The sequence below is a fragment of the Liolophura sinensis genome, chromosome 6 (genome assembly GCF_032854445.1).
Source record: "Liolophura sinensis isolate JHLJ2023 chromosome 6, CUHK_Ljap_v2, whole genome shotgun sequence".
In the NCBI taxonomy this organism is placed as follows: Eukaryota; Metazoa; Mollusca; class Polyplacophora; order Chitonida; family Chitonidae; genus Liolophura; species Liolophura sinensis.
In genome coordinates this window covers 73,103,571-73,164,804 of record NC_088300.1, presented here as the reverse complement: position 1 = coordinate 73,164,804, position 61,234 = coordinate 73,103,571, and the positions used below count along the sequence as shown (strand labels likewise).

Genomic DNA, 61,234 nt, shown 5'->3' with positions numbered 1-61,234 from the left:
CACGTAAAACATCAAGTAATGAAATTTATAAATGTTAAAAAACATTAAAGGGGAAGAAAATTTAAAAATGATGCCAAAATCAGATGAAAGAGCACAAAAACATATTTTACATATATTTGAGGGGGGGGGGGGGTTCTTTCTGGAGGAAAGGATATTTGAAAATATTTTTCCATGGTGGGTATTTGGGACCACCTTTTGGTATATTATGGTCTTATGTGTGAATTTTTTGTTCATATCCAAACACATGCATTGAATCTAAATTGTGAGAATATTTATGAATATATTACAAATTTTAAAATGATCAGAATCTAGGTTGAACACATTTATAAGCTGAAAAGACCAGATTCTGGTGTAAATTAATGTATCAAAGATGTTTATATCCTGATTTATAACAATATTACATAAAGACAAAATATACCAAGAGGTGGTTCCAAATACCCACCATGCAAAAATTAGTTTTAAGTATCTTTTTCTTCAAAAAAAATCATAGATAAATATATTGAAGACTACATTTACATCTAACTTCTCGCCACTCTTCTTTTATGTTTTCTCCACTTTAACACTGATAGAGACAGATGGCTTACATCAACCTGAGGCTCCATTGCTTCCTCTATGCAAAGAATTCTTTGATACTGTGCTAAAAGCCAATAAAATCAAACTCAAGCTGGAAACATTGTTTGGAGTGACAAGTATTCTAGAGTAAACAAAACAGGAAACACTCTTTCCAGCATGAGTTTTAAGGTTTTGCACAGCCATGAATTTTGTGGGTTTTTTCTAACACTTGAACTCTTATGTTTTGTTTACTCTAGAATATTTGTCACTTCATTGTTCAAGTCATAGAGAAAACCCACAAAATTCATAGCTGTGCAAAACCTTTTCTGTGCATTAAGGTGGAAGGCTGTTTCTCATGTGAGAAAATCCTTTCATCCACTGTTAGGCATACGTAAGTGTTCTTTTATATCTCAAATTAGTGTACAGATCATTGGCAAATTACATGTAAGTGTTAATTTTGTTTGGTTACAAAATGAAGTACCGCTAGATGAGTTTCTTAAGGTACAGTTCTTAATTGATAATACAATGTGACTGACAATATGCTTGGATGTGAGCTATCCGTGCATGCCATCAACTTGTTGTGGCTCAACTTTGTGGCCACAAAGATGTACTTGGAGTTATAGCTTGTTACTTGTGAGGGTTACATAGAGGTAACAGGCCATATGCTCCTGAGGCACAGGCTCTAGGCTACATTGTATGTGGTTCTGATATTTGCTGAAAATAACCCTGGCCAGGGAGGAAAGCTATCTTCAGGTCAAACCAGAGCTGTGTTGAGCCAATAATAGTACTATACCATCCAGTACTGGAATTTCAAGTGTCAGAGGAGGCATTCACCACTATGTCATTAAGTCAGCTTTCTCTCAGTCTTAAATAACTTTTACATTGAATTAGTTGTACCATGTTTGTGTACCTTTAGTCTTGGTATAGCACACACACCAATGATTCATGTGCTACAGTCTGTGTACAGTATGACCCGATGTGTGTGTCTACTGTTTGTCTTGTCAACATTTTTACCAACTCTAATTTCTGCGCGTTAGAGATACTTTGTGTTACTGCTCATGAAGGATACATATATATTTATACTGTGTTATCATAAATCAATAAGCTTTGAATCAAAATTGGTGTACTTGTACATAGAACACAGTTGATTGAAGGTAAGAAAGCATACATATGGTCAATTGTCATAGTGGTCAGCATCCTTTGTGTATAAACAGTGTAACAGTTAGATGTTTGATAACATACATGCGCATTTCCAGTTTCGGTTTGCTTATCAGGTGCAGTGAAAGAGCAGTTAAGGCTTACTTACTCTCGGAACAGCTGTATATAATTTTTTTAAAATCTTACTGTTTTACTGTAACATGGGAGATGTTTAATTATTGTAGACTCAACAATATGAAGCATAATTTCTCCAGGATAAAATGTAAAATTGTAGAATTTTCTACATCCAGTTTTGTGCTTTTCTCAAAAATAAAGTTACAGATTTAATGGTAATAGCAGAAACATCTTAATTAGCATACGAAATGGTGCCTGCAACTATTAGCCTGTACTTGTCCATGATGATTACATGTACTTGTAGGTGATGTTGACAGGTGTTTGAATTGCTCAGATACTAGTAGGTTTGATTTACTGTATACTTCTCTTGTACTGGACATATACTAGACAGAGTCTGAAAGGCTCAATCAATATTCGATGGCTTGCTTGTGGCAGTAATAGCTAGACCTGTCTGCTGCAAATCTTTTTGAAGTACACCTGACACCCTCTGTCCTTCTTCCATGTTAGATATTGATTATGAGGGAGTCCATGGTGATACTTCATGTCAGTGTGCACAGACTGTAGAGACTGGTCATACATTATTGATACGCTAGCCACATGTTTTTGATCCACCTTAATAACAATATATAACACCTGGTAAACTAGTCACAGAGCCATTAAAGTAGAGTGAAGGGCAAGAGAGCAAAGGAATAATTTTCCTTGACATTTGAATACGCCTAGAGATTTTTGTTTTGTCATGACCAAATGTCCTTTAAATACCTTTTCTTTGAAATCAGTGCGGTAGAATTTATTAATTATTGTGCCATACAATTTTCACCAAATATTTCACCAACTACAGCAGTACTAAAATCAGATAATTCCTTAACCGCTTATATTTCACTTCATGGGTTAATCTTGTGTATCTCCATTGATCATTGCTCTGTTGTCCTCTCTTGAGGGTTAACTACTTCTGTTACCTGTCTTCCTCCTGATTTCATTCCCTGTATTGTTCTGCCTCATGTTGCTCCTGCACCCTATCCCACCCTCTTCCCTGAATGCTCTTCCTAAGTGGTGTATTCTCTCTTAACACGTTCTCTACTCTGCTCCATTCAGTGTTTCACTCCCATTTTTGAATCTCTTCGTTAAACTTCCTGCACTGCCCTACCTTGTTTTTCACTTTTACCGTGTGATCTCTCTTTATTTCATTCATGGGGCCTCCGTGACTCAGTCGGTTAGCGTGCTAGTGCAGCGTAATGACCCAGGAGTCTCTCACCAATGCGGTTGCTGTGAGTTCAAGTCCAGCTCATGCTGGCTTCCTCTCCGGCCGTACATGGGAAGGTCTTCCAGCAACCTGCGGATGGTCGTGGGTTTCTCCCAGGCTCTGCCTGGTTTCCTCCCACCATAATGCTGGCCGCCGTCATATAAGTGAAATATTCTTGAGTACGGCGTAATACACCAATCAAATAAATAAACAAATAAATATTTCACTCATGATCTGCTTTACCCGCTGATTCTCGCTCCCTGTTGCACTCTTACTGAGTTATTCTCTTGTTGTGCTGTCTCATTCAATCTCCCCATTACACTTTCACTGCTTGTCTCTCCTTGTGGCGCTCTCACTGATTGCCTCCCTTTGTTGCGTTCTTACTGATTGTCTCCCTGTGTAGCACTGTGATTGTCTACCCTTGTTGCACTCTCACTAAGTTATTCTCTGTGCTTTCTCAGTGATTGAATCTCTGTCTGTTGCAGTCTTTCCCTGAGTCACTGCCTTTGTTGAATTCACACTGATTGTCTCTCCTAGTTGCACTCTCACTGATTCACTCCCTTTTTGGGCTTTCAATTGCCTCTCACTGATTCTCTCCCTTTGTGTCTCTGTATGACAAATACTCTCTGTTGCACTCCCTGACATATTCACATCTTTTTTTCCCCAGGATCTGTGTCCTGGGTACTGCAGACGGCTGGTTCCTGAGGATTAACACACGTGTCCATATTGACCAGATTGTGGAGTGCTTTGCCCAGCATTGCCCTCAGCTGGAGAGACTTGAGATCCAGTGGGACCCTGACACCATCCGATTTAGTGACAAGAGTAACAAGTTTGTGGATCACATTAGGTAGAGTATCAAGCTAATGCTGTGTCTGTAGTGTCATGTGTCTTGCCTGGAGTGTCTGAGTTACTTGTCTGGTGGTTTGTCCTGATGGCTTGTGTCTTGGCTTGTGCTCTGGTGGCTTGTCTGTAGTGTCCTGGTGGCTTTCACATGTATGCAGTGCCCATTGTTCCTTGTTACTGGTGTTTTGTCTGTTGTTTCCTTGGTCTTGTGTCTTTGTGGATTGTACGGGGTGTCTTGAAGGCTTGTCTGTCATGTCTTGGTGGTTTGTTTGTAGCATCCTTGAGGCTTGCTTGTGGCGTCCTTGTTGCTTCTCTCGATTCCCAGGTGACTTGTCTGTACTGTCCTGATGGCTTCTATGTGATGTCCGAGCAGTTTATGTGTTGTAGTAGTTAGTTTGGTTGTGATGGTTTTTGATGGCTGTAGTGTTTTGATGATTTGTCTGTAGTGTCATGGTGACTTGCTTGTGGTTTCCTTGCGGCATGTCGGTAGAGCCTGATGGCTTGTTTGTGGTGTTCTGATTGCTTGTTTGGGGTGTCCTAATGGCTTATTTTGGTACCCTGATGGCTTGTTTGTGGTGTCCTGGTGGCTTGTTTGTGGTGTCATTGTGACGTCTGTGATTCATTGTGGCATGTCTGTAGTGTCCTTGTTGCTTGTCTGTGGTGTCCTGATGGTTTGTTTGTGATGTCCTGATCACTTGTTTGTGGTGTCCTGATCTCTTGTTTGTTGTGTGATGATTGCTTGTTTGTAGTGGCCAGATGGTTTGTTTTGTGGTGTCTTCAGGGTTTGTTTTTGGTGTCTTCATGGTTTGTTTATGGTGTAATGAATGCTTGTCTGTGGTGTCCTAATGTCTTGTCACTGGTGTCCTGAAGGCTTGTCTGTTGTGTCCTGATGGTTTGTCTGTGGTGTCTTGATGGCTGATCTGTGGTGCCCTGACAGCTTGTCTGAAGTGTCCTTTGGAATGGTTTAGAAGCATAGCAGCTTCTTGCTAGATTTTTAGGATAACATAAAATGTTTCATGTCGGAGTTAAATTAAAAATATGTCACTTGAGTCCCTTGTACTTGTATCTTTGTTGTGATTTGTTGGACAGAGTTGAAATCATTTTGAAAATGTAAAAGTCATGTTTATTATCTATATCAAAGCCAGTAGTGTACACGTATTATCATCGTGAGAGATAATAGATAGGATTTTATAACTCTGGCTCACTAGGACACAGTGGTCTCCAGACACATCAAAGATGTTTTACCTGTCAGATTTGTACAGAACTTTTGACCTGTTTGTTATCAGATAACTGATCAAGGGAAAAACAAAGCATCAGTGGATATTGTCTTGTTCTCTGCCTACTGATGTTGTGAAAAGTTACGACCAGAAGCAACAGAATGGACTTCTACACGTTACTTGTCCCCATGTCTGTTTATTTTGAACCTAAATAATGAATTCTTGGGCCTGGTTGCAGATGATATCCATCCAAATTCTGGGTTTTCAAGTCCATCAGTTCTCTTCTGTTTTTCATTTACAACGTTCCCTCAGTTAAAGGTCACACTGATATGCTCTGATACATTGTGTCTGTATTTTGTATGTCATTGACATTGCAGCACATGGTACTCAAGGATTCACAGTCCACCTCTGATTTGACTTTCAGACTGCGGTGCCCTCAGCTGAAATCCTTCACTCTGAGTGATGGGGAGTATTACGAGATGGTCAAGTCTAACTTTGAGCGGGCTGACCGCATGAAGGTGGTCCGCACGACAACATTCTACTCCACCAGCTGCGTCACTCTACTACACTGTTATAAAGATCTCCTCTTTAATTAAATCAGGACAATTATGTGAAATTATCACGTACATAATTTTCCGTATGTGTAGATTAGTGTTAACCAGGAAGCAGGAAGAATTGGTGGGTGTGTGAAATGTTGCCAGTCTCCTCAGCGTGCATTTAGAGACTTAACAGGCTTGAAGTTCAACCTGTGTGAACCTTTACAACATCTGCTGAAAACCACCAGGATATTTTTATTGTTGACACGGACTTCTTGTCTTGTCATATTCTTGTCATTGTATGTTATTTTTTTTTTTGGCCATATATTTTTTTTTTGTCATATGTATAATTTTTTTTTGACAGAGTTTAAGCCAAGATGGTGTTATTGTATTAGACAATGAATCCATACATATGGTCAGTCACTGTTACCATTGTGCATCACTGCTGAAATGCGTAACAAGTTTTGGCATTATACTAAGTATGAGAGCCTTTTCTTGACAGAATGCATGAGGTGTAACTACTTTAAGCACCTCACAGACAGGTCATGCTGGCAGTCAGTGCTTAAGATCAGGTGTTGTTGATGCTGTTTAGAACAGAACCACTGGCACAAAACATGAAAATATTAACCGTCTCCTTACATACAGTGAAGAACATGTAATGACAAGGGAAGTAACCATGCAGACTTGCTTTGCTGTCGGTAATGACATCAGGAGTGACCTTCCCTTGGCATGATGTTTATGTACAGAGTATATTGTGTGAATGTTCACATGACCTTGATTTATATCATGGACCAGCAGATTAAGTAGAGTTTATGAGAGGTAGTTTTGAGCTTTACTCTCTAAGTGGCTGTTGTTCTGTCACAGTTACTGCACACAAGTTGAGGCTGGTTAAATTTTATATTGTTTTTTTTTTTTTGTTTTACAGAGAGAATCACATGTATGCCAAAAAAATTGTATCCAAACGATCGTACACTATTAACATGCAACTATTTCAGTGATCTGGGCTGTGTATAAAACCTTGACAGTATTGAATCTCCTTACCAAACCACTGCCACAATGTAATCACTTGTTAACGATGCAATGTTTGAAGAATTATCCAGTATGGAAATTTTCTCTTGGCACAGATTGCAATCATGCAGCACCTTAACCTGCTGGGAATGTTTACACTCAAATGGATTGTCAACGTTCCTCACAAACCTATGAGAGTAGAACTAGGAATATAAAAAGCACTGGATAGTGTTGTAAATTATACATGTGACACATTTAGTGATATAATGTTATTTATAGCAGTTTGCTGTTTCAAGGAGTTCATGATTTCCAGCAGCTCAGTGCTTACAGTAGTTCCATTTTCCCAGCAGTTCAGTGTTTCCAGCAGCTCAGTGTGTTCACTGTTTCAAGCAGTTTTGCATTTCCATGAGTTCAGTGAACTGGCAGTTCTGTTTGTTCCATGTTTCCCACAGTTTTGTTTTTCCATGAGTTCAGTGAACTGGCAGTTCTGTTTGTTCCATGTTTCCCGCAGTTTTGTTTTTCCATGAGTTCAGTGAACTGTCAGTTCTGTTTGTTCCATGTTTCCCGCAGTTTTGTTTTTCCATGAGTTCAGTGGACTGGCAGTTCTGTTTGTTCCATGTTTCTTGCAGTTTTGTTTTTCCAGTAGATAAGTGTTTGAAGCTCAGTTTTTCTTGCAGTCCAGTATTTTCATCAGTACAGTGTAGCCAGTAATTAAGTGCCCTTTATAATAGCACAGTGGTGAGTGTTGCTGGCTCATTTAAGGTCCACTTCCACCCTGGCCCATTGTCTGTTGGTCAGTGTGCTCGGCTTAATTCCAGCTTTGCTTTGTACGGTGTTAAAGGTAAGACAGGAGAACTAGTCAATGGCGGAAACTTTCATTGGGCTTTGGCCTTTAGAATGAGTTTATCTGTGCCAGCAAGTATCATACGTTGCTCAGATGATAATGCGTGTTTAAGTTAAATTGACAAGGGGTGCCATAGGATTGTCACGGGGTACATCAGAAATTAATACCTCATGACATGATTCTTGTTGATGTATTTATAACTCACCAAATACTTGTAAATAAATCAGCAAATTCACTAAATCAGTAGTCCAAAGACCCGTTTCCTCTCTGCTTAGGCCTTAACAGTGTGATTTAGAATGTTGTTTTATTTCTGATCTTTAAGGAAATCGTGAAATATATCAGTTAGATATTTGAGAGAAAATGGACAAATTTCAATAAGTGTACAGTTGAAGTCAGATTATTTTACTTCTTCAAAAAATGTCATGTGTAATGTCTTTTTGGTGAGGTTATTTTGATAAATTAAAGTTTGTATGCCTTCATTTGATGTGCTTTCAGAGACTGATACATGTAGTTTGTGATAATAAGTTTGCTAGTGGTGTTCAGATTGAACAGGATTATTAACAGTCTAGCTCGACAATTTATCTTGGACAATCACACACGTTCATGTACACACGTACAGTCACTTGTACAATCACACACGTTGCCCTCTGGCAAGTACTAAATGAGGTAATGTAATGGCAGACTTTGGGTTACGCAGTTCAGGGGCCTGTTTGTTCTTACATGCTTACATATAGTTACAGCCTGCCAGACACAAAGAATTCAAAGTTTTAGGAACTTTGTGATCTTTGTTCTTAAAACATTAGCAGATGTGCGTTATTTCCGGTTGTATTGGAGTGGATTCTGTTGTAGAATTGCCAAGTGTAAAGAATTATGTGATGACAATAGAGCCAGTAATATTGGTTTTAATATCATATTTTGTTATTTATTTTTTCAGTTGACTGAACAAATGTTTGTGCAATATTGTTTTTGTTTTCTGTTTACCATTGCATTTTGATATTAATGTACGTCTTGATTATATATTTATTTAGGCCTTTTGCTATAGTTAAAGTAATTTTTTGTTACTCATGAATCTTAAAATTGAAAGTTGGGACCTCCGGGGCTCATTTGGTTAATGTGCTAGTGCAGCGTAATGACCCAGGAGCCTCTCTCTAATGCAGTCGCTGTGAGTTCAGCACATGCTGGCTTCCTCTCTAGCCGTAAGTGGGAAGTTCTGTCAGCAACCTGCGGATGGTCGTGGGTTTCCCCTGGGCTCTGCCCAGTTACCTCCCACCTTAATGCAGGGTGTCATCGTATAAGTGAAATATTCTTGAGTATTACATAGAACACCAATCAAATAAATAAATAAATAAATAAATAAATCAATTGAAAGTTGAAGTAGAGTCAAGATAGCTGAGGTATTTGTGTTGAATATGTTCTTTCTGTACATACATTACATACAGGTGAAAGGCGAGTAGATGCCTTAGGAATGAAAACCACTTAGTTCACATGTGACTGTTGTTGTTTTTCGTTCAATCCAGCACCTCTCACACAGGAGACAGTTTAACGAAACAATCGCAACTTGCATTGAAGATGACCGGATCAAGGCCATGTTGTTAAGGTGCTTCGGTTACAATCGCTAGGTTGTCTGACACGTGAGTTCAATCCCAGTCTTGGATAGGGAATTTTCAACTTGATGGCAAGAAGTGATCTCTGGCATGCACCCACTTGTGTGGTCTATTACTTGCAGATCCCTGGAAACCTCTTGCACTCAACCAATACCATATGTGTGACATGTTTACTGGTAACTTGCCACTGGGGAATGGTTTGGTATGGGCACTGTTTTTTTCATGCATGCAGCTGTGCGCCTTTGAACAATGAACAACTATTATACCTTGCGTTAACCAATCAAGTAAAACAACCGAAATCAGCATTAGAAGCTGATAGCCTGACTTCTAGAGCTAATTGACATCATCAACATAGTATTTCTTTATTTATTTGATTGGTGTTTTAGGGCGTACTGAAGAATATTTTACTTAGCCGACAAGATGTTAATATCCAGAGACTGATAAGTGTCTCTGAGAAGGCATAGTGTGACATGCATTGCGAACAGGAGTGATCATACCCGATAATGACTTTGTCTTTGGACTTTTTGTGTGTTTCATTTCCTGTACATTAACACTGTGTACTTTCCAATGACACTTGTGATGACTAATGCGTTTTTAACTTATCTATGTGAATGTAATGCACAGCCAACACCAAATAAATTTGGTTCTGCGTCAACTCCACTTTTTACCTCTGGTGCGTTTTCAATGCGTTTCAGTATACATACTTGTCCTTTCTGATGTATAACGGTCAACTTTTGACCCAGTTCAACTCGTGTATAATATACTATAACGTGTTGGCCTACATATCGCATACAGATTATACTTAAAATGCTGTACGTGCTGGGAAGTCTTCGGTACAATCTTACACCGAAATAGGCTTGAACGGTGTTCTTGGCAAGGCCTGCTTAAATCACTCTGGGACGACCTTCTTGTAGTTCATTTGCTGTTGTATTATGAAGCTAAGGTTTCACGCCATGCCTTAATTGTCCTTGACCTTCCTTGGAGTCTGTTATTATCTGTTTGAAAAGATAGTGTGCCACGCGGTGTCACCACTGATACTCATACAATCGTTCCATGCACATAGCTTGCCAAATCCTCAGCGTCTGCCGCTCATTTTAAACACAACACCCATTTACCATTTCATAACCTCATAGTCACTATGAACACCATTATTCCTTGCCTTTGAGTACTTAATTTTTCTCTTCAACTGTACAATTCCTATCAGCCCTCTCTCCCACCGTTCTATTTCCCATTCTATAATTCCCATCGCCATTTAGTTAAACTAAAAATGAACTAGCCATTTCTCACTCCATGCATCTCAAAACCGCTCTAAGCATTCTCATCCACTGTCGCCTTCCCATGCGTTTTTGAATGTGTCGTATATATTTTACTCTGGTTTGCTGACGCAGGAAAGTTGTAATTTAGTCCGGTACAATGCTTAAAATGAACTTTTATGTTAGCTATGCTGAAGAGCCTGGGATACAGCAAAGAGTGTGAAAAAAACTTTCAGAAAAATGAGATAACCCTAATAACCTATGAGAGATTATCGGTGGGAATTTCTGTGTGGTAAGTGCTCAAATACAATACACAACTACCAGTGACAGCTGTGGATACAGGCGTTGTAGTTTTTTGAAGGAATCCAGCCAAAAATATGATTCTGCGGCCACTAACATCGACGCGTTAGGGGAGAATTGTATATTTTCAACTTCAAAAGATACTGTATTCCCATTCCTATCCACGGCTACCCTTTTGAACTAAAAACGATAACCACTATACCGGTAGTGCAACTTTTACCAACGTCTCCTCTTATAGCAGATTAGTTCCCATCACCATATAGTCTCGTATTTGCAAGTCATTAGTCCCATCACCACTATAGTAGGCTGTCACTTTCATCCGAGATCCGGTTTCCCACGTTGTAACTTTTTAAAGTACATGCCCAGTGATATTCACTTGTTCAGTTTTCTTCTTCAAACCTAGCGAAGAACTTTTAAGAGTGAGCCACGTGACCTTGTGCTAGAAAGAGGTCACCAGTTCCGCGATCTACCAAGAGTACTCTCCTTACGTGTTCTATGTGCCGGAGTTATCCGTTCGAGGGACCTCCAGACACTCGGCGTACCACGAAGACAGAAAGATGGTGAATCCCGAACATCTTACCGAGGCTACCAATGATGCGGAGGACAAGGAGAACGCCACGACAGCATTGCAAGGACCTAACGAAGCTATACCCATTGAAGATCGGTCCAGAGCCAGAAACAGGAAAAGTGATTTAATTTACGGTATACAGCATGCACCACCCATTTACCTCTGTGTCATTCTTGGGCTTCAGGTGAGTTTAAATATTTGGTACAGGTAACACGTTAAAAGGTTTTGTTCGTGATAAACGGAAAGTATTGAATATACAAAGAGCACTTTTTTCCACAGTAAGCTGCATACGAGCGACAGTAATATGTGTTACGATTAGAAGTGTTTACCACATTACGCAAGTAGTATACACCGTCGCTTTCGCCGCGCATTGAAATGGCGTTATTGAGGTGACGTGGTGTCGTTGAGTCCACGTTCTATGCCGGGTTGAAGAGACAGGTGAAACGAGTGGGTTTGGTCGGCTTGTAGGGTTTAGTGTTGAGCTGTTGCCCGCCAAAGCGGACCGCGCCGCGTTCGCCAATCGAAGGCGGATGGGGCGGACCAATGACCAACGCGTGCGCGAACGTCGGTTTGTAAAGTTAGGTTGGACAGCTCCATCGCACCCAAACTGACCAATCGGTGAGAGCGGATTTACTGCGGCATGAACGTCGAGAACACGGGAAGTCCTGGGAGAGGGGTGAGTTCGCTTGCCAAGTCTGCGCCAGGACATTCTCTGGACGGCACGCCTGGCTCAGGCATCAGCGAACCCATGCCCTGCGGGGAGTGGCAGTGAAGCTCACGAGCTACACGTGCGCCAGGTTGTTTACCCGACGAGCGAACTTGGTCCGGCACCAACAGACGCACGGGCAAAAGAACGAACCTACCCATGTGTAAAGTGAGCAGTTTGTTGTGAATGTTCTATGTACGATACCGGCATAAAAGTTTTTACCAATATCTGCAAGCACCAATTTTCCAACGGCTACCGACCGATACTTATAGCCTCGTTTGCCCGTTCGGAAATACCGTTAGCTCTTTAATCCTCACATAGGGTACACAAAGGTGGTAATATAGTGTTTATCATGACAATCGAAATGGAAGCGTCCAGTGATAGCAAAGTACGAGGGAATACTAAAATTAGAAATGAGAAATTCTGATTGCAGCATGGGGCATCAGAAAATAAGAAATAATAAATATCTTGATGAAGTGAATGATGAATTATTGATAAATGTGCGAAAAGCTACTTACTGAGTTATTTGTCCTTGCCATTGGTCAAGGGAGAAAACTCTGCAATGAAAAAATAACGAGCAAATAAATAGTACTTATCTTTCTAGGCATGTAGACATTATTTCGACGCTACAGAAAATTCTCAGGTTAAAGCACCACCTAGGATTCACTAGAGTTCTCGTACTATATACATATGTACCAGTATGGACACCATTTGTCATATACACGAGGCATTTGGTTCCTACACGACATACATCTCAATAATGCCATCGCTGATCAACTTTACGTTTGGTGGAGGTAAAAATGCTACATTATACATTAGTCTCATTTGTTACTCGCACTCTATGTATATAGAGGGCATTCACAAATAATATGTAGGAGAGGTCCACAAAAAGTGCATACACAATATATAACTCCATGCACCAAGCCATGTTCTGTTATCTCCAGGCATTATCTCTCTTGGTCACTATCTTTTAAAACATGGAAGTGTGCTGTAGGAAATAACAACCAGTATACTATACTATACAGTATACTATACTATTTTGTTCTATAGTTATTCTATACTGTACCGTGCAGTATACTGAATAGCAGACAAAACTGCATAACAATCTGTACTATATAACATCACAGACTGCACAACTCTAGGCTACACTATGTACTACACTACACTGAGCCACACTGCGCTACGCTGCACTTCACTGTACTTCACTGTGGTATGCTGTATCATAGCATATCATATCATATCGTATAGCATATGACGTAAATCATATTATTTCATATCAACGTCATTTGCGCGTGATCATACGCATCGACTTTTGGTTCGTTTTGGCGACACGGACCCGTCACCCGACAATCTCCAAGCCACTTAGTTCGTCCATCTACCAGTCTACGCGTCGTTGGGTCCGCGCTGTGAAAAAGGCAGGACTTTTTTGTTTTATTTTTATACCGTGTGTGCACTATGGGTATTCTTCTTTATTACTTAGACACGCTGAAGCAGCAGCGACGACAACAACCAGCACTCCAGCCCCGACTTCACCAGTCTTACCAGCAGACACACTGCCTCCCCGCAGCAGCAACAACAGCGACGACACCCCCAACACCGCCCCCGGTCACACCCGCACCACGGAACGAAGGCAGCTCGAGCAGCGGGGTCGTAGCAAGTCCAGAGAAGGACGAGTGGAAGAAGAAGAAAAATTGGAAGATTCGAGTGAGCGGCTTCCAGCCCGACCCATTCCAACCCCCGTGCCATAAGTGTTTCGTAAGGCACGGTCGGACGTGTACCAACGCCGTTCGTCGCAAGTATTCGTTTATTCCACAACCAAACCACTATTTTCGAGGAGCTGCGGACATGGGTACCTCTGGGAAGGCGAGGACGGAATTTCCAATACCGAGCTTATTACGACTTTGAGAAGTTCTTTACCCTCCGGCACAGCGACTCGTCTGGCCGAAAAATGGCTACACTGGCAGTCGCACCAGCTTGGGGTACCCATCCGCCACCGGCTCAACCACACGGAGAAACGTATCGGTGATAGTCAACTCACGGTAGACGGGTTGCCCACATCGACGGCCGTCCCACCGTCTTCCAGTTCCACGGCTGCTATTACCACTACCATGGGTATCACCAGAATCACCCACGCCAAGGTGAGCTACGGTGCCATACCATCGACCAGATCGATGACGACACCTTCGAAGTTATCAGCAGCAAGAAGACAATTCGTTATAACCTACCGTTACTAATAGGGTATATGGTGTACCAGTATGCCAATCTCCGAATGTTGGAGTTCTACTACGATTTCATGGCTGGGTTCTTTAAAAGGTCTGACTGACTCGGCATACATTCTCTGGTCTGACCCGGACTGGGAATCCTTGGTCAAGCCACAGCTTACGACAGCATACGAAGCGGAGCGGGACAAGCGGTTGTCCTGACGCGACTACAGAGACTTCGGGGCTCTTCAAGGTCGAGAGGACCGGCGATGCTATCATCACCTTCTGCTGAAAGACATACTATTATTACAGCGGGGAGTCGAATAACAAAGACAAATTCTCCTGCAAAGGCGTTAGTGCTCGGGGTATGAACAAGGACGTATACCTCTCCGTGTTCAAAGCACGAGTAGAGTCAACCGAGGTATCCGTATGCGGGGAAACAGCATATATTCCTACACGCAGCACAAAGACGCTTTGACTGATTTTGACGGGAAGCGTAAGGTACTACCGGACGGTGTAAGCACCACTTACCTGGACATTTTACTTGACTGCCACCGACTGTTATACCATGACCTTATATCTTGCCGTGAAGGCAAAATAAATACAAGTCAAACACACTGTATGCGAGTGTCATCTCATTGTTTTCATAGAACGAGGTTTATACACGCCCACCTAGAAAACTTTGGTGCGTAGAGGCCGACCCAAGCGTACATGAGAGAACGTTGATGCAGGTAAGTAGGTTATGGTTGTTGTCCCATGTCAACCAGTTCGGCCTGTCATTGGCTGTCTATACCCCCAACCACGACCCGGTTACGAATGTAGCGCCGTTGAGTGGACTGGTGGAGAGTGTACGTGTTCTGTTGGGCCAGCAAAGCCGACACGCGGGCCCGACTCACTTTGAACCCTTTGAACCCTGTTGACGGGCTGAGTTCAGCAAGGGCTGGACCCCGCTGTAAGCCGCTGGGCTGTCGGGCTCATAGTACAACGCATAGAGAGTCAAGGGCGCTGCCTGCGAGAGTGCTCTGACCTCGCCTCCTCCGCCGCCGCCACTGCTGCTGTCGAGGATGCTGGCGGCCGGTGCGAGGCATGGTCTCGTGTCTATCTTGCGTGTGTGCCAGGGTAGATATAGGTTTGGTCTGGCGGAATGCGCGACCGAGTTGGCCTTCCCCAGACAGCGTATTTTTGTAGGATTCGAACCCCGGTGTTGTCGAGTTCGCTGAAGTTTGTCCACGGTCTCCAGGCATGTTAACGCCTTCTTCTTCTCGGCAGGCTCTGGCATAACAGTGTTGGCGAAAGCGGAACGTTTCAACATAGTGGCGGCGTCTATTCAAAAAGCGTCTTTGCGAACGTGGTCTGGCGTCGAGTAGGCAGGTCTAGCCGTAGCTTGCCACGTCGATTGGCAAATTTTTCCTCAGCACTTATGTTTCTTGGTCTGCTTGTTGCCCACTGGTCACTTTTGGCGCTGTTCAACCCAACTTTACAACCCGTCTTTTCGCTCACACGCTCTCATTGGTCAGTGGCGCCCACCGCTCAATGACGGATGCGACGCGAACATCAACGAAATCGGAGCGGAAAAATTCAACCCAACCACTGGCCTGTTTTGGGGCGCAACAACTCAACACCAAACTCTGCAAGCCGACCACTTGGACTATTCACCAACGCGGTTCCAACGAAATTCGGACTGGAATATACACGTCAACCATTGGTCCGTTTTGGCGCGATGGACCCGTCACTCGATAATCTACAAGCCGATTTGGTTCACCGATCTATTCACCCCACGTAGCGTTCAGTCCGCGCTCAACGAAACGACGCCATCTCTTTAACGCCACCCCAATGCGCGGCGAAAGCGACGGTGTATACTACTTACTCAGTTCAAGACGCCTTATTCATTTCTCTTTCATATCTTTCATACCATAGCACTTATATATTGACGACGATAAGAGTTTATATGGTACTGTCTTACCGTATCCCGGAGCGTTCTTTAAGCCTACATTGGGTTTCTTTTTTATTTTTTTTTATTTTACAGATGTTCATTTATAGATTTTCTCAGAGATTCGTGATCTGGTAGAATCCTGTTGTGTTGGGCAATTGAATAACTGTGTCTTGTACCCCGACAAAGTGAGCTAGAATGTTTTTACTCTTTGGGACGCTTATCTATTATGTCACGGCATGGAATTGCCCTGCCCAAAGAAATGACTGAAAAATAGTTACATACGATGTAAAAAAACCCGAGCATACTTATGGAATAATTCCACACAACGCGACTCGTCGTGATGGAGTGGCCTTGCGGCTTATGGTTAGACATTAAGCCGTACATTTACCTTTCTTGTTTCACGAGACAAATCATTTGTCTTGACATTTCCTTCTGAGAAATGCAATGACTCAACCCAGGAAGGTGAACGGCCATTGAACGTTCACCATGATAACCTAGTGGCCTAGTGGTTAGCGTGCTGTTACATTTACAGCCCGTTTTCATCATACCATAATGCTGATCGCCGTCGCATAAGCGAAATATTCTTGAGTACGGCGTAAAATTCCAGTCAAATAAATAAATATCCTGCTATCTCATGCATCATACATCTTTGACTACTCAATTATGTCCGACTATCGATACGACTTAGTCGGGTCGGATTGCTTTGTCCAATTGGGATACCTATTCAGGCTGAACTACTTTGTCGGATGGGGCTACTTCGTGGGATAGAAATTCCGGCCGGAGTGCATTTACATAGTCGTGTCAGACAGCTGTGTCGGATAGGACTGCTTATTAATGCGCTGAGACCCACTTTCCTGATATTTGTAATTCGAGCCAAGCGTCCGCGAGTGTTTATACCCGGCATTAGATTACATTTGGTTGGCAAAACATTTTCTCTGATCAGTCATCTAGGCATGTACAAGTAACTGCTAATTGCCCATTTGGTATTTGTTAAGTCTATTTTAGATTCAATTGACTGTAATTGAGCGACGTGTATAAAACGATTGCAAACAATGACTGTAGAGGCAGGGACCAGACATTTCGACATACCCCCGATGCAGAATTACGCCAAACTAGTTTTTCTATCACTTAAATATTTACCATTTATGAAATGGATGGTTGTGAAAGCTATTTTTGTGAAATTCAGTAAGATTGTAACCCACACAAGTAAACTGAATGACCTCTACCGACTATTCTGAGAGAGGTCAATTGCCTCACAGCCTCTTTTCACTCATTTTACTTTTATAATATTGAATCCTTTGTGCATACCAATGTTATATATGTATATATTGCAGTGATACACTCCTTGATTCATGTTCACATATGTTCATCCAGCTAATTTTACTCAAGCACTTGATGGATATGTACATGATTCCATTATATATAATTAACATCCTAAGAAAGTCTATACTTTTGAAGTTATAAAGTGAAAAACGACAAACAGGTGTATACATTGGAACCCGCGTAATCCTGCACCTGATCAACGAAATAATCCGCCTAATTCGACAGAATCCGTCATCCTTTATATATCGTATGTATGCACATTGGCTAAATGATAAGTTCTGTTAATATGAATGCTTTTAGTCCTGTTGTATGAGTTAATCTCCGCTTCATTGCATAAAATCATTCAGAGAGACCCTGCCAGGCGCGTGAGCCCACAATAGGATATCCCTCTGTCAACGAGATTACTCTTGACTATGTTTTTTAAACAAATGCACATTGCGTCTAATCAAAAATGAGACTACCTTGAGCGATTGCTCTTGGCGCAAGAATGGCTGCCTTGTAATTTAGAATGTGAAAACGTTTGGTCCTTGCTAACAATTAGCAGTTGTCAAAACTTGTGTGGCGATTTGCCCGTGTCACAACTTTGTGTGGCCATTTGCCAGGGTGACAAAACTTGTGTGGCCATTTGTCTGTGTGACAGAACTTGTGTGGCTATTTGTCAGTGTGACAAAACTTGTGTGGCCATTTGTCTGTGTGACAGAACTTGTGTGGCTATTTGCCAGTGTGATAAAACTTGTGTGGCCATTTGTCAGTGTGACAAAGCTTGTGTGGATATTTGCCAGTGTGACAAAACTTGTGTGGCTATTTGCCAGTGTGACAAAACTTGTGTGGCAATTTGTCAGTGTGACAAAACTTGTGTGGCTATTTGCCAGTGTAATAAAACTTCTGTGACCATTTTTCAGTGTAACAAAAAGAACATCTAGACTCCAAGAGGTTCTGTACCCCCAACCAATGATGGATCATCAAACATCCGCATACTTTTGGGCAGCAGCCTGCTACTTCAAAACAAAATGAACACCCTGAAAACTTGTGTGACCATTTGCCAGTGGAACACCACTTGTCGTCCACCAGTGTCACTGTGTATATATCTGTACATCACATGAGATAAAGATCGTCAGTAACTTGCCACACGTTATTACTTTAGCCCGGCCACCTCGGTTCATTCACTCATAATATTGACCGCCATCGTATAAGTGACAATTCTTATTTATTTATTTACTTATTTGATTGATGTTTTATGCTGTACTCAAGAATATTTCACTTATACGACGGCCAACATTTTGGTGGATGGAAACCAGGCAGCGCCCTGGGGAAACCCATGACCATCCGCAGGTTGCTGGCAGACTTTCGCGCGTACGGTCGGAGAGGAAGCCAGCATGAACTGGACTTGAACTCACAGCGAACGCAATGGTGAGAGGCTTCTGGGTCATTACGCTGTGCTAGCGCGCCAACCAAGTGAGCCACGGAGGCCCCGACAATTCTTAAGTATGGCGTTAAACAACAATCATATCAAATGGAATCAGACATTCTGGGTTGTTATCCATTACATGATTTGTTACACTTGAACGGAATTCAGTGTATAACAGACCTACAGACAGACACTGACACTTTCTACTTTGCTGACGGTGATCATTGACATGGTGATTTCCTTTATTGTTACTGGCTTGCAAAAAATCACAGGTTCCATGAAACCCCTGTGACCTACTCCCATTGGCTACTGAGGTCCAGACCAGATTATAGGCGTCGAAACAGACAGTCGTAGACCGATCGTCAACCATAGTGGACGTTCCAAGTCAATTATGGTGGGTGCAAAACAAAGTTCAACACAATATAAAGCGTATAAAGTAGGACATTAACACGGATTTAAGGAAAAGCAGTCCCAGAATAGTTTCTACACATGCCAGAAAGAACGCTCTAAGCACATCATTTATTTATATATTGAGTATATTGCCTCTCATTCATTGGCTACTAGTATATCTCGATTGCGTTTTGATGGCAACTGCCCATACGTCCAACGTGCAGATCTTATCCAACACCATGCATATAGACTCTGTTTATATTTACTTAGAAGAGTATTCGTTGAACAATTTAAAGGAGAAGAAAACTTAAATATCAAACAAATACCACTGAAAAGAGTATGCCTTTTCTCGCAGGTGCATGCGATAAAAAATTCTAATATGTACCTCAAGTTGATAAATTATAAATAGAATCAGCGCCAAAATCCGCTGTGGGTGACTCCATTTTGCCAAAGAGCTAGTTCTGAAGTCCTCTGTGTTAGGAGAAGAATTGCTGTCGGAAACCGCCGAAGTGCAGTGTACATTTGCGGTAGAAATCTTCTTCCCAGAAGGTAGCGAACAGTATAGTTCGTTTTCCGCTTGACGATCGGGACACCGGAATGTTGGACGTAGGTTTCGAGTTTACACGAACAAGGCGGGAGTGTTAACGACTTTTGGCTGAGAGGCAACACACCCCCAGCATAAATTACAGGGTGTTAAGATGGAGGACGTCATGGACTCAGCGATTTATGCCAGCTTTGCCGTTTTCAGGCTTTATGTGTATGGCGAGGAAAAATCGCAAAATTATGCAGCAGGCACTACCAGATAGAAAAAAATGTGCCTTTTTCAGCCTATAATGTCGAAATTTTTAGCTTTCTTCTCCTTTAAGTAACGTGTAGTGAATGTGTTTAGTGGCATATCCTGGACACACTGGTCTTTGCAGTAATAACCTTCTACATTAATTGAAATCGTCACAAAAGCCTCAGGATCCAACAAATGCTTCAAGGCGAAATGTCAGAGTTGAAACTATCCTTCTGATTCTCTCTTAAATGTTACCAGATTTGTTTGCTGTTTATGTATTATCCTCATTTCTTCCTTTGGGACCTGGTGCTTTTAAGGTGTTCTGGTGATGGGTCTCGCTGTTACCGACTTGGAATGCCCGTTATGATCTGCATGTGATGTGTAAGTGTCAAATACTAGAATCATAAAACTTTTTTCTAAGCTTTGTACCGAGGTTGATCATTGGTATAAACATATTTTCTCATATGGTCAAACCCACAGTGACATATGCATAAATTTATGCATACGCAAAAATAGTACAAGACTACAGCATAGCAAATAAAACCGGAGCATCGGCAAGAGTGTGACAGATAGCCACACGTAAGCGTTCAAGTCTAGATTCTTGTCACTTTACCTCGGTTTGGGTTTTATTGTGAACTGTTCGAGTATAAGTGAAATATCATTGAGTACAGCGTAAATCACCAAATAAATAAATAAATAAATAAATCAAACTAAATATCCCTCTATGTTAATTCCTCTATATGTGGGAATAGCTTTTAACTCATGTACTATTATTTATTATTCATAAGCAGTCCACCAAAATCAGGAATAGTTTAGTTCTTTTTGCTGGAGAGATGCGCAGGATTCACGACTAGAGAAGTTCTAGTATACATAATCATAAAAGAGTCCACTGGGTTCGAGTACATTCTTTTTGAGAATCTGGCAGTGAATGGTTCAGTAGGTGCTTCGGTAGATTATGGTAATAATTAAATAAACCACTTAATTTTACATAGAAATATTTTTCACAACCATCTATTTCATAAATGATGGGTATTTAGCCGATGAGAGAAAATAGTTTGCTTATTTTTTTCTACCCTGGGGATGTGCATATCGATAATAGAGCCCTTTTCAGTATCTGGCTCTACACTGGATGTCTTACTGAAGTCTGCACGGTCTTTATTCTGGTCATGCAAGGGGTTATCTGCACTTGTTTATCTGTCCTTAATCTCAACCTGTGCTATAGTTTTGAAAACTATAAACTGTAAACTTTCTTCCATATCTCATCAATTTATTAATACCAATGCAGATTTTCCCATCGTCAAAGTGAATATATAGTCAGGAATAACCGAAATGCCAGTCATCGCCATATAAACACATGTACAGACAGGTAAGCGGATTTGGCCCATTCATTCGCTTGTCGTAAATGAAACAACGATGATGTGAAGGAATAGACGTTTTTCTGCTCTGTCATTCCAGCAACTGCTGATGGCTCTGGCTGGGGCTCTTTCATTGTCCATGACCCTCGCTGAGGTGATTTGCGCACGCGTGTCTGACAACATCCGCTCTACCATCTTTTCCTCCACGCTATTCATGTGTGGGTTGTGCACCATCTTGCAGTCAGCAATAGGCGTCAGGTAATGTCTATACCCTCATAAGGTTACTCCACTTTTAGCAATGTCGCGTTCCATGTACAATTGCAGTTTACTTGTAATCTATGTATAAAATAAATAATGTTTGAAAATAAAATCGTTCCCTCGTACGGGTATATAAACGGGAATACGATAGAGAAAAAATAGCTTCACTGGCGAATTTGATTGGCCCAGTTTATTAAATAATTCCGATCTCGCAAATCACCAGATTCAGTTAATGTGAATGTGTCAGAGGTGTCGGATTGGTATGATATACCTAGGCCTACTTTTGAGAAATACACAGAAACACAGTTAAACCTGCAGGTCGACATTGATTGGCTGACGATGGAGATCAAATGTTAACACTAACAAGATGGTAGTCTAATAGTCTAATAGAATGTGTTAGAGTACATTCTAGCATCACTCAGACAACAAACTTTCTGTTAGCATTAACAGATTAATTTTTGGAGTGAAGGCAGCATGAAGAGCATTACCAAGGTTACGTATCTCTTCACTGTATGATGCCATGCAAATTGTGCAGTTCGCGACTGCTTCGCAGCACGGGCCCTGGGTGTTGATTTTGTACAATATGCATGTGGCATTTGTGGCTTTGTATGGACGACAGTGGGGTGATGCTGGGACCACATTGAGGGAAGGGGTTATAAATACATGTGATGTACGGTTATTCCAGGCAGCTTCAAACAGTTCCCTGTACACATTGTTGATTCCGATGTATTCTTTAATCAGCATCAAACTCCGGTGAGATCAACAAATAATAAAAGTCATTTGAATAACGAAAAACGCACACCTCTGATTATGTCCCTGAGAACTAACTGGCATCGACTATTTTTATAAAGTTAAAATGAATTCACAGTATTAGACAACGCCAGTGGTGTAACTGGGATTTTCAGAAGCTCATTCCGATCTCTTTGTAAGGAGTAATGTGTTGTTCTTTCTCTGGCTTCAGACTGCCAATATTCCAGGGTGCCTCTAACAGTTTCCTCCTGCCTTTGCTGGCGCTGAGATCTGTTCCCAGCTGGCAGTGCGCCGTGGTGAGGAGTCCGGGTAAGTGCGCAATGTCCACTTGTATTCCGCTTAAGCCGTATTCACACGATGTGATTACATTTCAGACAAATGAAAATAGAACATGCACTGTTTCGTGCGATTGTATAGCCCTCGACAAAAATTCTCAAATAGATTTGCTCTGTTTTCATTCCACTTGTGGGGCATCTTTGGTCAAGGTGATTAGCATGCCAGCGCGGCGCAATGGCCCAGGAGCGTCTCCCCAATGCGGTCGCTGTAAGTTCAAGTGTGGCTCACATGCTGACTTTCCATCCGACCGTACGGGAAGGTCTTCCAGAAACTTTTGGATGGTCGTGGGTTTCCCACGCTTTTAGAGTGCCCTTCCAAATAAGATTTTTTGTTGATTGTAACATACATTAGATGTAACCATTTCCCATGTTGTTTAATATTTGATGGTTTTGATTATTAATATATATTTCCTGTCAATTCTGTCAACTTAAAATTCATTTTCTAATCCATTTTTAGTGATTATAAATGAGGAACCAAGTTAATCATTCGTGTACCTCGACTAGAATAATCATTTGTCAAATAAGTGATATATTATTGAGTTTGGCATAAAACACCAATCAAATAAATAAATAAATCATCTCCACTTGAATAATGTCGACGAGTCGATTCGAGCACCAATATGCAGTTATTCTTCGGAAAATGTAGCTCCAGATAAAACGTGAGGCCTTAAACCTGTACTTGTAATAGGATTTAGGCGCTAAGCTGTTCTAAATTTGAACATGTCAGTAGGTATCAATTTGCCGCACATGGATGGTCGTGTCTCAAAAATGTTTATCTACTTTATTCCATGTTTACCTCGAAACACTTACTAATTTACCTCACTGTTGAAAGATTTTTCTTGTTTAGTTTCAGGTTTTAATTCATCTTTTCATAATGTATCGTCAAATGAAATGTCCGATGATACAGTTCACGAGACAGCAATGTTGTGGAAACTCCGACAAGTGAGCGAACAGTTTTGATTTTTGATGTTTGTATTTACTTTATTCAGTATTTCTTCCTGCACCTACATATAACATATATGTCTATATTTGAATGCGGTGGACAGTAAAATTCAGAATCTTGTAAATTCTATTTTTCTCAATACTGTGTTAATAATAGAGAGAAAATGGAAAAAATATTTTATTAATATACCTGTTCTCCACATCTGCAAATTCAAGTTTTTAGCTTGAGGCAGGTTCAGATTTTACGATTATCCAGCACAACCTACGGATTCGATTAGTCGGATGATAGTAAGACACACTCTCTTTCTCGCGATTGTAGCATTCGACAAATTGCATCGCCTGAACGCGGCTTTTAAAACAGACTTGTCATATCATCATCCCACTTGTCGAATTCGACGAATCGAGACGACAAATCGCATCGCGTGAATAAAGCTCAATAGGTAGAATAGGTTTAAATAACATAAATAAGGTTTCTACTGGTTATATTCATTCTGTTCAAATTTTACTTAATGTAATATCCTCTGTGTAGAACACCATATGTTGGCGTTTGCTGTAATCAGTTTTACATATTGTCCGTATAGAAACATGATAATTGCACCATCACTGTCACATTGCGTTAACTGGTATTGTACACTGGCCCTCCAACATGTAGCTCATTCTCAAGTTCGAAAGTGTTTGGTATTTCAACACAATTCACACTTTCAATTGAACGTCCGGATGAAACAGCTCTCTAAATTTTACAATGCTTAAATTTCCCGGAACACAACTATATGATATTGTTAGAGAATTCGAAGCAAATTGAAATAATTGAATTTTTCCCGCTTTGTCAAAAATATCAGTTTGCACAAGTAGAATATTAATATGTGTTCAAATGCAAAACACAAGATTGTACTTTGACGCTGTCTGTTTTTTTTACAGATCGTTTCTTCCTTTTTTGTAATGTTTATTCTGGAATGTTTAGAGTTTCAATAATCCCTGCAGTGCGTTCTGCGGCTAAGGTGCTTGCCTTTAAATCCTTACAACTAGTTCACGAAACATGCATGCGTTCCATCCTACCCTCTAGTGCTTTTGCCCAATACTCTTGCTCCTAATGTTTGGGGGCCTGGTGGCAAGATGCCGTTGACGATGTTTTTTCACGTGATCTTGAAGTTGACCAGCGACCACTTGCCTTCCCTTGGTAGTACCTGTGTCACACGCTGGAGACAATTTGCCGGGGCATCCCGGTTTGCTCCACTACAACTGTCTGTTAGAGTATAAATCAAAAAATGTTGAATATATAATGGTATTAAGCACCAATGAAATAAATGAATGAAAGTATAATCGCCTTGGACTTTGACATCTAAAGATATTATGATTATATTAAAGAATGTGGAGCCAGATGCTTTTAAAACTCCCCAACCGTTATCAGACTCTTGCGTGGGGACACTCACTTACTTGTTCGACCATGGCCTTGCTCCCGCTTCAGCCAATCGACCTTTGGCCATAGAGGTCACAGGCTTGAATATGACATACGCTGGTTAGGTTCAGGTTTGTAGGGCATCACAACTCACGACATCTCGCAAATTTGAAAATAATAGAGTATGTTTGAAAATAAACAGGCAACTACAACTAGTTTCCATATTCTTAAAAGGCTTCAATTTGAACTATATTGGGAGTGACAGTTTGCTGATGAACAAACCGATTTGAAATATGCACATAGATTCTTCTTAAAGTTTTGGGGGTGTATGCCGGTCAACTGAAGGTATTGTTGCATCTTTTTCTTCAATGTCTGTACAGGTGATATAAATCGATGAACTTGCAAACAAGTTAGGACATTTTTTATACCCAACAGAAACATAAGATTTTTGTTCTCATTGTTGCGTTATATCTGCAGCTACAGGGCAGTTTGGTGGTGACCTCCTTTCTACAGTTCCTGCTCGGCATCACCGGGACTCTCGGCTTCCTGATGAGATTCATCGGTCCTATCACAGTCGTACCTACCATATCCCTCATAGGACTGTCCCTGTTTAAAGTGGTCCTTCTATACGCCCCAACCCAGTGGGGTATCACAATACTGTAAGTGTTGATCAAATGTGTGTCTTGTGTATTACTGCGAAATAGGCTGAACAAATACATCGTTCCCGCCCTCTCCCACAAAAAAGCAAAGTCAGAAATTGCAAATCCAAAGTGTCCAACACATATTACGAATATTTTCAGATTGGTGTGCACTGAATGTTTGGAGTCTAAAATCGAGTGATGAGAAAAAATGTTGAACATGGTATCAGTTTAAATCATAAAAAAGAACTGAGAAAAACATGCTGAAAATGCTTTTAATTTGTTTTCATGTAGAACTATCGGATTGATCATAGTATTCACCATTTTCATGAAGGAGATCCACGTCCCTCTGCCGTCCTACACCAGACAGACAGGCTGTACAATGACACGTTTCCCGCTATTTAAGGTGTTTCCGGTAGGTTGAAACTTGGATATAGCATACCATATCCCAGGTTGAAACATGTTTGGTATTAAAAGGGCAAGAAAAACATGAAAATATCCACAAGTTTTATGTCAGAACATGCGATACCTTTGAGGCTAACACTTGAGTAGGTTACACATATTCTTGATAATGTCAGATTCATTGTAAACAGAATTCCTCACAGCAGTGTAACGATTGAGTGATTCATGTTGTGTACTTAAACATTACTGAGATGTCAACCAAACAAATATTTATGATTGAGTGATTCATGTTGTGTACTTAAACATTACTGAGATGTCAACCAAACAAATATTTATGATTGAGTGATTCATGTTGTGTACTTAAACATTACTGAGATGTCAACCAAACAAATATTTATGATTGAGTGATTCATGTTGTGTACTTAAGCATTACTGAGATGTCAACCAAACAAATATTTATGACTGAGTGATTCATGTTGTGTACTTAAACATTACTGAGATGTCAACCAAACAAATATTTATGATTGAGTGATTCATGTTGTGTACTTAAACATTACTGAGATGTCAACCAAACAAATATTTATGATTGAGTGATTCATGTTGTGTACTTAAACATTACTGAGATGTCAGCCAAACAAATATTTATGATTGAGTGATTCATGTTGTGTACTTAAACATTACTGAGATGTCAGCCAAACAAATATTTATACTATTGTGAAATTCGTTCCAATAAAGATAAGGCGAGTGTAAATTACATCCGATATTTGAGTCATCGGTCTGCTTCCTGATTTCTAATCTTAATTTTGATTGTCATAATAGAACGTATCGAGCCTATTCTCAAATCTTGGATTGTTCTTGTTATTCCAGATAATCCTCAGCGTTATGATTGTCTGGTTTTTGTGTTACGTTCTCACAATGACCAACGTTTTCCCACCAGATAAACTTCACCCTAGCTATTTCGCCAGGACTGATGTTAGAAAACAACTCCTGCGGACTTCACCCTGGGTGTACTTCCCATATCCAGGCGAGTGAGTCTAAGGCTCCCTATAAATACCTGTTTGTAAGTTTACAACCATAAAGAAGGCAAATCTGTGCAAGAGCTATATGTACAAAAGCGCATGTTCCAACAAAGGGGCACTACTCTGCTAAACAATATTACGAGGTGAAAGAAAAATCAATTGTATCCAGACGATGATAAATTGTTATTTAGATCCCCGCCAGCATGTAAAGGATTGGTGCTTGGCCTAAGGCTAAGTTTTGCCAAAAATTACAACAAAATTCCCGCATAACGTAAACGTTTACTGCTTAAAAGAAAATATTAAGACAACAAATAATATAAGGTTAGTTGTTTCAGAAGAGGAATAAAAGCAGACCTGAACAGCGGAGCCATTTTTTTCTGACATGCTTGATAATTCTATAAATGAACTTGTAATCTGAAATTCTAACTAGGGATACACGCTCAAAATCAAAACAATGCCTCAGTAGAAGCAGGTGTAGAAACATCTCTCTCGTGATTGGTTAAAAGTGTAAATATGGAGGTGCTTTCGAGTTTTTGAACTGCGATATCTCGGTTAAGCAGCATTACAAAACATGAAAAGGTATGTTTTTTAAGCTTTATGTGGGATGCTTCATTAATGCATGTATACATTATTCTAGCGTTGCACTTGCTACACTGTAAGAATTGAATGCAAATTTGCAGCCTTAAGCACTGTATATCCTTACAGTAAATCATGTTGTAAACATTTTACACCATTTTCCAGCGCGATTCTGCACCGATGTGGTGTAATTTTTTTCTAGTCGATGTGTGTTTACAACATTGTTTGTAAAACTCTAGCGGTTTGACCATTTACATTGCACTGCACTGTAAATGTACACTGGTTTTCTTGGTAGATATGTAGATTTTGTTAATTTGCAATGGAGTTATTTGATTATTTACAATGGTATACGTGGAAATATACTATTTTGGATGTAAATATTAAACAGCACATATTGTAAATCTACAGTGAAAAGAACTGGTCACAAGATTGCCTGGACTTTTCTCTGTAAAATTACAGTGTAATTTGTCACAGTGTAAATATTTTTTTGTGTTTTTGCTATGCTACAAAATGGTGGCGAGGGTGATTCATATAATGTAGGCGTATATTATCCCACGAGCATTCTATAATGCACAATTTCATTCATCTGGGCATAATTTCCTGTTTGCCTCCTGTGTTTTGTATAAGATAAGGAATTGCTAAGTTAAGTCATATCATTTTATCAGCATTCTAGATGTAATCGTCAAAGCGGCTTTCACAATCTCACTCGCCAATGCGCTCGCTGTGAGGCCAAGTCTAGCTCTTGGTCGTGGGCCTTCCCCGGGTTCTAACCGCAACCCCCGCCCCCCTGCCATCGCCCCACCCGACGTCGTAGAAGTATAATATTCTTGAGTACGAGTAAAACACTTATCAGGCAAACGAACATATAAACTTATCAGCTTTAGAACCGGCCACCTATAACAAGGCACCAATCCATTTTGGGCTAAATACGGTGATTGTTCAGATAGAGAGAGCACAATCAGTACTTTCAGATTTTGACGTTTAATAGTTTGATAGTTTAATAGTTCATAGTTTGTGCTGCTTTATCCAATTCGTTCCCTTTTTGTCCATATGTTTAGTAATCTGGTTCATTGTTGTCATTTTGCAACAGATGCCAATGTCTTTCCACGTTTGGCAAGAGTGTGTAAGGGGTAACTCTAAAAACCCTTCCACACACCCTTTAGTAAGGCAATCCAAATCTGTTTACCGCTCCCCCCTTTCGAATTAATTTCTTTTCATTTGTAGCCTATACATCAGATTTTTAGGTACATGTGCGTTCATAGAACACTTAGGTAATACACGAACAGATTAATGTCACTGCTGATAACGATGTTCTTATTTAGTGCGATGAATTCGTCCATCTCCCATTGTGCAGTTTGTCCGATGCGATCTATCTATTGTTGGGCTTCATGTGTCTGATGATTCGTTACAGGACAGTATGGTACCCCGTCCTTCAACGCAGGAGCGTTCATCGGAATGATAGCGGCAACTATAGCGTCCACGCTGGAATCAATAGGAGATTACTACGCATGTGCGAAAGTTTGTTACGTACCTCCTCCCCCAAAACACGCGATAAACCGCGGGATAGCCTTAGAGGGGTTCGGCTCGATGATTTCCGGTCTGCTTGGCACAGCTCATGGTACAACTTCGTACAGTGGAAACATAGGAGCCATTGGTATAACAAAAGTAGGCTCTTGTGATATTTTGTTGTTTGTAACAGTGAAAGCATGAATGGAATAGTTAGATTTTGTTTTTGTCATTTCTCGAAGCTATACCACAACAATCTTTATTTCAAATATCAGCTATTCTTGTTTTTGCTAACCCAATATGGCATGCTGTAGCGAAAGATAGTTGTTGAGAAAAATAACTGGATTTTAATTTATTTCTGTTATATTGATAAATTTAGTTCAACTTGATCATTTGAGAAAATTAATTCAGCATCATAAATGGTATGGTTGAAAAGAAGACTTTTGGGTTACCGGTATTTCTTTTCCTGTTTGCTTTAGGTGGCAAGTCGCCGAGTGTTTTATGTGGCCGGAGTGTTGACCATCATCTTGTCCATCATCGGGAAAGTCGCCGCTGTTCTGGTCAGCATACCACATCCTATACTCGGCGGCGTACAGTCAGTCATCTTCGGTATCTTGGCAGCCATCGGTCTGTCTGGCCTTCAGTTTGTCGATTTGTCTTCGTCTCGTAATCTTATCATTGTTGGCATATCCATGTTCCTGGGCTTACTGTTACCAGAATGGATATCCAGATCACCGAGAGCTATCAACTCAGGTAGTTTACACATTATTTTTGACTACCCCTGATAAATTGCTATTGCAAACACCGAAATTTAGGGAACCTCGCCGTCCTGGCGGGACACCTATTGGAAATGTTAGGGTTATTATTATTATTTGCACCTTTAAAGCTCCTATGTCTCCAGAACTACGAAAAGTAGAGAAGTCAAACTGAGCAGTAAAAATACTGAATATAGGAAAAATCTTGCCAGTTTGCAATTGTTTTATCTAGTCACATGACTTGACCACCATGTCGAATTTTGTCGAGAACATGTTAAAGTCCTCTTCTCCAGCGGTCCGATCGAGGAGCAAATTGATATGTTGTTACACAGAGAGAAGGCCTACTTAAATCGTACAGTTGGACCTCCGTTTGCAAATTAGGCTTGTGTAGCCATTTTTAATAGAACAAGTGTCTTCTTTTCCTTTTTACTTCATTTTTCTGCTAATTGTAATGTATGATGTTGGCAATACGACTTCTACTGATATGACATTCTGCACTGATTCCAAACTCGGTAATGATTTTCACTGGAAGTTTCAAGAATATACCGGCCCTTAGAAAAAAAACAATAAAAAATGCGGATTTGTTTTCTTGTACGAAGACTTACAGACTGTGAACGGTTTTGTATGTAATTTGGTATGTAAGCTGGTGCAGGTCTTACATCTGTAAAATGCATCGAGTTCAGTTTATTTCCTGCACCAAATTGTAGAGTATATACTACCGCCGATAAGTTAATTCAAACCTGATATGACAAATCACTGGTGAATAATGATGCGATTTTGAAGTTATTATGAATTTTCTGTGCCCAGGTAACGCTCAGTTTGATCAAGTTCTGACTGTGTTCCTAGGAACACCGATGTTCATAGGCGGTGTAATTGCCTTAATTCTGGATAACGTTGCTCCAGGTTTGTATGAAGTCCTCTGCGTGAAATATTCCGGTGAGAGCATGAACAAAAGAGATCATAGCTGCAATAGTTTGTAAACCCTTCAATTGAGTTTACTATTACCTACAAAAACAGTTGACGGCGCTTGCACAAAGGAACTGTATAAAGTAATGTGAGTTTCGTTCTCGAACATACGCCAGATTTGACTCGCATATAATGTTGGTCTGTATAAACAGAACAGGTACCAGACAATAACTTTTTTATGGCCTTCATTTCGAGAGGAGCTCTAATCATTCCTCAGCTAACATCAGCTTGTAACATCTGTTTGGGATAATTAGAGTGCACGTCAAACCGAGCAGAAAATTACTTGCATTCAGTCTACCTGCAAAAAGTGTTTGTATTTAACGGTAATTTTGGGGCGATTGTAAATATTTACAACAGTGTGGACCCAACTGTAATTTTGGATTGTACGTTACAACTATCAAAACTTACACAATCCCTTCTCGCAAGAGTGTCTGTTGTAAGTTAAGACCACGATCGTTGTCTTAGTGATTTACAATCAACTTAGACTCACGATCCTTTCGTGCAAGCGAGCCCTGACAAATATAGCAGAATAGATTCTGATCTAATCTTTGGTTAATCTGTAAATAAGTCTGTCATTATGTCACCCCTTGGGTCCTTAGAGCATCACAGGAAAGAAAGATGCGTTGAAAGTGGTTTGCTGTGCATACATGATAGAGTAAATCCGCGAACCTCACTGACTCTTCAACTATTCTTTGACTATTCAAACATCGGCCAGTGGCATCTGGCTGGTCCTTGTCAGTTGAGGTCATTTGTTTGTCAGAAGGTTTGTTAAGTATAACTGGCGAAGGGCGGTGTTTTATACTTAGGTTTCCGCTACACATAAACCTGACCACCGTCATAATGACAAAATTATTACCGGCCTACTCCACGCCCCCTCCCCCTCATGTCTGACTATCTTTTAACTTTGAAGAGATTGTGTAGCATGTGTTTCACGTTCCACGTCGCCATAAGCAGCGTTCATATTGCACGTCGGCATGGCAATATGCCGTTACCGTAGCGTCATTCACTCACAATAAGTTTTACTATCATAAATTTTTGTTTCAAATTTTCATTTTCGGCGAACTCAGGATGCTCTCTCTGATTGATGTTCGGCGTATATTAAATAGGTTACTGAATAAGTAACATATAACAATCTTGACTAAATAAGAAATCTTAATTAAATGAATAAAAATATGTGACTGAAATAGCGTTATAATTTGGCTTTGTCTTTGTCTCCTGCTTTCAGGTACGATAGAGGAGCGAGGTCTTCACGCCTGGCAGACTGTGTCAGAAGATTCCGCTAGATTCATCACTGTCTATGATCTCCCCATGTGGATAACAAATGTAGTTAACAGGTTTAAAGTTTCTAGATATTTGCCATTCTTGCCTGTCCAGAGGTCTCCTGAGCAAAATAAAGACTATAATGAATGACGCCATGTATTTTGTATTTGATTTCGGTATTGAGTAAAGATCCTGATTTCCAGCTGGAAAGAAAATAATATCCGCAAAAGCCCCACTTTATGTTTTTTTGCAGATTTTCACAAAAACATGAAAGTGAGGCTCGAAGTAAGGATTGATTGATTTTTATTTAACACCGTAATCAATTGCGTTTCACGTACACAACGGCGATAGTCGGAAAATGGGGGTGCAATTCTTGCCCCTTGTCATGTATCTGACGAATTTTCATACGTGAGGCACAGATTTGAATCTTTATGGCTAGCTCGTGTGTCATATTGGTGGAAAACAAGTACATGATCTATAAAAATTACGCGGGCCTCAGTTGGTTAGCGCGCTAGCGCAGCGTAATGACCCAGGAGCCTCTCACCAATGCGGTCGCTGTGAGTTTAAGTCCAGTTTATGCTGGCTTCCTCCTGCGGATGGTCGTGGGTTTTCCCCGGGCTCTGCCCGGTTTTATCCCACCATAATGCTGGCCGCCGTCGTATAAGTGAAATATTCTTGAGTACGGCGTAAAACACCAATCAAATAAAAAAATTAATATAAAAATTACCTAAAGAGCGTATAGCCACTAAGGCTGCGAGGAGAGCACAGACGGGAGAATCTCGCCTGTCAGAGGCTGGGATTAAATCTATGCGTCGAAACATTCGTATACGATCCGTCAACCAATAAGGACATAATTGCCATGACAATTCCCAAAACGATGTTTAACATACACTACCAAAGGACTGAGAAAGTACACAAAGAGTGAAATTAGGACTGAATGACGCATGGAGAAGCAGTCAACAACGCTGAGGGAAGAGTGACAGGTATGTTCTAGGCGTATGAGCGAAATCTTGATTCAGATCGTGTACCATGCTACTATAAAAGTTGTCGATCATAAAATGTATATCTCAATTGCATCTTGAATTAACTGTTCATATATCCAATATGGCGATCTAATTCAACACGCTGAATATACATCCCCTAGCTCCGTGTTAAGCGGAATAAGACACAGCTGTGAAGCAGGGTACCAGAGATTCTGGATGCTCTGATTGAAATCGTAACATAACACAGCATCTAACAAATGCTAAAAGGCGGGATGTGTACAAACCATATGCAGGACCCTTGAAGTGAGACACTACGAGACAGAAGACAAGAATCCCCACCGCGACAACAAAGGGTCTTGAAATTGATATATCTGTCTAACTTTTAGCTTCTTGTTTGCCTTAGCCTTAAGCAGTAATTAAATATATTTTGATTTTTAAGTTCCATTAGTACACATCAACTAAGGTAATTGCCTATTTCAGGGCTAAATACTAAAATTTGAGTTTGAAACAATTTGGGGACTTATAGGTTGATGTAATTTCGGGTATAGGTGATGTAATCTTGTATCCCTTAGTGCACACATTAGACGACAAAAATTAAAAAAAAGAAACGACTAAAACTTTCTTCGAATAGGGGCGAAATAGCATGCATGGTATAGCATTTCTACGAAACCTGTTACTCCACAGTTGCGTCCCTTTCCTTGTCAAAGATTCCGATGCCATAGCCACACTGTATCAAACGAACATTTTCAAAGCGTGGCATATTTTGATACATAACTTTCATAAAATATTTTTCTTTAGCCGGTCTTTTTGTTCATTTCTTTATTTAATGTCATTTTCCTTACTGTACCCTGATGTATAAGTCAGACTTGCAGTAGATTGGCGGTTCAAAACCTTCCTATGAAGTTGGCATATTTCACATTTGTTTAAAGCCTTTAAATCAAGTAATGGTTTGTTTTGGCCGATCTGAGATTTTAAAAAAAAATATATGAAAAAAAATTGCTTGACGTGACATTGCAATTGTTTCCCTGTCCAATCTGTTGTTCCGCTGCATGTAGCTATTCAATAAACACTCCGTTCTCCCCAGACGGACTTATCTTTCGCACACCAGACATTTTTGTTTGGGTTGATATTTTCTGTGGACCGGGAGAGAAGACTGGTGAAAGGGCGGCCTATATGTTACAACGTTGAATCAAATATAACACATGCATAGTCGGAAACTAAGTAAATAGCACGTTTTAATGCTTAAAGTGTCTCAGAAAAAGGGTGCAAAATCCAAAATGCTGTGGTATTTGTCCCCGCCACGATTGCTTCTGAATGCAAATTGTCTCCACATGGGAACTTCACACTGTGTTTTCTCTCCTGATTCTCTAGAGCATTTATTTTCCTTTGCAGACAAAACAACGCAAAATCTCGTCGACTTTGTTATACACATGGGATTTCACCAGGAGGGTGTGGGCGTTCTTTTATCAGGATGTCTGTGTGATCTGTACAACGCAGAGTGATGTAAATACGAGATTGTGGTTTGTAGGTATGCAAGAACTTCAGACAACAGGAAACCCGAAATCAAAAATGACATGGTGTGTGTGTAATGACATTTTAAACAAATGCATGTTCATACTCGAGTTAGGACAAATATCTCAGTTGCACCTGTTATTAAATCTCTTTTATTGCGTACTCGGCGCATGTCATTTATTATGTAATCGGAAGATATCTTCATCAGGTTTAGGTGGTTTGGTTTTGTCTTACGGTGAAAAGGAAAAAGGCAAACAATAATCTGCATTAAGGATGACATTTAAAATGAGAAAGAAATAAAAATGGTGATCCATTAGACGATTATGCAAGTGCCCAAATGAAATCGACTGATTGACTGAATGATTGATTGAATGACTGATTGATGTTATACAGCGTAAGTGAAAAGGTATTTCAGAATTATGTTGACTTGTATATTCTAAATCACCGAGATTGCCAATTATTTGGAGTTTTTGCTGCCATATTACGTATGTAAATTGAAATGAATTTATTTATTTGGCGTCTATGCGGGCCTTTTCTTGATGGAGTCTGGTGATGGTTAACATACCTATAAGCATGCAGGCTATGCAAGCTGTCTGATAGAACTGAAATACTGCCCGAGATGTTTAACATTTATAATTATAATCCCTCCGGACTCTGTCCGATTTCCTCTTCCACGGCTGGTCACCGTTGTGGAAGTGAAATATTCTTGAGAACGGCGTAAGAAATACATACGCGTATATAATACTGGCGTCAAACACCACTGAACTAAACAAATGAAGAAATATAACTATAATCATTCATTCATTCATTCAACAATCTGCTTGAGCCTAAAGGCGGACAGCGATGGACATGATGTAGGAAGCCGTCGACGACTGGTCTTTTTCGTTTACCCTCAACTGATGTCTTCTACAAATTCCTGAGCAAACTGGCTCCACTTTCTCACGGCTTTAGAACAGTGGTTTTTCTGGCAGCGTCAGGAATCTAGCGAATTTTAACTCAGACCAAATATTATTACTGGGAATTCGCCAGCAGAGAGCGGACCATCTATACGTGAGAGTTCATGTGACGTGAGTCCATGTGTGGACCACGTGTCCAGTCTGTAGGGATATACCAGCACCTATATCGCCTATTATATATAAAACTGCCAAGTTTGTGTCGATCAGGGTATATTTGAGCTTCGGCATTACTACACCTTATTTATCGGCACATGGTTTATTGTCATGTTAAAAATATCAAGAGCTCGTCCGTTGATAAAATTTTGTTCATATGTACCATCAGCTTGAATGACACTTTGCCATTAACTTTATTGATTTCTAAATTCACACTCGAAATGAGCTGATGAATGAAAGAAAAAATGAATTTAAACCTAAAATATTGACCATGAAATCCCCCACTTAAAATAGTTTTGCCTGTACTTGGTAGTAATCTTACGTAATTGTAAAATATGTGTTGAGGGTTGCTTCTAATATATCGCGAAAACCGTGTCATATGTGCGACACAAAAGTGGAACTAAACTATATTAATTCTTATTGAACACGTATTTTTCGGATACTATTTTCTTATTTGTTGCACACACTGAATACTGTTTTGCAAGGTAAAGGGAATTCACATTCTTTGTTATTATATATGAACGACTATATGCATTTTTGTTATTTAGATGTACATGATTCCAGGTACACTGTGCAAAGGTTGGTTAAAAGAATGCATTTAGACAGATGGAGCATGCAGTATGATATTGTTTGTAGTAACATTTGCTTGACGTATTTGGGTGGATATAACTGTTGCGTGGTCTGGATCATGCAACAAGCAAAAAATGTTTTATAATCAAAGCTTCATTTCTCGGTTTTTGTTGACATGGATGAATGTTAACCAAAATCATCTGGTATTATACATATGCACTAGCGCGATTATTTTGTGAGCTTACAGTCAACCGTTTGAACGTCTTCGCTGCAGGGATGGAATTTCTACATTGTTGATCAAACAACAGTACAAGTACTGGAGATGACAGTGTATTAGACTGTCCTGAGATAAGCAGTCTGAAGGCGAGGAGCCGGGAAGAGTTTGGTATGATGTAGTCGTAGATAGAAACTTAATCTGACTTGTACGGAGAGGTCGCACTTCTGTACTTGTAATCGTCATCTGGCAAGGATGACCTGGGACTAGGGGTTGCAAAGAGGCACAAGAAGGGTAGGGAGGGAGCCAGACTGAGTTAACTTTAACCACCCGCACCTCATACGTAACAGGGGTAGGCTACGACTACACTAGCACCGATACTATACTTGTAAGCCGCGGGACTGCGGCTTTGCGCTGCCACAGCTTGTGGCTTGTGAGACGGGTCACATCACCAGTCCCAGCCCAGGGAACGCTCGTCTAGTTAACAGACTGCAACTCTTAACCTCCAACAGTTACGTTGTTAACTTTTTAAGCCAAATGCACATTTTGGATATATGTGCAGCGTGTAAACCTTGTGATAACGTCGGGTCCGCCTCGGATATATTTTCCCTGTGGTGGGTGTTGTGCTAAACACGTGTGGCTGGTTAAAAGCTTGACCAGGAAACTGGTCCATAAGTCTTTATTCCCCCCCTACATGAAGGTTTTGAACGTGTCCGTTGTTTACCATCAGGCCGGCGAATTGTGATACCCTGTTACAGCTTTATTCTTCAACTCATATCACCCAGTTTGCGTGATCATGCCTAGCAGGTAAGAATGCTTTATTTACGTACATGTAGACATATGCAGCAGTAAATGGAGTAGTCTTAAATTTGAATAATGAAACTGGGCAAAGTTTAGATTTTTTTGCATTGTGCTAGCTTTTTTCTGAATTCAAATTTAACGCGGTAAATTGCCTTTTGGAGGAAAGAGCAGCCAGTGGTGGCTTCCCGGATACAGCTATGTTCCAAAAAGGCGTTTAACAAGCTCTTTAACCCTTGGTGGTATTGTGTAATACAGATGTTGCATAATGTACCCTTACCTCGAACCAGCTAAAGGTCACTATGTCTGCGGGTCAATGGGCTGCTTATCTGACTCACTCTCATTGTACTTAGGTTAAATCATTTGACCTTCCATATTCACCATGATCCATGCAAATAGCGGCATATTACATCAACATTTATACTGAGTCTTTTTTTTTTGGAGTCCATTGCGTCATTTGCTCAATATTCATTCTTGCAGCTTTGTTACAAAAGTTTGCACAGATATTCCTCTTTAGCCGCTATTACGGATTAGACGCATGTCTAAGACCGAGGTGGTAAAATATGTGTGATGACTATGAGCCATGTTGTGACTGAAGATGAATTAAAATGCTTGTCATTGCCGACGAGCAAATGTACACTATGTATGCTTTAGAGCATGCTACTTGTCATTTTGTTGGTCACGTTTTGGCCAGAGTAAATCTTCTTTGGTGATAGCCACAATATAATCCCTAGAGGCTTTTACACACCGAATCAGACTTTCATTAAGAACCACAATGTAATCATGGATACAAAGTAAACTGAATCGTGACACTTAAGGTGGAGCCATTATTAGCTATTATATGTGTCACCCTCTTTTTTAACACGTTGGAAAAATCTCATAATAATGTTCTTTACCTGTCTCTGGGCAGAACACATGAGAACATTTCTGTCTTCGTTCAGGTTTGAAGTATCCGCTGTTGTGGAGTATAGCTGGTAAGTTAAAATCTATTGTCCAATATGACTGATACCTAACAACTGAACTGTATTACTCTGCCAGTGTAATGATATCACTAGTAAACCCTTTTTACATATGCAAACCAATACTCCAGCACAAAAGGTTTCGTACTCTGACACACCTGAATAAGATTATAATTTTAACTTTGATTTACCTTTTAATTAGACTGAGTGCCTTTAATGCGAAGAAGATAACATGGATCCTTCGTTACAGTTGTGAACTTGCAGGATGAGAACCAATATATGTAAAACTCACACTGAACAAAACAGTAGAATCTAAATGATGTAGGTTTAATTTTGAATATGTAAAAAACGCAGTGACGTATCGCTGTCAATTTACAACCCGCTGTTCACGTCGAGAATTTGTTACACAGCCTCGGTTAAGGCATTCAGTCACTGTACGACTACAGCCCTACGACACAACTTGCATACTCAGCCTGTATTTGTAATGAAATATAGACATAAACAATCAACTCTTTTGACGGTGATTAATGATATTCTAATGTGTAATCTGAGAAAACCACAGGGCGTATCACCAAAGTCACCGTAAAGATTTGCATTGCAACAATAAAATGCACTGTTTTCCTGTCAAACGCCTAGAAACGTAACCATACATAAAATGTAACGAGAATCAGGGTCCTTAGGAAGGTATCTTCCTTGATGTCACTCTGTTAATAGTCCCTTATTCATCAGAAATCCAATGGATGCAGCATATAATTAATTTTTAGGCTTCCGAAATTCGGCCTGTCAGTGCAAATCCTCAACTTGGTGTATATATCCCTAGGCAAGCTCTCTGCTTCATGCGCTTCGCTGTTAAGTCCTTTATGGTGGCGTCAATTTTACCACATGGCGTCCCTGTAGAGTTGGCATGGACGGAGAACAAGCCGTGCCTTGCGTGGATGTCTGATATATGTTTGGACATAAGGATGTTTTGAGGGCGTACACTGACCAACCGGCTGGTCATCTGTGGAGGTCAAACGGTTAATGAGGTCAGAGGTCTCCATGTCTCCATATAGTGTTAAACCTAACCCCAAACTTCTAACCCTGTGCTGTCCATCACCTAACCTCGTAGGGTCATTTTAGTCAAAATTTACGTAGCACCCCCTTCCCCTTCCCTCCGCCTAACATTAAAGCACAACGATGTGAAATGTAAACGGGTAATAATATAGCAAGACCCCAGGGGTTCAGAGAAATTCTGATGACACATATACTGTCGCTGTCTTTTAACCGCGGAAACAAAAGGAGATTTTAGATGGAGGGTTTACCCACGACAAAAATGTCTTAGGCGCCTTTTTGTCACATTATTATATTCTTGGTTGTATTTAAAACTGTGTAATATTAAAAGACTATGCAAGGCTCCGAAAATATAGAACTTCCAATGTGATATTTGCCATTGGCTCCTTACTCTAAATTCTGCATTGTTTGACTGTGGATGTTATCAATGTCATATACGGAATGTTAATGCTGTAGCAATTGATTAATCCAGTTTGGTGTGCTCTGTTTTGGCGCGCTATAACTAGTGTCTAAAACGACTTCATAATTACAATCACATGTTTTAATAATTGTATTACATTACGAAAGGCAGGCTATTCTCAGTGACGTAAACTGGAATAAAAACATTTTTTTGTTATTTTTTCGTAAAGAAGATTTTTGTTTTAATGATGTTAGATGATTCATGTCGTTTTCTAGTTTTAGATTTTTGCGTCGGCAAAAAATGGCTTCTCCATTTCCTCGTCAACACGCAGTTTATAGGGGTGGTTCCTTTCTTACAGACGTAAAGCTGTGGGTCTTCAACCGGGAAAACACGTGAGGAGTATTGCATATGATCAGTGATGACGGCTGCACGTACAATGCAACCTTCTGTTATAGTGGAAACAGCCCATGTTTTGTGGTTGGTAAGCCCGATGAAGTGTATGACATACTGAGAATGGGTTGTGGGAAGAAGGAATGCACTTTGCACTTGGTGTGATGTTTGGCCACTTATCCTGGTAGCACCTCTGAGCCCGGGGCATGCACTGAGCAGACCTGTGTACATCCACAAGCTATTGATTCACTTTCTGTGGCAAATAGTGATTAACATTTGGTCAGGCGAAGACTATATTCGTCAACCAATATGAACAGGTTTTTACTTTACTAAAATAACCAAAACACAGCGGAATGGAGGTCATTGCCATAGCGGTGCGGCATAACATATATACAATATTCCCACCACTGTTCTGACGGATGGCGGATTTTTGCAGAAGGCTCTTTAATACACCCAACCTGTCACCGCTAACAACTGTTGACAGTTGCCTCTAGTGTCCCCGACCGGCAAAGTCCAGCTGGTGGAAAGTTTCTGATACTATTCTTTGTTTGCATCTCCACCCCCATGGTTACGCCCCTGCAGTTTTAAGGCGATTTTGCATTAAGCCTGTAGACTAATGGCTTGACATGCCATCGGGAACGTATTACTGCATTGGTTTTGACGAGGTAAACCAAAGAAAAAAGAGTTTTGGGGCTAGCACCTGCACTATTCAACACAAGCTCGCTAAATGTTGATTACACTAATATTTTCATTAATTCCTCCAGTTGTGTTACTATTTACATGAGAGCAAGGGGCTCACAGTGACAGCTTTTGTTATTTGTGTTCAGATAAGCGATATAAACATACTTAGTATATTTCAAGGATCCAGATTTGAGAAACAGATGAGAATTTTAAAATGTGTCCAAATGACAAACCACTAAGCTATCCATTTATAACTATGAGTGTTATCCACAAGTGCCTGAATTGTAGCTATTTGCATTTTAAAACATGTGTATTTAAGACGCTTAATGGAGTATCCACTGAAATATAATTTAACCTCCTCAGTAATGTGTTTGGTTGAAGAACAAAACACTTGAGATTAGAATATTACACTGACAGAGTGCCGGTATTTAAAATCATTTATACAAGGGCTAAATTTTTGTTCGGATTTTCACCACTCATACAAATACTATTTACACTGAAATATAACATTTTCTGATTTGACCAGTATTCGTTCTCCAAATAAACAAACGAACATGCATTGAGTATTCCGTCGGAAAATGGCAATGTTTGTGCTATATATATCTAAAAAGTACATGGATAATAAAACAGAATGTTGCAAAAACAGATTGAATCCCATACAAATTATCCATCGTATAATAAAAATATCACTACCAGCAACAAATATTACTACCAAGTTTTACGTCTTAGGCACTGGAACTGTTTCGACAATCAGACCATGGTGCCCAAGTGTGTTTACTCGCTGTTCATATGCTTTAGGCAAATGACGTGGAAAAATGCGATGTGTTTTGGAAAACCTTTTTTCTGTGCTGTTCTCGCTGTATAAGTGACATTTTAATGTAAACCTATTTTTGTCATATTTGAACAAAACTAAATCATTGTGTGTGATCTTGGCCCTTTGGCAAAGTTCTCTGCTGTTACGTGTTAATTGCGCCCTGTCTCCAAAATTAATGGTTGCATTACGTATATATGTGTGTTGGTTGTTACGGCATCCGTCTCTCAACTGTTAGCTGCCTGGTATGTGAAGATTTTCTCCAGGCCGCCCCACTGATTCCAGTTCTAAACGCGAAACCCGATCTGGCGAACACAGCGAAATTTGGCTGTGCACGCTGTCTGCTCGCCTAGGGGCCCAGCTCGAGGCCTTTTAACTTCTCAGCAGCCGTTTATTGCAGATAGCACGTAAGGCTACATGCTTTTCATGAAACATGATTTTTTTTTATCTAGCCTCGATATTTAAGGCATGCAACAGAATATTTAACAGTTCTGAAAAAGTAATAATAATGTGGAAGTCACACATCTCGAGACCTTAACTCTGACGTTACTCCAAAAACTCTGAGCCGAGTTGACTTCGAAACCATATGTCAATTTCGACCCAAAAATGTCCTTGTAGAGCCCTTTTACTTTTGCGATCCACTCCATTTCTTTTTTAAAAATATAATTATTTTCATAATTACATAGTTTAAATAACGGTTATAAATTAAAAAACTGCATTTGCAAATCCCGTTTTTAAGAAAGAAAATCCAAACAAATATACCGCTGTTAATAAAAACGTGTACAGCTGTTGAGGCAAATCTACTTGAGGTGCACTTGGACTGTTATAAGGTTATGATATTGTAGCAAAGTTTAAAGGTTACGTGTGCTGGGTTCTGTTTACACGGATTTATAACGGACCTGGTACGGTCACGTAGAAAAGTGGACGGTTATAAGCCACAGCTGGGTCGTTTATCATAGCCCACTCTGTCACATATTTACTCGTCCGGACAGATGACAAATTATCCTTTATTCCCACTTTCCCGACTAATTGCCCATAATACGGCTTTGTGTAGTATACACTTTAACCCACATTTCGTGTTAATCTGTAACCAGAGTTTGTACTTCTCCTATTGTAATCACATGATACCATCAATCCGTGCCTCGATCTGACATTCGTATACCAGCCGCCAACCAATATCGACGTTTCATGTTAACAATGGCAATGTCATTTCTCAAACCGACGTTTAACACAAATCAAAAAAGTATATAAAATACGAAATTAGGACGGAATCATACCATGAGAAGCAGTCAACAGTTTTCAGTGATGTTCTAGGAATATTCTAAGCGAATGAATGAAGTCAGAATTTAAATCGTGTACCATGTTACTATATAAGCTGTGCATAATCCAAACATGTATCTCTGTTGCGCTTTGATTGCAACTGTTCATACATCCGACGTTGCGTTATGACTCAACACGATGAGTGGAATTAGACACAATTATGAACCACAGTGCCAGAGATTCTCGACCCTCTGTCCATATTACTTGCTAATTTACATATTTTGTGATACTCTGACTTTCATGTATAGGAAACCTCGTGGCAATTTTATCCTTTAACTGATATATTGGTATACAGGTGCAAGGAAACTTGTCTAATTATTCAAACAGTGTTGTATGGTCCGTGTATTTATTTACCAACCACCTCCCCATACAGGACCGTTTGTCGCTTGTGAATGGAGTGGGCGTGATTTTACGGTACACAGAAAAACGTGGACGATACGTTGTTTTCTGAGCGAAGGCATAGCTGTGTATATATATATATATACATCGCTTGAGTTTCTCTATACATGTATAAAGCTCGACTTACTCCACATATTCTTCTCAACAGAGGACGATTTATCACTGGGGCGTTTGGATGTGTTTAATCCTCTCAGATATGACTTAGATTGTGTCAGTTGAACGCGCGGACGTAATGAGCCGATACTGTGGACGTAAACTCGGCCTCGTCAGATGTGGAGGGGTAGCGTGATATAGAGGAGATAACAGATAAGTGGGATGATTCATCTGTCAGTTATTTGGCGAAATCCGTCAGAGGTAAGAATTATATACTCCGTAATTGAAATAAGCCTGAGTTATTAAAGATGACACATTTGTGATACCCCCAATCACGCTTATGCTAATAAATGTTTGTCAACATGTAATTCGCAAACCTACGTAAAAATTTGCTGAAAAGAGAATACCATGAAATGGTTTTGTTCTAACATTCACGTGTGTTGCTCCAAATCGCCAGCACTTTTAGGTTTTGCCAAAATAATGTTGACTTTCATCGTCATCCGTGAAAAACAGTTCTATACATATTGCAGTTTTATATATGTGGTATACGTAGTACTGGTTTTAATTTCCCATCTGTCCGTTTTCACTTTTGTTTCCTGCAATACCAACGCTTTGACGTGTAAGTACGATCTGAACTTCCCTTTGCTAGGGTAGACTAGTATAGGCATCGTGTAGACTAAACGTCTATCATTGCAGATATGAAGGCACATTGTGACATTTTGCTTGTAAATGGAAGTTTGCTTTTACATGTGTATAACAGAGAGACAATTTTATTTAATTTCATTACTGTGACAATAGTGTAAAGTACAGAAAAGTCGTTGAAATGTTGAGGAAAGACAAAAGGTTTGCAAAAAAGGCGGTTCTGGAGATCTCGACAAGTTTTGAAAGCAGCCTTTTTAGCAAATGGTTAACTTCTACACTCCAGCCTTCCTGTCTTGCCAGACTTCAAGAGTTTTAGGACGACTGAGAAGTGTTGGAAAAAGTTAAGGACTCCCTCTAATTACAGATATCTTTACATTAGAAACCGCTACAGCTATAATGTATACCCACTGTTACAGATTATGGCTGCCGAAGACAGCGGTAATTTCTAACCTTTTAACGACCCCAAATTATGTTGATGGCTACTGTCTTTACGGCATAGAAAGCCAGACATCTGTTGTCTTCTTCCAGCCGAGATAAAAGACTGTGTTTCTTGTTATATAACGAAGACAAGGACATATCGGCACCATCCATGTCCTGTTAGACAGAACTAAGTGCTTCCGTCAGTGCCACATGCCTTCTGAAGACAGTTCAAAGTAAAAAGTGTTGTACAGTAATTACTGTAAGGTTAAAGGTTAAGCGAGCGTTGGGATTCTCTAGAGGTAACTCTGGAATCTTTAGCACGTGTTCCGGTGCTGGTTGACACCCGGGCACCTAGTTGAATTAGTTTATTGCCCTGCACTTCTGTAACCCTCTCCAACCTTCCGAAAAGCTTTCCGTCAGGCATTCCTCGCCCATTTGGAGTAATCTGTGATATATCATCAGTAATATTAAGAGGAGATTTATTTTGTAAGACGTAAACGCTGTTATTAAATCGAATTTGCAATATTTCAAAAAAGCATAACACTGCGTTTATGAAGTGTTTGGACATTTTTTCTGGGTGTATAACGAATCCTCGTGTGAATGTTCACAGGGTACAATTTGAAGAAAAGACTTGTCGCATGAAAACAGGACATACATGCTGTTTTCCTTTCGATTTGGTGTCCTCGACTAAAATTGCATGACTGATCACGTTTTAAGTCATTTCTGCGTGTGAAAGAGCCATTGGTTTGCAAATTGATCTTATTAGCTGTGGTCGTATGAATTGTTCAGCTTACGTATAAAATAATTAACACAAAGATGTATCTAGATTTGCTGATATAGCACAATCTCAAGAAGCCAATCCGTCCCGATGACGTCATAGGCGGAGTCTTAGAAGGTGAACTTTAGTCTGGCAACGCACAATAAAGCGACATTATTTGCTCTGACAAAAACAGCATTCTTCTAACAACTTTTTTTGCTTCTGTAGGGGGTATGGTTTTAGAGTGGGTCGGTTATGTTTGTATTACGGGTAATTGGTAGAGTGTCGGGCTGGCTCATCAGCCTAGTGCCTGCCGTTTGGATGTAGGTAGGTCTCCTGCGCTAATTAACAACAGCTGTTAGATTTGCGCAAGCTATCCCTGCCCTTTTAGATCTTACTTCGATTACCTCTATCTTCACTTCAGAATTTATCATACCCATATTCCACAGCAATTGATCACCTTTTGCCCATTCTGTTTATCTTCAAAACTCCCTGTGCTTAAGTTCTTCATCCATGCACTCGTGCAAAAGTGGGTTTCTCGGCAGGATACGTAATCTCCCACTATACTCCCGGGTTGAGCAAGCATCATTAAACATTCCTTAGACGAGTAGAAATTCCAATACAACGATACAAGCTTGAAGTATGCACTGAATCTGGATAAAACCTGTTAAAGCATAGATACGGTGGAGAAATGACCGCTGTTGTAGTGACGGCATATACCGTATATATTTTACTCATGAAAATAATATACTGTGATCATTCAACTCCGTTGGGAATTTACAAGTGACAGATGTGGTTGTACGGTAATTTCTGTTATCATTTTGACAAGACGTGACACAAAGATTATGAAATTATACCGTATAAATCCCTCTGCACCAACCATTCTAGCTTCAGGGGCTGGGGCAAATTCCAAAGTCATGTTCTCTGATTTCAACAGAATTTGTGTTGAGTCATTACAGTGACGCATCAAGTCAAGTTAAATCTATCCATATAGCGCTGCTCTTGGCAGCTGATCCTTCGCCAGACGCGAATTGCAGACGCCGTCAGTCGGTAGGAGCAGGTGTATAGGGCTACTTGATGAAGTGTGTATTTAGGTGTGTGGAGGAGAAGCTGGTGGGCAATTCCCTCTATACAACGAGTGCAGCAGGAAATGGAACCACAATAACGTTCAATGCCCGAAGCAGGTGGCAATCAGATTTTGTCAGTTTTCCAGATTTACATAGACTGGGTTAAAAATAAAACACGAGAACGCTTAAGAGCATGCATGAAAAGCTTTGTTGGTGTTATTGGCGTGACAAAATAAGGTGGTTAGTAAAAATGTTCCCCTAAACAGGGTAATATATATTGCACCTCGAGGTAAACGAGGTAAACGTATTTCATCGGGAAGGACAACTATGGACAGCCTTTGACTTCTTAGAAAGCGTGTATACCAAAACAAACACTTCTCTACTGGAGAAGCTTGCCAGGTTGTACATTGGGTAGAGAAAAAAAACGTGCTTCACCGATCAAGATATGTGTGCTTTCCGAAAATATAGAGGATATGCAAATGTTACGATAACACTTTGTGATGTAGAGGTTACATAAGTAAGACCTGTTGGGTAATGTGAGGATAAATAAACAAACAGCACACGGCACAGATTACATGTTTATGCCAGTAATGAAGTTCCCTGCAGTACAATGGATGCATGGGCTACGTTCCTTCACTCCACTCACAGCGCTCAGTAGCCACGCACTTCCGATCAGTGACGACAGCCGCTTTTGACCACTCGTTGTGGCTTTTAAGAGCAGGTTGTCTGTTTTTGACCAGTCACACGCACCGGGATAAAAACAATTTTAATCAATCGCAGGCCAGTTATTTTTGTAACCGGGGAACGCAGCTGTTTCCGCTGACGTCACGCGACCATTGTTTGCTATCTAGCCATGTGAGCGCGGGGTCTGAGTGACGCAAAGTCCTTTTTCCGGTTTCTCTAAATGACTTCCCATCAAAAAAATGCATGCTGTTTACGTTTGTTTCTACCTATCTTCTGGAATAACAAAGGTTATATTATTTGATGTCTTTTAGTTGAGCACTGTATGATTTTTTAAATGGTTTTGCAGAGCGGAAGAAGTTGGTTCGGGGGAATGACTGGTATCCTCATCGCCAGAGGGCGTGTCGATGATGCCTGGGAGGGTTGTGACGTCACCACGAACTTGGTACAGAAACATCGTCGTGTGTAGCCGGAGACAAACCTTCACGACGGTCACGTGTCTCCTGGTGCTGACCGTCTGTTTCACATATTTTAGTTTGAACAAAGGTTGGGGAGTTAAATTAATTCCCGGCAAACCATTGCCTGGAAAGTCAGCGAACCTGCACGAAAGATCTAGAGCCACGATCCATAAACTTGGTAGCAAATCAATCAGAAATCCAACAGAAAGTAAGTCTTCGCGCGAGAGTGAGTCAGTGATAATACGCGAAAACGAGTCAGACAAGGACAAGTATATTGCGGCTATTGCAGACGCACTGAAGCTGCCAAATGGGAATAATATGGGCAGGGATTCTCAACCGACCACTGCTCTGACGGCAAGTGAAATCTCAAATCTGGGCATTTTACCGGATGACGATAAAGGACAGATTTCTGCTGTGAATAACACAGACTCTAACAGTATAGAAGGTAGTCTGATACTAACGAGTCAAAAGGATGGAGACGATATCAGGCGTTTGTCAAAGGACCAGTACCAAGGCAATGGGGGCTATTATGATGAAAATGATGGCCCTAGTTCTGTTTCCGATGCTTCATCAGATTACCCAGTGACGACAGAAACTGTTTCACAGGATAAAAAAGATCCTGTATCTGAGGTTCAATCCGATGATATCAAATCGGTTTTAAGAGACCGAATACCTCCCATTCCCGCAGTAAACTCAAACAGTGGCAAAACATTTCCAGATAGACCTGTCCTTGTAAGGTCTGCGCAGCCTTTGACAATAAGTGTACGTTCCAGCAACACGGTTAAAGCTACTCCGTCAGTCAGTCCTAAACCGTCTTCTCCCGCCAGCTACAATTTAGATGAGTACGACTATGATGAACATGGGGTTAACTCCTCGTGGCCACCAGAGACAATCAGGACTAGTGGTGCAAAACTCATGACGATGCAGGAGGAAATATTTTATGACCCCCATGAAGTGGATCTCCTATCAATCGTAGGTTCCCAAAAAAGTTAAATCATAGTTTCCTAAAAACTTTAAGATTTTGTTGATCAATTCACAAAATTTGGCAAAGTATAACTGCATTACTGAAAAGCTTAACAGAAATCGACCTCATAAAAGGCTCTCTCTGCTGGTTTGTTCATGAATATATTAATTTTCACCTAAATATATACATATCGACGCATGAAGGTTCATGATACTATGCCATTTTTAAAATGGTCATATACCCGAATGCAATAGGTATATTTCAATGCTTTACATACAGTTTAAACTATACGCCTATTGTATTTTTCCTTTCGTTTTCAGGAGCCATTTAAGTTTTTAAAAGACTACAAAAATCCTTGTTGGATTGAAAATGTGACAACCTGGTATATAGACAATTTGTATTTAGAAGTTCCAAACGTCCGAGCCATATTGACACGTATGAGCGCCACCTTGCGGTTGAGGCAAGAAACGGGAGACCACCATCGCGTTCGCTGCTTACCTTACTTTCTTATCATTGGTCAACCAAAATGTGGAAGTACGGATTTGTATGAGAAATTAACAGCTCATCCTGACTGCGTGCGACCGCCGACAAAAGAACCTCACTGGTGGACTAGAACTCGCTTAGGTACGATCTGTAATGTTTAACGTCTTCAGCTACAAAGATACTTTTGCTATATAGATTGGTTTTTGTATATACTTCGTCAGTAGTTTTGTCTAATTGTTAATTTTGACAATACTGTGATAAGGTACTTGAAAACAAGTCTACATATGTTAGCATCACCATCAACCTTCTTATCCTTGCAGGCAGACACAGGGCTTTTGGTAATGTGTTATCGCTTGCAGACTATGTGGACCTGTTCGACTTCGCCGGATATAACATTGAGCAGCATCCGACCGTCTCACCCGACACCGGTACAGTCTACCACAAAATGATAACAGGTGCATACCTATATACCTGACTGGCCGATGGGACGACACAATCATGCATAATTATTACACTAACTATAACTATAAAATATAGTTATAATAATGAATAGTTATTTATGGATTATATTCTGAATATGCAGACTTCTTTTCTGTGAATATATTTACATGCTGCGTCGTCATATGTGTAATCCAACTTCAAGTAATCAAGTAACATGCGAATTGTATTACCTTCTGTTTACTGAACACCGGAAATGTCACATAAAAACCAGACTGGGAAATTTGATTTTTTCTAATTTCCAGGCGAAGGAAGTATGTCAACATTTTGGGATAATGACCACTGGTGGGCGATGGTGGGCAACGAAAACACAACTGAGCCACGCGTACTCAATCCTGACTATGTCCATCATGTTTTACCTAATGCTAAGCTAATTCTTATCCTCAGGAACCCTACAACCAGGTAAATATCACAACACTATATGTTACCAGGTATCAAACGTTGCTTCATACTTTTGACAGCGACCTAATAAAAATTCCCCTCCCGCTTCCATCACCACATCCAAATTTATCTTCATTTAAGGTCATAAAGTCACCTGTAGTCAAGTTCAGTTTTATTGTCAAGATCCGTGTAAACGGGTGGATGTGAGAACGCATGTATCAGTGTCAAGTGGTCAAAACATGTTCAAGTAGTTGAATTTCACACTCGTATGTGTGACCAGTTTCGCACTAGTATGTGTGAAACCTTTTACACTTGTATACATAGGGAGTGTCGCACTAGTAAAAGTGACGAGTTTTGCACTTGTATATGTAAGGAGTTTCGCAATTGTATAAGTGACGAGTTTCGCACTAGTATATGTGGCAATTTTCGCTTTTTTATACGTAACGAGTTTTGCCCTAGTATATGTAATGATATTCACGCTAGTATGTGTGACAAGTTTAGCACTAGTATATGTGAAAAGTTTTGCACTTGTATATGTGACGAGTATCACACTAGTTTATTTGAGTTTCGTACTAGTACTCAAGTACATGTCAAGCGTTTCACACTAGTTTGTATGACGAATTTCACTCTAATATACCCTTTGTGGCGGTCTCTCTTCTCTCAGGATGTATTCGGATTATCTGTATTTCCGGAAGGATGACAAGATGCCGGTGGACTTCCACGGGGACGTTGTGAAAGCTATCGGTGTGTATGAGAACTGCTTTCGACAGGCTTCCATACGCAGCTGTGCGTATAATGCTACCGTGAAGAGTATAGCAAAGGTAAGAAGCTCACCCACATCGCGGGCGATCCTCGATTCGATGTCGAGGCCTGTTACTCAAAGGAATTCAGACTTAATCACCATGACGTCGCATACTGACGGCAGACACCACCTTAGCACTTGTGAACTTGTACACGAATAATAGAATGAACACCTAGAATTGATATCGTATATGAAGAGGTGAAGTTGACTGTTGGATTGTTTCTTTTGAACTCTTGGTATTGAGGGCCCTCGAGTGATGCTCTAGTCGTTCACTTTACTAAAAATCCTCAATTTTGACTGTGTATCATGTATACACGGCAATTTTAAAAAAATAAAACCAATGGATTATTTCTTTAAAACCGTGGTAAAATCATGACCGTTCTGTTGTTTTTGTAAGGAAAATCCCTTTGGTGTTCACATATACTGTGTATGTGTTCATGTATTTCGGCCCTTACCATCCATCACTCTTCAGTAATTATACGTATCTGTGGATGTGTATCATCAACCAGTGATCATGTTGTAATCATGCACTTGTTCTGCAGATAGGGCTGGGTATGTACCATCAACCAGTGGTCATGTTGTAATCATGCGCTTGTTCTGCAGATAGGGCTGGGTATGTACCATCAACCAGTGGTCATGTTGTAATCACACGTTTGTTCTGCAGATAGGGCTGGGTATATACCATCAACCAGTGGTCATGTTGTAATCACACGTTTGTTCTGCAGATAGGGCTGGGTATGTATCATCAACCAGTGATCATGTTGTAATCATACGCTTGTTCTGCAGATAGAGCTGGGTATGTACCATCAACCAGTGGTCTTGTTGTAATCATACACTTCTTCTGCAGATAGAGCTGGGTATGTACCATCAACCAGTGATCATGTTGTAATTATGCGCTTGTTCTGCAGATAGGGCTGGGTATGTACCATCAACCAGTGGTCATGCTGTAATCATACGCTTGTTCTGTTGATAGGACAATAAATCGTTTGTGATCTTGTATTTATTCTATAGGTACGGCTGCGCGTGGGCATGTACTCTGTCTTCATGAAGGACTGGCTGCGTGTGTTCCCTCGAGAGCAGTTCTTCATCATACGGACAGAGGAGTACGCTGATAACCCTAGAGACGTGCTCCAAGAGCTCTACAAGTTCCTAGGCCTGGGTACGTGAGCAACACTGTGCTGTCATGGGGCATACTTGTCCATCGGTGAATGATTGAGAGTATAAGGCAGCTTTGTGGATTGTAATGCACCTGGATATTTGATTGATACTTAATGGCGTGCTCACGAATTTCCACTTATACGATGGTGCTCAGGTTTATTAGTGGAGGAAATCGGAGAGCCCGGACTAAGCTACTGCCATTCGCTATGTACCAACCAAACCTCCAGCCGCGAGATGTGGATTAGAAAGACCAACCCATAACATTTTGGCTGAAACGGGGCCTAATTACAGTTTATAGTACTTCACACACCATTCTGTAACACACTGTATGAAGACACATTCATATAAGCATTTGAGGAATTTAACTTGCGTCGAAAATATGGGTATTACGACGTACTGGCAAACCCATATTTTACAACGCAACCTCATTGGTCTGAACCAACGAGGCCCCAATATGTACATTCTCTTGGGCGAGTTTTCTCTACAGGCTAATCACACCATCACATAATATTACCATCTGGTTGTCATATATCTCGATATTACCAAATCGTTGCAATTCACGGCGAAATATAATTGTTCCTTTGTGTAGGTTTATAAGTATTATCTGCAACACGTATCCTTGTATTTTTATACCCAAAGTGAAGCAATCGTTGCTTTATACAGGATTGCCAGTTTTAGTGGTTATGCTGTCTTGGTGAGTTAGAAACACCCCAAAGTGACAGAAATTATGATGCTATACTAACAACGAATTACTATTATCGTGCCCTAGAAAGAACCACCCAAAGTCATTATCGAGCCGCCTGAGCCAGTGATTCCCCTCCACCAACCCACCCCCGACCCCACCCCACCTCAATGGCGTAAGCTTTGATCAATTGCAAAGTCACAAATGATATAAATCGAACGAACCATATATACATATATAACCTGGGCGTTATCTGGTTGTTTTTAGGGATGCTGTCTGATTCCCATATCACAAAGATACTGTCAAAGAAGAAGGCGAATACACGGAGAGTGAAGGACAAACTTCTGGGGGACATGCTTCCAGAAACCAGGGTTCTGTTGAATAACTTCTACAGATCATTCAACGAAGAGCTGGTAACTCTTCTTAGAGATGATCAGTTCCTGTGGAGTGAACCCGGCAGTACGTGACTCGCCTGAAAAAACCTCATGTTATTTGACGAGAATTAAAATGTTGAATTCTTCAGTATCGTTGTATAATCAGGCCCAAGCAGATAAAGAAACCCCACAAAGGAATACCAAGAGTTCTAAATGAATGAAGGCGTTGAAAGACCTGGATATCACTGAATCATGACAGCGTGACTGTGAACCATGAATGGTGTTCACAGAGGATGATGTTCTTGTTCTGTACCAAGAAGTTCATTAGGGAATTGGAAAATCTGTGATTTCGTCTTCACGCAAATGTGTGATTCTTTGAGCTGACAACTCCATGTATTACAAAAAAAGTCATTCATTTTCATTTATACCTGAATGGATTACAAAGAGGATAAGCTTTCCTCGTAACGTCATCGACGCTAAACTGCAGGTCAATATCTAAACAGTTGGTTTGTCTTAACGCATAAATTTTAAATATTTGTATATACATGTAGTAAAAAAAAGCTGTTTCGTTGAAGGCTCGTGTCGAGGTATATATTTACTTTATCTTGTGACGTTATTTTCATTTTGTGTGAAAAAAGACAGATGTTGGAACATTGGGAATGAAAAATCATGAGATGAACCAAGATATGCTCCTAACTAATGTGTTAACCCAGTGAAGATGATGTATGTAATAACCGTTACAAACCAAGGCGTTCGTTTCTTTGATTGGTTCTGTGAAGTAATTATGAGAGCGATTCATTGCAGAGTGGTAATGACAGGGATCAATGTGGCTTATTTAAACGTATGATGAGGTGGAGAATATGTGGTACAGTATAGGCGAGGGTTATCAAATGGAGGCACGACTGAAAGAACATTAGATGGTGCTATAAACTGTGATGTATAAAATGGGAGCGTATCAAATAAGAATTATTGGTACGTAGCATTATACCTGAATACATATGTAATCAAATTGTTATGATGTGGTCCATGTACATATACGTGTACAGTTTTGGTTATATGCTGGATGAACGGAGTTAGTGGGATAGCTAGCCAGGCGGTAGTAGATCTAGACGTCAAAACAGACATTCGTGTACAAACCGTCACCGAAAATGGACGTAGAGGTCAAAAATCGTAAGGCCAATACCCAAAACAATCTTCAACACAAATCAAGATCTAAGAAAGTATATGAAGTGCGAAGCCGTGACGGATTCATGCAAACAGAAGCAGTTAACAGTTTTCAGTGTTGTTGGATAAACACAAGGAATGTCATAGGAGAAACAGTGAATAAAATCTGTATCCACATCGTGTACCATATACTCATATATATATATAAGTACTGATGAACAACCATTTACTTGTGAAAGGCATACTTTTCAGTGGGATAACCTATAACATTGTTTACCATAAAACACCGAGAAAACTAAACTTCGACCGATCATATGACACTCTCATGTTTTTATAAACATTCTTAACATGAACCGAATGTTCCTGCTTTGCTGTTGGTCTTCCGCCTTCAACATTCTAAAAGTTGTCGTTTAGAAAGAAGATTTATTGTCTCAGTGTAACAGATATTTTGCCACATTGATGCTCACTGAATTTGCCTTTGTAAAAATGAGAAAAACTCAAATAGCCGATAGTAGACGTCGACGCCCTGTCTACATCCCACAAAGATGGTGGCTTTACACAACCTCTCCCGGCCGACAGTGAAAAGTTACAAGCAGTATGTCGGCTTCAAGAAATAATAAATGGACTACGAAACGAACAAAGGCGCCTTAGAAGCCTATGTTCTCCAGATAAACAGCGTTCTAACTGCCACGATTGTTTACGTTCCCTGGTGCTACCAGTGAGCCATGCCCGCACTCTGCAAACATATGGACCCAGTTCCTTTGAATTTTAGCAGCACGCGTAACTTTAGGGCAAGTTTACTTCAGGCTGAAAAACATCTCCATTTCACTCACACATTGTCCATATCCTTATTTTCGTCATTTAGCTTATAATTTGCTGTTAAATCCAACCCAAGAATTAAGCTATCTGCTTACATGTGAAGGGATAATTGTCCATAGTGCCATGGCTATAACCTTGTTCTCTGCCTGGAAATGTTTCGCCAGCTGTTTGTGATCCACACAATTAACTAGTACTTTTTGATTTACAGTATACTCTCCTCAACCAACGAAACGAACATTATATGTTCTTACCTCTGCTGAAGGATAGCGATGAGTATCGATAACATGGTGGGCGTTCATATAACGTTGATGTGGTGACAATATTTATTGCACCCAAACCGCAGTAAAGTGAAGTCCAACCGTAAGCAGTAATTTACAGTACATACAACTTTTGGCGAAATGGTAAGCTCAAAAGATAAAATTATTCCTTTTATATAAACGTTGGGTGGCATTTTAGTTTAGGGGTTGACCAAAGGAAGTTTTATATCCGTACGATGGATTTGGGAGTAACTGTGAACACTTGTCGCTCATTAGGACATACTAATAGAGGGATTGAAGCAGTATCATAAAATCGTGTCTCTTTTAACCGATGGCGTAACTGTAAAAACACGTGCTCTCCGCATTAATAAAGTAGCTTGTACTAGAATTGGTAAAGGTTCAGTGGCAAACATTTATGACATTTGTCATACTGTCGGGAACATGTTCTCGATTTGCAGCCATTCAGTGGAAGCGATATGGGTGTCTCCGCTCTTGGATCCGGAGATGGATCTTTGAGGTTGAATGGCTTTGAAAACATAATCTGTTTATCAGGGAAACCTGGGCGAGGATAAATTGCTTTCTGTATTTTGTATGTTCAGTTGAAATTATTTTGGTGTGATTAATGACTTTGACCCAGTAATTGTAGATGTCTCATGGGAGTATTTAATCCAATATTTCCTTGATTTTAATTTGTTTTTAGATACTCTATTTCAGATTTTGAGACTTTATTACCGCTTAACTAAATGCATCTGGCGGGCAAAATGTTAGTCAACGTGGACGAGTTGTTGTCTGTTGAGTTGTTGAACAAGATCACAGCCTCTTCAAGTCTGTATTTGGGACACAAACACTGATATGAGTTTCAACTTGTGTTGTTCGATTTTCAGTCATTGTCTTACATATCTTTGTGGCCCATAGGGATGCTACTTTCAGTTCTTTAATGTGAATAATTTGAATGTAGGCTGAATGTTCTTCGCAGATATTCACAGTTTCACATTTGTATACCAAAACTGACAAAGGAAGGAAAAGGGACACAGAACAGGGTAGCTGTATCCCTGAAACAACAAATACACCAGCGTTACTACTGATTTTTTTTTGATTGGTGTTTTACGCCGTACTCAAGAATATTTCACTTATACGACGGCGGCCAGCATTATGGTGGGTGGAAACCGGACAGAGCCCGGGGGAAACCCGCAGCATTACTACTGACGTCATATAAGACAACGCCTTACTACAGATCAACATGAAGATCAGGTGAAATAGATCTTACACTAACAGTAAATAATCTGCAGAGATCTCGGATATCACTAAATGAAATCAAACGTTCCCAGTAATGTATAGCCTCTACCGTTACCACTGCTGGTAAATACCTATGTGTTACATTGTTTATCACCGTAGCTATCTGAATTACAGATATCATTAGACTATACTGGTAAATAAGTTACATAAGTATAACGTTATGTTACTACATTATACTTTATAATTTATAACCTCTGCCCACATCTTTACATTTATGTGAACAGCTTTACAGATTTAAGTGATCAGGCCCACGGTCTTCACTGAACCATATATATGTATTGTACGAAAACCATGGAATAATTGAGGGGTTTTTTATGTAAGGTTCTATTTCATGAATTAGTCTTTCGGTCAATACGGCTACTAAACGCTGGAACGAGAATGGGAATTGAGAATAAAATGCTGAGATAATAGTTAACAGAAGTGGCTACGGTTGGGAACCAGAGTGGAAGCAAGTAATTAGAGATTACAAACTGGGAAATGATACATAATGTCTATAACGGTTGTGCCCTTCTCTTTTATGACAGCGGAGATAGGCCAGTTGCATATGCCTTGAAAAGCATGCTGTTCCCTGGCTACGAAACTTTCAGTTAAGAGATGTACACAGCTGGAAAATGGTGGGATAATATTCAATAATCTCTTTGATATTTTGACACATCAATGTGAATAAATATTGCGGTTAACTTCGGACATTGACTGACTGGGCGTGATGGCGGATGGAATACGTTATGTAACGTTGATGGTGTTTGCGTAACCCGTGTGCCGGATACGATACCAGCGCCTCGAATGTTAGGTAGCAAGGCAAGCAGCACTGTTCATCAAATTTCATTACGAATTTGGCTCGAGAGTAGCTGCCCAGTTTTAGACGCCCTGTGGAGAATTCACATCTGGTGTTTTGTCTTCGGTCTGTGTTCAAATTTCTGTTCGTTTTTTCCTTCACAGTTTATGCAGTCAGGTTCTTCCCCACCCTGGGGATGGTTGCTGTGTTACCGTTACACCAAGCTGCTGGGGTCACACAAAGACTAACTGGCTAGCAGTCAAAGCATTGAACTGCCAGTATAGAAACTGACGGATCACCTGTTAAAGGCTACAAGTACACTGACCCAAGTTCTAAGGACAAAAACAAAATACCTCTTCAGAACGAAGAGTGAAAACCCGCCTCGCAAAATGTTTACCTCTCCAATTGCATAGGTTACATGACTGGACGAAGTGTTTACGTTTTTAAGTGTCTAAAAATATACTGAAAATGTTTGAAATTTAAACGTACTTGGCAAAAAGTGGGTAGCAAATCTGCCCGGCCAATCAACATTTTCTGGCATTCAAAATAGCGTTTATCAGATACTGAAGAAAATAAGTTGTCTCGTACATTATTCACTAAGTCTATAACTGGCATATTTTGCAAACAAGTAAAATGACAAAATATTAATAGCAAATTTTAAATACAAGTTAAAAGAGAACAACAATTGTAGAACAAATAAAACTAGCATGCAAATGCTTTTTGATCATCTTTCAATGCAACGATGCTTAACATACATGTACCATTGCAAGAGATTTAACTAACCCTTTCTCTATCAAACGTTTTCTGATCACTTTTCAAGGCTACAATGCTTAACATATTACATTATACTAGGACTGACTATCTGTCTAAAGCTTTCTGATCACTTTTCAAGGCCACATGCCAGCACTGACAGGTGATTACCACACTGAACGTCGTACTGAAGGGCGTCGGCTTCACTCAGCCAGCGGCGAGGAGATGTAAACCAAACGTCTGCACCTACAACGCGAACGACTCGCAGCTGCTCTCGATTACCTCCCCTCCCAGAATTACACATGTTTGTGTTCATGTCATGTTTCTTGGCCAGATTTTGTTTACGTTTGCATTGGCTGCCTGTATACTTGCCTATCAACCTTTGGTATTTCTGTGTCTGTAAGGCTTAAGAACACCGTCATGAAAAGTAGCGTCGACTCTTGTCGGAACACAGTACAGTATCGGTCAAATCGGTTGTCAGATTTAACAGCCTATTGAGTCTCTGTTCTTGTTGTCTTGTAAGGGTTTAAACTACCAGGCATTCTATGATTTATACTCTACAGCATTAAGCCTGTCTTTCCAAATATGACTTTTGTTTTACATTAATGTATATGTAAATAAATTAAAGCAACAAGTCAAACTAGTTATAGAAGCAGTTATATTGAAAAGAAATGTAGAAACTTACAACTGCTCTGGAGTGTCAATTTTGCTTGTAGCGATTGGTATTTCAGTGTTAGTTTTAATCCTCACCAGGAGATATGACATTATTGGGTACGCCTACATTCGTGTAGTTGGGTAATACAACCTGTTTTTGACCTCATCGCTCTATCTGTCAGCTGAGGACCAGTGAATGGCCATCACAGATAACTGTGAGATTACGTGAGATAACATGGTGTTGAGTTTCATGACCTCGGTCAAGGGCGGTAACTGCAGGAGGCCAGGAGGCGGTTCGCAGGAAACAAACTCAGAGATAAAACAGTTTTCTCTACAAGGCACAGCTGTATTACAATAACCGGATCATAAATCATATGGTTCAGTAGTTTATAACTGTGTACAATGAGGGATCAACCAGGCTGCAGTATACAAGGTTATATCTTTTTGGATAATTTATGACACGCTTACCTTCCGCTTCAGGTACGTTAAAAGGTACATTTGCCATCAACCATGCCCTCGGTGAAACGACATAATGACTAATGAGGAGGAGTACATCATCTATGGTTCCGGAGAAATTATTCATTATCACCTAGCCCTACAAGGGTAAATAATTCAGGCTGGGATATTGGAAAAAGTCGTCACAGCTTAAGAAAGTCTCCTGTTGTGAGTATGTGGGGTAATAACCCCATAATCGGTTCCCATAAAATCCGAAGTCTTGAGACATGAGGTTCGTTCTAATCTGCGGTGCTGTCAGTTAGTTGGAGACGTGGGACGGTTCATTTTTGCAGAGACACAATATTGCATAAAATAACCTATTATCCCGCTTTATCATATATTCTCTGTAATCTGTACTGACAGATAGCACGCTTATTTTGTGATTACTCATGGACACTTGTAATCCACTTTCTAAACGTGTTTATATAGTGTCGGTAAGTTGTTATACAACTGACACTTAAACAACATCCTAAATGTTAATTCATAAAACTTATCATGACCCCATCCTTCAAGTGTCTAGTTACATTTTGCTGTAGAACCACTGAATTCAACCTTGTTTTTTTTCAGCACATTTTCCCTGTTGATGACGTCATTATGGTCGAAATTTTGAGATCGTCAAAACACATTTCTTTGGTGATACTTACATTTGGCTAACTATTAATTAGTAGTAATTTACGCATTTTATATGTCAAGTTTTACGGTTCCCCGGTCGGCTAGAATCTGATTTGTTTGCTTGGAAATATCTGTGCCGTGGCTTTCTGGAAGTCGCCAAAAATAACCCAAAGGTCGGCTAATTAATCAATCAACTTTGGACCTGTGTCCCTGTGTCTTATCTCGAATGTATCAGAAAAGTGAAATGTGTTGAAACCCAACTCCTGACGGGTGCCTCAGACGCTGTAAGCAAACACCCAGGGTAAACAGTCAGTTATTGGCTCCTTAGTGTACCCTCCTTGACCACATGCGTTCCACCCGGGCCTCGTATCTATCCGTGTTTGACCCGTCTAGTACATTCAGCCCTCCAATTCTGTTCATTTAATGGGGAAGCTTTTAGGTTTTGTGAAAGTAACTTTACTATGTTTCATCAGGGACGAAAGAATCAATTTGCTAGAACATTTCTGCAGGTTATAACATAAGTTAATGACGAAAATGTCAGCACGAACTTTAATGTCCACACTTCATACAGATAACCGATCCACACAAGCGCATTAAAAACAGCCATTCTATGATGGGTAAAGGTACATTTATATGGGATATGGGAGTCCATAATATCACATATACTGCCTATATTATCTCTTTAACCCTTTCTAGCCATACATTTTGTGCATAAATGCTCGGATTCGCTTTTAATTCCGGATTCGATCGACATGCAGGTATATTTCCAAGTATCGTATCCAGTATAAATCCTACAGTTACCAACTTAATGCGGATGCAGGGGAAATAATCAAATGCCCTCAACTATGAAAACCGTCAGAACATATCATTAAAGATGTACAAGTATGTGTAATTCGTAAAATAAGACTTAGCTTTTACCAAGAACATTTCATCTAGATCTGTCGACGGTGTATTGCACGTATAGAAGTATAAGGTTCAGCTGCCGGTCATCGTAACTCCAAGCAGCCGCAATCATCATAAAATTACCATGTGGCGGATTGTTTATACGATTATCAACAATCTTGTTTACATACGTATACCCAAGGAATAACCGACGCGAACGAAATGTGCAGAGGGCGTTTGTGGCCTAGTTAGGTGAAGTTTAGTCTGCTTGGACAATTTCGAAAACTTCTCTTGCCACAAACCATTCAGCACAGACAAGCCTGAAGTTAACAGTGTTACTCAGAGATATACGCATACCAGCTTAATTCAATTAGAATTTCCGATTTTCAGTGGCAGATCAAGAACCTGCACTCCTATCAGCAGTACATCATAATCTATCGTCATTATTGCTGAAATATGTCCAATTATTGACCAAACAATCACTAAATCAAAAACTCTGCGAAGTATTTATCTCAACCATATGCGTTACTATATGCAAGCGAGGTATTCTCTACTGTACTATAATTCCGATTGATTGTTACGAATGCATATGTATGTATGCTTGGGGCTTAACATACTTTACCAGTTTTCAGTTATATGGCGTCCAGATGTTATTAGGTGACATGACACCACACCCTCACATTATACTGACACCGGGTCAACCACTCATGTTTCCCTGCTCTAAACTCTCAGTGCTGAGC

The 61,234-nt window shown here is 40.2% G+C and overlaps 3 protein-coding genes across 6 annotated transcripts in view; all 3 read left to right on the top strand.

Moving 5' to 3' along the window:
• Window positions 1-5,781, top strand: part of LOC135466240 (F-box/LRR-repeat protein fbxl-1-like) — a 36,625-nt gene extending 30,844 nt beyond the window's left edge. For both annotated transcript variants that reach the window (XM_064743647.1, XM_064743646.1), the window contains exons 6-7: window positions 3,732-3,911; window positions 5,549-5,781. In XM_064743647.1, coding sequence (XP_064599717.1) covers window positions 3,732-3,911; window positions 5,549-5,720 — 352 coding nt within the window. In that variant the 3' untranslated portion in view covers window positions 5,721-5,781. The remainder of the gene's footprint in view (window positions 1-3,731; window positions 3,912-5,548) is intronic.
• Window positions 5,782-11,226: 5,445 nt separating this feature from the next.
• LOC135467543 (solute carrier family 23 member 1-like) lies at window positions 11,227-32,284 on the top strand. Its single transcript, XM_064745314.1, has 16 exons — window positions 11,227-11,421; window positions 11,942-12,111; window positions 13,424-13,647; window positions 13,873-14,081; window positions 14,795-14,875; window positions 15,079-15,221; window positions 21,407-21,589; window positions 22,551-22,648; window positions 23,522-23,616; window positions 25,490-25,671; window positions 25,945-26,065; window positions 26,920-27,076; window positions 29,059-29,312; window positions 29,633-29,906; window positions 30,716-30,811; window positions 32,100-32,284. The coding sequence occupies exons 1-16, from the start codon at window positions 11,227-11,229 to the stop codon at window positions 32,282-32,284; spliced, it is 2,667 nt and encodes an 888-aa protein (XP_064601384.1).
• A 4,413-nt stretch (window positions 32,285-36,697) lies between these two features.
• Window positions 36,698-53,364, top strand: LOC135468078 (carbohydrate sulfotransferase 15-like). Of its 3 annotated transcripts, none has more exons than XM_064746116.1 (8): window positions 36,698-37,329; window positions 47,340-48,420; window positions 48,733-49,036; window positions 49,216-49,350; window positions 49,639-49,795; window positions 50,439-50,595; window positions 51,588-51,735; window positions 52,684-53,364. In XM_064746116.1, the coding sequence occupies exons 2-8, from the start codon at window positions 47,398-47,400 to the stop codon at window positions 52,881-52,883; spliced, it is 2,124 nt and encodes a 707-aa protein (XP_064602186.1). In that variant the 5' UTR covers window positions 36,698-37,329; window positions 47,340-47,397; the 3' UTR covers window positions 52,884-53,364. The 3 variants fall into 3 exon arrangements, with proteins under 3 accessions (XP_064602186.1, XP_064602188.1, XP_064602187.1); XM_064746118.1 differs by lacking the exon at window positions 36,698-37,329 and adding an exon at window positions 43,499-43,684; XM_064746117.1 differs by lacking the exon at window positions 36,698-37,329 and adding an exon at window positions 46,935-47,030.
• The last annotated feature ends 7,870 nt before the right edge of the window (window positions 53,365-61,234 follow it).

Excerpts from the sequence above, each read along its gene's own strand:
- LOC135467543 (XM_064745314.1), top strand. The coding sequence starts at position 11,227 with ATGGTGAATCCCGAACATCTTACCGAGGCTACCAATGATGCGGAGGAC. Across the intron at positions 12,112-13,423 it reads CGAACCTACCCATGTGTAAA|ACACGCTGAAGCAGCAGCGA; the intron begins GTGAGCAGTTTG and ends TTTATTACTTAG. Across the intron at positions 13,648-13,872 it reads AGAAAAATTGGAAGATTCGA|CGACTCGTCTGGCCGAAAAA; the intron begins GTGAGCGGCTTC and ends CCTCCGGCACAG.
- LOC135468078 (XM_064746116.1), top strand. The coding sequence starts at position 47,398 with ATGATGCCTGGGAGGGTTGTGACGTCACCACGAACTTGGTACAGAAAC. Across the intron at positions 49,351-49,638 it reads CTACCACAAAATGATAACAG|GCGAAGGAAGTATGTCAACA; the intron begins GTGCATACCTAT and ends TCTAATTTCCAG. Across the intron at positions 49,796-50,438 it reads CTCAGGAACCCTACAACCAG|GATGTATTCGGATTATCTGT; the intron begins GTAAATATCACA and ends CTCTTCTCTCAG.